Here is a 72089-nt window from a genome sequence, read left to right as displayed (position 1 = left end):
ATTACTCCTGTTATTTTTAAATATTTTGCAATTTTTATGTTTATATCTTTTTCATTTTCATAAGTGATCCTAGGTAGTTAAATGAATTCACCTGTTCTAAGATCTTGTTATCTAATACTATTTTAGTTCTTGCTGGATCTTGTCCTTTAAAGGCCATAGTTTTTGATTTTTCCGTTGATATTATAATACCATAATCTTTGGATATCTCATTTAGATTTAAAATAGCTTTCTGTAAGTTATCTTCAGAATTTGTAATTATTATTTGGTCGTCTGCAAAGAGGAGAGTGTTTAAGTTAACTGTAGGTGAAGGTTTAATTCCTTGATGTAAATTTTTACTCCATTTTATTTTTATTTCATTTAAGTAGATATTAAAAAGAGTTGCTGAGAGGGGACATCCCTGTCGGACCCCTTGGTTTATCTCTCTTGTATATGATAGCTCATGATTTAATCTTATTTGTATTTGATTATTTTCATATATACTTGTGACAGCTTTTAGGATATTATTTGGTATTTGTCTTTCTTTTAATATGTTAAATAATATGTTTCTTTTAACTTTGTCAAATGCTTTTTCAAAGTCGATAAATGCAATATGTGTTTCTAAATTATATTCTCTTCTTTTCTCTATTATTAATTTTAGGCAGAAGGCTGGGTCTATACATGATCGTCCTTTTCTAAATCCATTTTGTACTTCTAGAATAAAGTTTTCGGAATATTTCATTAGTTTGTTATTTACACATGTTTTCTGGAACTGAAAATCTGGAAGTGGATGTTTGGAGAAAAATTCTAATTGTTTTTTCTTTTGCTTGTGCAGTATAGAATCTGATGAGATTACAAAGTTTTTAGTGGTATAGAGATATTTTTATTCTAGTCTTAGGAAACAACAGACAGTAAAAAAAACAATTCCTGCATAAAAATGAATATTCTCTGTATTATAAGACGTTGTTGATTTACAACAAAATACCAGCATACATGATTCATAAGACAGAAGAACCACTTATTCTAAAAATAAATAAAAACAAACTAACGAAGGATTTTTGAAAGTGTGGAAAATTCCGATAATGATCGGTTTTATGTATACTGAGTCTCAGTAAAAAGTATAAAATTCTTGGAAAACGGAGCGAAATATACACAAACCCGAGAAATACACATAACATGGGCAACAAATTTTACGAGATAATTTGCTGTTCCATCAAACCATATTTATTCCTGCAATAATCTCTCTCTCTCTCTCTCTCATAATTTTTTTTAATTATGACATCATAAATTCACTTATTCATGTTTATAATTTATAGGATCGTGCTATTTGCTCTACCGAGCAACCTATAGGACACATATATCACACATGATAATTATTAATTATTCTTTACCATTAATGAAAGTGTTTCTACTCACACTTATTCCTTCCTATTCTCACGTCTTATAAATGATGGGTCACATATTTTTATCTTTGAGTATTTCAAACATACCAGCCAAATATAGCATTCTCCTGCATTGTTGTTTTCTAATTAATCATAACACAGTTTGTTCCCCACTCTACGCATAAGTATTCAAAGGACCAATTAAAATGAGTGCCGATGCGATATGCCCTCTCAAATCTTTCATACATTGATAAAATGCAATCCCATGGTAATGGGAATCCACAGAGGGTGGAGCATGTCTCCTCCGGATCGATTACAAAATTCCAAATTATAATCGTAACATTGATTGAGATATGCAATTTTACATCCTCGACCATGGGAATGCTTTGTCTGTCTCAAAATTTTATTATGGGTTGGCCTGTTGTGGGGTAGCCATAGAACACGTGTTTTATTGCAGTAATAAAACACATGTTCCTGTTTTTGGTTCATCTTTTTCATTTGTAAACAGTGACTAGTTAGTTTTCCCTCTGTCTAGTAAGTTACAGAGTGAAGTGTGAATTGTACATTTATACTGAAACAAATATAAACAAAAAAATATATTTTTAAAAGTAATTGTATATAATTTAATATTATTTTACTTGGTAGTTTTATGATTTTTTGCTTTTAAACTGAAATAATTTAATTTAGGTTTAATTAATTACTTGATTTTTAATTAACTATGGAGGTCAATTTTTAACATATGAAATTGTGCTAAAAATTATTAATTCTGAATCCTTTTTTTCCCATGAATTAAATAGCATTAAAATCAATGCAAAATGAAAATAATGTATTTATAGTTTACATAAAAATAATAATTACATAAAAAAAGCTAAAAGACATTTATTGATGTAATTATTTAATTAAATCACTGACCTGTATATTGTGAGTAGAGGATCCCCACCCCCCAATGATTGCAGACAATAAAACTAATGATTTAATTAAATGCACATGTAATTTTGTCTAAAGGTGACAAAAGCATCAGTTAATCTAAAAAAGTCATACATTAAGATCTCCGGAGATTTTATCGACAAATTTAAGCATATCTTTAAAAAGCGCAGACATAAATATGTTTAGATTAAATTATATATGAACATCTCTAGAGGTGGAGCATTGCTCTTGCTACAAGAACTATTTCTTCCATTCTCAACATTGTTTGGACAGCACGTTTCACAGTTTTTGCCCACTTATGATGACTGGAAACAGGGTTTAGCGATGGAATAGACAATTCTGCCTCAGTTAAATAGAATTATCTGAAAGTAGGGATAGAGAATAAGAGTGTGAGACACCAAAAATACGATATTTTTCTCATTGCAATATAATTAAGAGAGGTTCGAGGCATTTTATTACACATGTGATCACTTCTACTCAAAGAATGAGTATTTCACTTGTAATTGAAGAACACAGGTGCCTTCCTTTTTTTGGAGGTGTTGATTTGAAGTCGGTCAGTAGTATTGGAGCCACTCTGAACCAGATCAAGATTAAGATAGGATAAGGAATCGTGACGTAATTGGTTGTTCAGAGGATGACGTCATTGTGTGCATGGCGTCATCATTTTTGGAATGTTTGGAATTTTTCTAGGGAACATGTGTGGGAGTGACATGACGTTGTTTGTTTGGTTCGCAAAAGGAATTGTGGGTGATGGTTAGAAATAAGGAATCGTGTCATGATTGATGGGACACTCTTAACCAGATTAAGATAAGATAAGGAATCATGTGGTGAATGTGTGTTGTTATCAGATGAAGAGAAGTGATGTAATTTGTTAGTTGTAAATAAGTGGCATTATTGTTTTGAATGGAAAAGGAAGATATATCAGTGGAAAATAATTTGTGTCATGATTGGTGGGATGCTGAACAAAACCGGGGTAGGGTGAATGGGGGAAGTGACTTTGCTGTTATGGATGTATGTTGTTATCAGATGAAGATTATTGATGTTATTTGCTAGTTGTAAATAAGTGACGTTACTGTTTTGAATGGAAAAGGAATATATATTATTGGATAAGGATTCATGTCATGATTGGAGGGACACTATGAACAAAATAGGGATAGGGTGAATGGGGGAAGCGATGTCAGTATCCTGGACATGTGCGCTGTTATGAGATGTAGATAAGTAAATGGTTTGTGTATGGAATTGTGGATGATGATAGTGGTAAGATAGGGTTTGGAATGTTTGGAATTTCGCTGGTACCCCTCTTCTGTCAGGGACATCGATTGGTGTGTTTGGTTCATGTAACGCATTGTGGGTAATGTTTAGAGATAACTAATCGTGACGTTATGTATTTGGAAATTTCTGAGGACAATATGTCTCTGTGACATCACGTCGTTTTCGTTTGCCTATGGAATTGTGGGCGATGTTTTGGAGATAAGATATCTTGGAATTTTCCCACGGTGACACACATCTGACATTGTCGTCATGTTTTGAGTTTGGTTGTCTATAGATGGGTGTACTAATTTTCCAATACATTTTGGGGTATTTCTTTCCTGTTAAAGGGTGGGAATTCTTAGAGAAGAGTCAAGTGGCGGCAGTGTTTCGAGATTTTCTGAATAATTTAATTTTATATACAGGTGTCCCTGAAACACACACTTTTTTTCCATAGCTCATACATATTTTATTCTATATTCATATTCGAATTCGAATTCATGTTTTATTCATAATTCATCCGAATATTTTGATTTGTCTAAAATTAAGATGATCTTAAAGTTCAATAAATAAATAAATAAACAAATCGTGTGTGAATTCACTGTGATTTCAAAAGTGATCTTACTTAAATGTGCATAACACATCAAAGATGCTATTTGTTCTTTTAAATTTACACATTTATTTCACAGATATTACTTACATTTCTTTCCAGAATGGGACACCATGGAACTATCGCGGTTTCCGAAATATTCTAAATTGCTGATGTTACACATATATTCACAGCAAAAAACAAAAACACAAGATTTGAATTACAGTTGACTCTTTTTTCATTATAGGTTACTGGGGCATTTCGTTTTTCCTTCACTCATCGCTAAGTTTTTTTCCACACACTTCTGGAGTTTCTTTGCTTACTGAGAACTTTTGTATGCAGTCTAGAAATTCTAATGATAATTTAAATTTACTTACAGTCTTTCCAGAATGATTCTTCTTAATACGAATAGATATTCTAAAATTAGTTGAATTAAAGCATAAATCCACACCACAGCACTACACACACACACAAACTTGAAAGAAGGAAATTTCTGCAAATAAACTGAAAAGCTATTTGACTTTTGTTCCCTTAGATTTTCTGTCCATTTAGTAGTCCATTAATTCCTTCACATTTAGGTCATACTATGTTTTTATTCCCACAATGGTGAGTGTAAGCTCAAACTGTCTTTTCCTGACTAATATATCCACCAGCGATCGGTAATTTCGCATCTTCAATGCGGATTTTTTTGATACGGTTCTTTTTTTTTCAAATGATTGGTGTTTTTCTATTTTACTTTTAAAATTCAGTTAACTACATATTATAACCAGAATAAATGATTAAAATAAATAAATGAATGTGTGTGTGAATTTATTTAGTCCAATTGTAGACTTTCATGTAATATCTTAACCTGACTCATTTCCTGTCGCAATTGTTGTCCGTAGGTGTGACATCATCCTTTGATTAGGTTTGGAATTCATTGTTAGCGTTTTCTTGTTGCCACCACAAATAAATAAATACTTATTATTTCTTATGAATATTAGCTCTGTAATATAGTTTGTTAATTTCTATTACACTACAACACACAAACATCTTTCTTTTTTTTTTAAACCAATACATATAATTCTAATCAGAATAACTGAGCAAAAAATAAAATAAAATAAAATATCTGATTGTCCTTCTCTGACAATTTTACCTTCGATTCCTTGTGGTCGTAATCTATTTCTGTAGCTGAAATTTATTTTATTTATTTATTTTTCTTTAGCATTAGAATGTTAAGTGATGTCTGAATATCCTAATTAAAATTAGGATATTCATACAAACAAGGTCTTCAACTCTCCGTTATCATTTTCTTTTACAAACTTTTTTAGCAGCACAACAAATTAGAAATTATTTCTTATTATATAAAATGAATATTAGCTCACTAGTATTCTGTACTTTGTAATTAGATTAATTTACATGTTACCAATTTCCAATAATTTAAAACTTTAGATTATATGACATGTTTACATGAGCATACAATGTATACTCCCTTTTGATGTTTTGCGCGATGTCTTCTTATGATGACACAATCATTCTATTAGAGATTATCAGTTCGGGGTTTGAGCATTCGAACAAAATGTTTACAGATAACTATAACAAGGTCAACAGGTAGCATTTGACAATTTTCTTATCGCCAAATGCTAACAAACAATAGCACTTTAATTCCAAACAATAATCAAATATACTAGTCTGTTGGAGACATCTACAGATATTGTCACTATTTAATTCATTTTTACTTTATTCATTTCCAAAGACACAATTACATTATTAGCTATCACATCTGTCTTTTTTTATCTACACCAAACTTCTTTTTTAAGAGTTCAGAAAACGTGATGGGCTTAACTATCTTCTTTCTCTCTGTAAAATAACCAAATTCTAACAGTCATACTTTAAGTACGACTGTTTTTTTCTAGTCTGTTGGAGGTATCTACAAATATAGTAACAAATAGTCACTTTTCAGGTGAAATCTTCTCCACTAAATTTCTAGCTATTAATGTAATACCCGATTCTTTTGCTTGCAAGAGTTGACACAGTTTCTTGAAATATGAGGGCTTGCATTAACAAATAAGACTTTTAATTCACTGAGTGGATTTTCAAAAAAAAAAAGAAAAAAAGAAATACTCTGGTTAGTTTGTGGCTTGAAATTTCACAAGAAAAAACAATTCAACTAAGACAATATATGTATATATATATATATATATATATATATATATATATATATATATATATATATATATATATATATATTAAAAGATTTGAATGACTAGAACCGAGATTTAAGTAAAAAGGTTTTAATATAAAAACACTACTAGTTTCGGCCTGTAACAGCCTTCTTCAGGTGACATTATAAAAGCAAGAAAAAACACTAAACATTGAGGGTTAAAAGACTATGGACAACAAAGACAGTCTCTATACATAATTAACATGAAAACGTTGTAGTTGTATTTGAAGCTGTTCTTTCGTTTGCAGCATTGTTGGGAGAGTGCGTGCCTGCTGCATCACGTGAACGCCAGTACATGATTACAGCTGAATGACTATCTGGGAGGTTGTAGCTTAAGTTGTTATTTAGATGAACAGGGTTGAAGATGATTTCTCTAGATTCCACGATTTTTCTCTCTAGTTCATCATTGCAACGGAAGATGTTAGTAAATAAGTAAATACATTTGAAGGCTTATTCATTAGAAATTTTGAACATCAATTATACCAATGATAATCGAAAGTTCGTATTTATCACCTGCTGTAGATTTTTAACATTCGTTTTAATTCATTCTTCTTCTTAAATTACTTCATTTGGCACAACAAATAAATAGTTATTTATCATTATTATTATTAAAGTATAAAGTTGTGGATTTAAATATCAAATTCTGAACTGAATAACTGATTTAAAATTTCTCTGTATAAAACACAACAACACACACATCCTTGTTCATTTAAGTTTTGCAAATACACATTTTATTTTGCTGAAATATTATTATTTACAAAGAAAAATTCGAAAAACTTGTAATTATCAAAAATATTTCACAATATTTAGCATACACTCCTAACATTTTCCAAAGATTTCAATAAAGAAATGTCTGTTACCCACTGTTTCTTGGTTACATTACATCAAAATTGTTGGTCACGCAAGAGAGTTTTTAGATCAGATACCATAGTTAGTACTGCTCCATACATTTGGTATTGCTTCAGTCTGGAAATGACACCATGCCTCATTAAGGTTTCTGTGTATTCTTTTGTCACCAGATATACACAAGCAGTTTTTGTAAAATGTTCGTAAATGTTCCAAAATAAAGAATCTTTATCGAATTGAATAAAATCTTGAATGTCTAATTTTACCATTGATGAATTTAGATGATTAGCGATAATTTTCTCCATGATACGAATTGCTAATAATTCAGTTTCTAAAAACAGTAAATGATTATCAATATTGCACATTTTTGGTGAAAATCTCTCAGCTTCTTCACAACTAACAGAGAAAACTTTACATCCACCAGCTCCTCTATTCATCGAGCATTAATTCCCCATCTTGGCAGTTTAGAATATAACAGTCACGAGATCTATTTTTAGTCAACTGTTCTTTGCAAGTAGCCGAGGATAACAGACCACTTCCTGTATACCTTTTCCAAAGTGGTTCTGGATAAATACATCAAAATGTATGTGTCTTCTAAAATAATAATCAGTTTCCATCCTTTTAGTGCTATGTGAAAAGTTTTGTCTCTTGCTATTTTCCTGAAGAAAGAAAATTTCAAAGACTTTTGTGGCTCACCCATTAATTTACTTTACTTTACTGAACACAAAACACCACAACACAATATGATAGCTGCACTGGATGAACGAACTGCAGTAATTGAAAAGACACTCGCCTTGTCTGTTTTTCCTTATAGTATTGTTTAACTGACCCTTATCCTTACTGTTCCTTCAAAAATGAAACTTTGGTGCAGATGACTCACAGACATGTATCGCATGCTGGTCGATTTGATGTTGATGTGAGTTTATCTTACTTTATGGCATTATTTGGCAAAATTTATCTCTGTGGCTCGATTTTATCCAAGGGGAGATGAGCGAGCTCGCCATTTGTGTATATCTTTTAGTGATTTCACCTCAAACTGATAACCTATCAGATGAGCGAGCTAGCCATTTGTGGATGTCCGAAATTGTTGGGATAGAAAAAAAAGAAGCTTTACAAGGTGGAAGTGAGAGGGTAGTCGAGTGGTTGACAGTGGTCTGACCTGCAAGCCTCCCCCTCCAAAAATACCTCACTCACCCACCCTCTCCTCCATTAAACCATGGGGAGATGAGCAAGCTAGACGTTTGCCAATATCTTTTAGTGATGTCACCTCCAACTGATAGAGATAAATTCGGAGAAAAAAAAGATATACTCGAAAATCCGACCTGTTAGAGTTTGGTGGTTTTTAAAGAGAGACAGCAAATAATTTATCCTAAAATTGTGACTTAAAATCTTAAAACCGTTTGCTGTAGAAAAAGGTTTGTGCTCTCCAGATAACAGAAATACAAATTAACTTTTCCCAAAACAAAATTAATTAAAAACACATCAACAGCATATTGAGCAACATGCGACAAAATGTCATTGAGTCATCTGCATGAAAGGTCCATTTTTGAAGGAACGGTCAGGATAGAGTAGTGTAAAGGGTAAATAATACTATAAGGAAAAACAAACATGTCGAGTGACTTTGGACTTAAGGCAATTGTTCATCCACTGCAGCTGCTGTATTGTGTTGTGGTAGGTGAGCCACAAATTTTTTTGAAAGTTTCTTTGGGAAAAGTTCTAATTGTTTAGAATTTTGTAACAGAAAGTTAACATAAAATATAAAAACAGAGCTAATAATCAGTGAAATACTTCTACTACTACTGATAATAACAATAATAATAATAATAATAATAAATAACTATTTATTTGTGGTCCCAAATGAAGTAATTTAAGAAGAATGAAGGAAAACGAATGTGGAAAATCTACAGTTGGTGAAAAATTCGAATTTTCGGTTATCATTGGTATAATTGATTATCAATTTCTTTTCAATAAGCCTTCAAATTTATTTCCTAAAGAAATTTGTATTTCTGATGGAATTATATTATTGTAAGATATGCATTGACAAAATCACCTTGTAGTTAAAAAGAATTACCTGAGAGAGTTAAAAAACAGAATTCTTGGTTAATAAAATATAACCATCAGTTGAAGTGGGAAATTGGTTCACTATCTCTGGACAAACTAGGAAATTGGATAATAGAGTCAACATGCAAATATCAAATATTGCTCACCAAAGGAAGAGAAAAATCAAAAACATCAACAAGGTTAATAGGGAGACCTGTTCTTGATTTAAATGAAATTGGATGTCCAAAATGTGAAAACATAATGTCTACTTTTAAATGCTTCTGGAAACATATCAAACGTTTCTGTGCTTTTAATAATGCTCAAAAATACATGTATCGGTTTCAAAAAAATAAAAACATGACCCTTAATTTTATTACGATAAAAAATTCCCAATGCTCACAAATGAAAAAACTTTCAGATGTGAGTCACATTGTCCAAAATCACATTATGGCAATTCTGCAACTGTGGGAAGAACCTTTGAACAACTGCACAAAATTAACAATGAGCAGATTAATGCCCAAAAAATAAGAGTATATTTTTCACTTTATTATTATTATTATTATTATTATAAAAAGCTCCATGGAGTCAAAGACTCATCGTGGGAGGTCAACTGTTATACACACAGTTTATCATACTGTGCTTTAAATATATTCACTGTCTCTGCACACACCACACTCTCGGGCAAAGTGTTCCAATCACTCACCACTCTCCATGCAAAAAACCTGCTCCTCACTCCCTTGCTCACACCCTCCTTATACAGCTTCCAGGAATGACCTCTTGTTCTCCTGCTATCCTTACCCATTCTGTTGAAAACCTCCCCAATGTTAATCTAGTAATGACCTCAGATATGTGCACAGTAATTCATATGTGGCCTGATCAACGCCTTATACAAAGGAAGCATAACATTCTTACTTCTACAAGTCAATATCCTCCACATCATTGCCATTATCTGCTGTGTTGTCTTCAATATTTTAGTAACATATCCCGGAAATTTTAGGTCGTTGTCTTCAATCACTCCCAGATCTCTCATTTCCTCTACCTCTTCCGAGATATTTGCACCGCTTGTGTACTTTACATCCCATCTCTGCATCCCAAATATCAAACCCTTACACTTTGAAACATTAAATTGACATTCCCACTTATTTACCCATTTAGTCAGTGCATTTAACTCCTCTTGCAAAAGCTACAGCATCCACACAACTTCTGATAGCTCTCCCCAACTTTGCATCATCCAGATATCATATACATAAAAACTAAACAGCAATGGACCCAAAACAGAACCTTCAGGTACACCACTAGTACCTTTCCTCTTCTGGGATATTGCTCCTCCATAGACAACTCGCTGGCACCTATCAGATAGCTAATCTCCAATCCAGCGAACCAACCTACTGTTCAGCCCCTTCCATGCGAATTTAATAACCAGCTTGTCATGTGGCAATTTATCAAATGCCTATGCAAAATCTAAATATACCACTGTTTATGCAACACCCTTATCCAACACATTTGTCACTTTATTATAAAAAGTAAGCAGGTTGCTAAAGCACGATCTTCCTTTAGTAAATTCATGCTGGCTGCCAAAGAGTATTTTTCTGTTGTCAACCCCATTCTGAATCTTATTCCTAACTAACTTCTCTAATACCTTGACCAAAAATGCAGACACACAGACAGGTCAAATAATTCAAAGCCTCACTCTTACACCTCCCTTATGATTTGGAACAATTTTACCCTCTTTTGGAACTTGACCCAGTGAGAGACTCATGTTGAAAAGATATACAAAAGTTGTTGTTAACTCTCTGGCACATTCCCTCAAGACACGTGGTGAAATAGCATCAAGTCCCATAGCCTTATTTACATCAAGTCTATTCAATTCCTAATATACCTCCTGTTCACTTACTAACAGTTCCTCCTCATCCCCCTTTCCCACTGCTTGCACGTTCTGCATTATGCCACATTCACAAGAATGAAATACCTTTAGAAATTTCTCACTAAATATCTCAACTATATCCTCTGCAGCGGTTATCATTCCTCCAATTTAACCAATCAATCCCATCCTACCATAATCATTCTTTTTTCTACTGGCGACATATCGAAAAAACTCCTTAGGATTTTTTTTGGCCGCTTTAGCTAACTGCTGCTCATACTGCATTTTTTCTACACTTATGAAGCTAGTCTACTTCCTCGCCTGCTCTTTGTACTTCTCATGCAACTGTTGTTATAAATACTCATTTTGTGTTTCTTCCATAATACCTTCTTCTTCCAGATTGCATACCTTATCTCTTGATTCATCCATTTTACACCCACTCTATTTACCCTCTTGACCCTTGGAATACACTCTGCTATTGCCTCCACCAAATAGTTCTTGAGTATAGCCCAAGCAGCATTGATATCCTTTCCATCCAGTTCCCCTTTCCAATTTATTATTGCAACCTGTTTCCTGAGCTTTTCGTAATTACCAGTCTTATAAATCCACATATATCCCTTTCTAACAGACAACCTCGAATGACTGATCACCCTGCATGTGATCACCTGTGGTCACTCCCACCAACTTGTGGAAGATTTGACACCTCATTTATAATAACATCATCTGATGAGATGATCAAATCTAATACTCTTGATCCTCATATACCCTCTGTTATATGCTGCCTAAGGTAATTATCTTTCAAAAACTTGAAAAATTAATTTTCTTTAACCCCAGATGCACTCTCTTGATTCCAGTCTATATTACCTCCCATAATGATAACTTGTTTCTTGCTGGCTAGGCCAATTTGCCCCACATTTCCTTCTCATTACCCTCCATATTACCAGGTCTATAGCAACACCCAACTAAATATTTCATTCCATTTACTTCTTCCTCACACCATACCACCTCAAAACTGTGACCAGTATTTGCACCTTGCAATTCCACCTTAGATGCACATAACTCATCTTCTACCATTAACAGTACTCCTCCTCCCTTTCTTCCCTGTCTATCTTCACGAAAAATATCATATCCGTTCATCTCTATTCCTGTAAGGATGTCATCGTCATCTAACCACGTCTCACTTATACCAACAATTTTGGGGTATATTTATTTATTTTCTATATGTTAGATTCAGCAAATACATTGTAAATAATATTTCACTCAAATATAATGTGTTAATTAAAATGAACAAGAGGGTACAATTGATGTGTTGTGCAATTTTCTGTAAGACCATATATATATATATATATATATATATATATATATATATATATATATATATATATATATATATTTGAATTTTTGTGGAGAAGATTTCACCTGAAAAGTGGCAATTTGCCCACCAGACTAGAAAAAATCAGTCGTACTTAAAGTATGACTGTTAAAATTTGGTTATTTTACAGAGAGACAGTAGATAGTTAAACGCATCACGTTTCTCAAACTCTTAATAAAAAGAAAAAAAGAAGTATTGTGTAGATAAGAAAAACGCAGATGTGATAGCTAATAAATAACTGGAAATTGGAAATTATTTAATAAGTTTTAAATGATTTGAAATAGGTAACATGTAAATTAAGCGAAATACAAAGTACAGAATACTACTGAGCTAATAATGTAATTGTGTCTTTGGAAATGAATAAAGTAAAAATGAATTAAATAGTGACAATACCTGTAGATGTCTCCAACAGACTAGTATATTTGATCATCATTGGGAATTAAAGCGCAACTGTTAGCATTTGGGGATTAGAAAATTTTCTAATGCTACCTATTGACCTTGTTTGAGTTATCTGTAAACATTTCCTTCACATACTGAAACCCTGATCTGATAATCTCTGACAGAATGATGGTGTCATCATAAGAACATACCGCAAAAAAGGGAGGATACATTGTACACTTATGTAAACATATCATATATTCTAAAGTTTTAAATGATTGGAAATTGGTAACATATAAATTAAACTAACTACAAAGTACAGAATACTACTGAGCTAATATTCATTTGAAATAATAAGAAATAACTATTTATTTGTTGTGTTTGCAAAAAAAAGTTTCTAAAACAGCTAATGGAGAGTTCTAAACCTTGTTTTTCTCAATATCCATTACTTAACTTTTTAATGCTAAAGAAAAATAATAAATAAAATAAATTTCAGCTACAGAAATAGATTAAGACCACAAGGAATCAAAGGAAAAATTGTCAGAGGACAATCAGTTATTTGTTTATTTATTTCTTTTTTCTCAGTTATTCTGATTAGAATTATATGTATTGGTTTAAAAAAAAAGAAAGATGTTTGTGTGTTGTAGTGTAATAGAAATTAACAAACTATATTACAGAGCCAATATTCATAAGAAATAAGTATTTATTTATTTGTGGTGGCAACAAGAAAATGCTAATGGAGCATTCCAAACCTAATCAGAAGATGATGTCACATGTATGAACAACAATTGCAACAGGAAATGTCTACAATTAGACTAAATAAATTCACACACACAGTCATTTATTTATTTAATCACTTATTCTGGTTATAATATGCAGTTAACTGAATTTTAAAAGTAAAATAGAAAAACACCAATCATTTGAAAAAAAAAGAACCGCATCAAAAAAATCCACATTGAAGATGCGAAATTACCGATCGCTGGTGGATATATTAGTCAGGAAAAGCAGTTTGAGCTTACACTCACCACCGTGGGAATAAAAACATACTATGACCCCAATGTGAAAGAATTAATGGATTATCTAATGGAGAGAAAATCTAAGGGAACAAAAGTCAAATAGCTTTTCAGGTTATTTACAGAAATTTCGTTCTTTCAAGCTTGTATGTGTGTAGTGCTGTGGTGTGGATATATGCTTTAATTCAACTAATTTTAGAATATCTATTCATATTAAGAAGAATCATTCTGGAAAGACTGTAAGTAAATTTAAATTATCATTAGAATTTCTAGAACTGCATACAAAAGTTCTCAGTAAGAAAAGAAACTCCAGAAGTGTGTGAAAAAAAAACACAGCGATGAGTGAAAGAAAAACGAAATGCCCCAGTAACCTATAACGAAAAAAGAGTCAACTGCATTTCAGATCTTGTGTTTGTGTGTTTTGTGCTGTGAATATATGTTCAAAATTAACAATTTGGAATATTCATAAAACCTTGATATTTCCAAGATGTCCCATTCTGGAAAGAAACGTAAGTGATATCTGTGAAATAAATGTGTAAATTTAAGAGAACAAATAGTGTCTTTGATGTGTTATGCACATTTAAGTATCACCTTTGAAATCACAGTGAATTCACACATGATTTGTTTATTTACTTATTTATTGAACTTTATGATCTTAATTTTGGATAAATCAAAATATTCGGATGAATTATGAATAAAACATGAATTCGAATTAGAATATGAATATAGAATAAAATCTGAATGAACTATGGAAAAAAAAACTGTGTGTTTGATGGACACCAGTATATAATTAAATTATTCAGAAAAGCATAAACGCTGCTCCCATTTAGACTCTACTCTATGAATTCTCATATTATTTAACAGGAAAGAAATACCCGAAACTATATTGGAAAATTAGTACTTCCATCTATAACAACCAAACACAAAACTGAAGACAGTGATGGATGCGGTCACCCTGGGAAAATTCCAAGATATCTTATCTCCAAAACATCGCCCACAATTCCATAGGTAAACGAAATCACCACTTGATGTCAAAGAGATATATGGTCCTCAGAAATTTCCAAACACATAACATCACAATTCCTTATCTCTAAACACACACACAATGCATTACGTGAAAAGCACACCACGTGATATCCCTGACAGAAGACGGGGCCCCCAGCGAAATTCCAAACATTCGAAACTCCATATTATCAATACCATCACCCAGAATTCCATGCACAAACCATTTACTTATCTACATCTCATCACAACACGCACATCTAGGACACTGATGTTGCTTTCCCCATTCACCCTGTTTTGTTGCTAGTGTCCCATGAATCACAACGTGAATCCTTATCCACAAATATATCTTCTTTTTCCATTCAAAACAATAACGTCACTTATATATAACTAACAAAAAACGTCACTAATCTTCATCTGATAACAACAACATACCTACAAAATAGTGACATCACTTCCACCATTCACCCTACCCCTATTTTGTTCACATTGTCCCACCAATCATGATGTGAATCCTTATCCACTAATATATCTTCCTTTTCCATTCAAAACAATAACATCACTTGTATACAACTAACAAATTACGTCACTTATCTTCATCTGATTACAACACACATCCACTACATGATTCCTTATCTTATCTTGATCTTGATCTGGATCTGAGTGTCCCACCAATCATGACACGATTCCTTATATCTAACCGTCACTCATAATTCAATACGTGAACCAAACAAACAACGTCATGTCACTCACACATGTGATTTCACACACATATGTTCCACAGAAAAATTCCAAACATTCCAAAATGATGACGTCATGCACACAATGACGTCATCATCTGAACAACCAATCACATCACGATTCCTTATCTTATCTTGATCTTGATCTGGTTCATAGTGGCACCCATACTACTTTAGTCCGAACCAAAATTGATTAGTATTTACAACTGCAGTTCATAATCTCTGGGTAGAGATGCCTAATGGGGGGGGGTCCTTGACCCAGTTCTCAGTTTCCAGAAAAATCAGCACAAAAATCTGTTGTAATTGTGCAATTAATCAATTAGGCATTCGTCTAGTTATTAAAACTGCCATAGAGTGAGTTCAAACGCAATATTCATAAATTTAATGAACTCTATGATCAAATGCCAAATTCAGCACACAATTTGGGTCTTCTTTTCTAATTATGATCCTCCTTCAAAAGACGTTTTCGATTCAGAGAGTTATGACATGATGCAGTGCACTGTTCCAAACCAAAAAGGAAACATGGATTTCATATTGTTTAAGTTTCTTTTTTAATAATGAAACAACTTTTAAGACCTCCGTCAAAGTATTGAAATGCGGATTTTTTCCGTTTATTTTCTTGTATATTTTGCTTCTGTTAGAGATTTTCAACATTTTTAAAATACTTTTTTATTCGTTTATAGAAAGGATGAAATCTTACATGGAAATATGATACTCCCATTATCTTCTCGATACAGTCTAAACACTCTCGTTTCTTCATTTCAAGTAAGCCCAGAATTTTATGAGGTTTATATCAAGAAAAAAAACACTGTCTCTGAGTGAAAGCTATTATGGAAGTGGTTTTATTTCTTTTTTAACAACATCTCTTCCCAAAGGAAGTGTCTGTACCGTTCAGTACTGTTCAAAAACTATCCTGAGAAATTCTTTCTTCGTGAATATTCCACTTTTGTTTTCTTTCATTTCTCCTATATTTTCTGATCTGTTCACCTTTTCCTTGCTCTTCCTTCTGGTCGTTTCCCTTAAATTTCACTTCTGACATTCTTCTTGGTATTCTTACTAAATTTATTCTCATTAATGCCCAAACCATGTCAAGAGAGAATTCATAAGCATTCCTTCAACAATGTCTAGTCAAAAACATTCCTACGGTCAACATTTATTTTATGTTTCCTTGTTTTCACCAACAGTGTCTCATTTCCATAGCACTTCTGTCTTTTTGGTTAGTCTCCATATCCCTACTGCATAAGACAAAATGGGCAAAAAAGTGACTTCTATCAATCAAAATAATTCATCTGAGTGGAATATCAAGCTCACCAAGTTGGCATCTTACCCTGTTACAAAGGTTTTGTGGAGCGAAATCTTCTTCCTTATATCCTGATTTTAACGTTTCAACTACTATTCAAGAATTTCCCATTAAGTTTAACACCCTTATATTTTATATTTTCTCTAGGAGGTAAATCCAATCCTTCTTCTGGATGTGCGCAGATCATTGCATCATCTGCAAACAGAGCAGTTGATCCATTTCTGGTAGTTAATCATATCTAAGACGCTCTTCATCACAAAAATGAGCACCGATATAGAAATGAGATATTACCTTGTCGCAGATCACTATTCTCGGTAAACCATTGTTCCAGTCTACAAAATTTAGTCTTCATACAGCCCGAAATGTTTAGCGTTCAAATTTCCTATCTTCATACTTTGCCTCTAACTGACCATGATAAATGTCTTTCAACTATTTCAAATGCCAATACGCAATGCCCCTATAACCTTTCTCCAGAAAGAGATCAGAAAAATATACCAGACACAAAAAAGTCTCCTGGTCCAAATCGCATTCCTCCAATTGTTCTGAAAGTTTGTGCACTAGAATTTACTCATATCCAATGTCACTTGTATTCGCTCGTATACTCTCTTACTCCACTGGTAAATATCCCTCATCTTGGAAACTGGGCAATGTTCAACCCATTCGAAAAGAAAGGGGACAACTCACTGTCATCAAACATTACCAACAGCCTCACTGACAAACATTGCTGTCATCGCGGCCATCAAACTACCGCCCTATCCCACTTACCTCAGTCATGTTTAAAGTAATGGTGAGAACCATCAATTCCCAAAGCCTACACTCCGGAGAAAGCACCCAGTTAATAAATGAGGAGTATATGGATTCTGTGGCTGCCAATCGACAGGAGATCTACTCACATATATCATCCATCTCTGGTCAAATTCTATGGAGAGATCTGGCGAATCTCGAGTGATTGCACTTGATATCTCCAAATCTTTTGACCGGATCTGGTACAAAGGACCACTAAGCATACTCCCATCATTTGTTCTGTCTCAGAACTTCTGTTGTTCGATTTCTAGCTTTTACTCTGGATGCGCACTATCTGTGACAATGGATTGTTCTTTTTCATCTCACCATTCAATAATTCTGGAATTCCAGAATGTTTTGTTCTCTCAACAACTTCTTCCTTCTATATATCAATGACCTACTTCACTTGACTTCAACCGTATACCCAGTTTTGCAGACGACAGCGCATTGCACTCCTCCCTTTCATGTCATTAACCTTACTTTACACAAATTACCTCAACCTACAGAACATCAATCACACTAGCCTCAATTCTGATCTGCAAGGCATCCTTTAATGGGGATCAGATAACTTTGTCGATTCCAATGCTAGCAAAACCCAGTTCTGCATATTTCCCACAAAAAAGGAACCATTTTCTTCGAGTATTATCCTTGACAACACCGAAGACTCCAGATAAGATGCGATTGCTATTCTTGAAATAATCCTGACATCACACCTCTCCTACCATTAACACATCACAATTATTACCTCTTCAACTTCTAAAAACTAGGATTTCTCTTTCGCTCCAGATTCTGCTTCACCTTCGAACAGATAACCTTGTACAAATCACAAATCCGCCTACCTAATACATATTGCTCTCACGTTTAGAATGGGGCCTCTTAGAGATCCCTTGAAATGCTTGAATGAATAAAGTGCAGGGCAGTTAGACTGTCTAATTTCCATAACAAACGTTCATATGAAATATTATCAATAATTCTCCCATGAGTACTAAGTCCGTTGGAACATGCGCGGCTCTCTATGATTATCTTTCCCAAACCTTCTGAAACTTTTTTTGCCTCTGAAACAACACAAATATTTTCCAAATCAAGAATCACCATGAACAGACTTTTTCCAAATTCCCAGTTGGAATTTGGTAGGTTCAAACAAAACTGATCTTCTCTAGTTGGCTCTTCAATTGCTTCAATAAGTTTGCCTTTTTCTTCTTCTTCTTCTACTTCTTCTTCTCCTGCTTCTTCTGCTTCTGCTTCTTCTTCTTCTTCTTCTTATTATTATTATTATTATCAGAGATCTCTATACAGGAATTCATCGGAAGCCACATATCACTCACACCAACTCTCATACTTTTCCTTCAATTCATTCGCACTATCTGCACTCGTCGTGTCCAACGACAAGCCATTCCAATCACACTCCGCTCCCTGAGAGGTAAAAGTTTTCCATTATTCTTGTCTACCTTTATTAATTTTGGCTTCTTTTGGGAGTTGGCAATTCAGATAATAGTCAAATGCTTTCCTCTTGTGATAGATGTACTTTGTCTAATTTTCTATTTTTTTTATTTTTATTTATTTCGTGCTTCTCTTCATTTTTATAGTACAGGCAGTTTCGATTTCACGAATTAATTCGTTTCAAGTACAGAGTCGAAAACCAAAATCTGGAAAAACTGGAATTTGTTTCCCATAGACGTAATGTTAAAAACAAGGTTACATTGCGAACGATAAGTGGTACATGAACTTCAGGGCTCTGCAAGAAATTTCTGCTACTTATTCAAACGCTGAAATGGCTTGGAAAAGTTTCATGTTTGGTCGCTAGAGTATGGTTCCCGAACAATGTAAAAAAATAAAAAAAATAAAAGTACAAAATACAAAAAAAAAAATTAAAAATAAGAAAATCCTTTCTCCACCACTATACGAATGTACTGTAAGTTTACATAAACCTTTCTTTGGGTAGTAACCATTTAAAAAAATAATGAATAGCATTGAACAAAATAAGTATTTATGCTTAAGATTTTTTTTTATTTTTGTGCACCTAAACAGTTGAAAAGAATTGAGAAATCGTGACCACTTTATGCAAAAATTCCAAATATGAAATTTCGGTGAAGCCCATCCGTACACAAGTCACTCTAGAAATGCGGATAGAACGTGAGCACACATCGAATCGGAACTGTAGGGATTCAATATGTGCTCACGGTTTTCGAAGCGATTTGAAAACAGAGCAACAATAAATAAATTTGACGGATGTTGATTAGAAATTTAAGGAAGATTAGATTTTCATTAAAAAAAAAATCCTAATTTTCATGAATGCTATTTGCGACAAACTACTGCTAATCGGTCATTGTTTAATGATAGTATTAATACTGAAATAAAGAGCCAAGAGGTTTCAGTTCGGCGATGCAAGATTATACAAATTAAGTGGATATTGAATCTAACATTATTTCAAAGCCGAATATAGAAACTACAAGAGTTTCGTGCCGAATATAGAAACTATCAAAGTTTCGCCGGATCCAAGCGTAAGCAACCTCTCAGGATCGCAACTAGTGGCAAAGGCGGAATAAGCTCTGATCACTTTCCTTAGTATTATGGAAAGGGTCACTACCCAGACCGGCTTCGACCTTTGCTGATGTCCCACTGACGAGCCTTGCGGACGTGTATGATGCAGAGCATCATACATGTACGCAAGGAGATGTGTTTTGCATTATGGAGAATACCAAGGAAAGTGATCAGAACTTACTCCACCTTTGCCACGAGTTGCCCTATCCTGAAAGGTTGCTTACGCTTGGATCCGCCGAAACTTTGATAGTTTCTATATTTGGCACGAAACTCTTGTAGTTTCTATATTCGGCTTTGAAATAATGTTGGATATCAGTAATGTTTTTTTTTTTTTTTCGCATGAAAAATATAAGTCAAATTAAGAAGTTTCAAGTATGTATATCAAGTTCAAGGATATTCCCAATCCGTTTAAGAAACAGCTTCCTGTACAGAATGATATTCTTAAATAAGGCAACGGACTTCGAACACTGAAAGGACCTTTGGAATGATGCATTCAATAATCAAGATTGTGTTTCAAAAGAAGTTACTCAATGTAACTCAGTGCAGCTTAATTTCCATAATAAATTTTCTATTCCAGAAATTTTGTTATTATGACTCGTTGTACTAAAATATTTTTCAGTTCCTGCTACAGCGTCGTCCCACTTCGAGATGAGCAGGGGAAGGAGCAGTGGTGCGTTGCTATAAATCCGCCCTCGGAGTCTCCTGAGCACCCAAGCATACTGACGACAGACGGTAAGTTACAGTAAGAATAAAGAGTAGTTTCATCTTTTAAGATAGTCATCAAAAGCATGGCGTTTACATACATAGCGATAGGCCACCTGAAGAAAGACGGTTCTAAGTTTCCATTCCAAGACGATTCCATTCACTGACTGGAGGGATGTTTTGTAAGCTTTTCATCGACTGATTCCTGACTTAGTTGATCTCTTGAAGAAGCTGATGGGAGTTTCAACTGAAAATAAATGTTTGTCATTGTTTAAAATCAAGAAAATCGACAGTACAACTTACACCATTTCAGACGATAACATGTACTGTTAGGGCAAACGACATGGCGGCAGCTGTTCTGCCGAATACTACCACTCAAAATCAATGCTAGTTTCGGGGTGATATCATATATTAGCTACGGTAGATACTGACTGCCACTGGTCTCCACATGTTCAATATACCATTTATATAGCCAATCGAAGTAGAAAAAATATGGATGGGAACAAAAACGTCTCGCAACTATTGTTTTCATAACCCTCTCAACCACTAGAAGGATGCCACTGACGCCATGATTCCATCTTAAGTAAAAATATCTACAAGAAATCTCATCATTGATCTCTTGGACAGCAACAGGTTGCTGACTTTGGTGAAAGTATAAGGAACGGAAGTCTCAAAAACAGAGGTGGATAGAATGAAAGAGTGATGGATAAGAAGTTAATTTGATAAGTTTGATGCTGAACTGAATGCATGTAATTAGCAGCTGTAAGCTGCTGATTACATGCATACAGTTCAGCTTCCTGATCCTCTCATTATGAGTAGTTTATATTAAGTTTCAACGATAGCAAATTGCTCTTTCTGCAAACTTCAATCGTTTTGAATAGTACTTTTGGATAATACTGTATCGACACGAAATAATATATAAATAATCTGTCGTAATGAAATTATAGGCATCTCTGTGGCTTAGTTACGTTTGTTCCTAAACTGAAAGGAATATATATTATTGTCTGAGCTAAAGTGTTTTCTGATGTCGATGTTTTTCATAGCAAGCAAAGAAGGGAAACATCTATTTGTTGTAAAGAAATTCTACTAACTAGATAAACTACCGAAAAGTATTTTTCTGTTTACTAAAATATTCCTCGACTAGCTGAATCGAATATATTATGATCTCCTTCGGATTATTTACTGTTATGGTTTTCTCTGATGAAACCATTCAGATATGCCCTATAAGTACTATAAATATCTTACCTTTATTAATTTAGGAATTATATTCAAGGATTTACATACTTTTATTAAGTCAATGAATTTGGTTCATCACCGACATTACTTGCTTTTTAATACTGATTTCAGCCTAATTTCAAATTCTGTACTAAAAATGATGTTCGGGTATTTTTCCATACTTTTGAAGTATGGAAAGAATATCTGAAATTGCTGAGATGTCTTTTTCTACCTTTTGTGAGAAATCGCCGAAAACGAAATTTTTCCATTGACCCTATCACTTCATAAGTGAAAAATTCCTTATCTTGCTTCTACCGTTTTAGTGATTTCCTTAGACCTGCATCTGGACAGCGATAATGACGATGATGGGGACGGTGAGATTTATGCAGGTGAATTGTACTTCGTTATGTATGAAGGTCCCGAGATGGCAAATCCCTTTCTAGAAGGTATCCCACTGAAGAAAGACCGTGAATACAACATCTACGCAAAAAAGGTAAATTCCTTACGAACTCTCTAAACTAATAAATGCTCATGAGATGTAGAATATTATGTTAGAAGGATGAAGAGAGAGAGATTGTAGATATGGGTACTACTGTTAGATTAACGAAATTGCATTGATAAATAATTACACACTTTCATAAATAACATTATCTTCCCCTGTCGCTGCATGACGACCATTTAGCAGCAAAGCCTTCATCGTTTTTTAATTACAGACAGAAAAGTCGCTTTTGTCCAGCCCATACATGACGAACTGCGTCCGTTATGTAGAGGAGAAGAGAAAGAAGGGAAGAGGACCTTTGTCACAAAAGGTAAAAGTTCTGACGTTTAACAAGCGATATTTAATAGTAGACAGCTCTGGGGGACACAATTCCTGGTATTAGTAAGCGAAAGCTACTCTTACATAACTGAGGAATCGACCAAATCACGTGACCTTTAATGCGTCATGAGATGGCATCTCCGCGAATGGATCTGTTGGTTGATTTCCCTTATGTTTGCGGAGGTTTTTATTTTTGATGTTCTCAATGGTGTGAGTTAATTTTCCGTGGAAAGACGTTTTTCCTTTCTTATTTCTTACCTAAGTGGCTTTACAATAATTAATTTCTTCTGCTGTTTCTTTTGTTCCTATCGGAGTCTATTTATGTTTTAGAAGAATACAATGATCTTGTGCTTCACTTTTTTTCTGTTTGACAGTGTTTGTGTTAACAGTTTTCTACGTTAACTTTGCCAGGAAATTACATTCTTGTTTCATCCTTGTCCAAGTGCAAGCAAGCAACGTGTGCGTGCGTGAAAAAGAATCCCAGTAGGTTACTTTTGCAGAGACTAAATACTTCACATTAATTGCGTTTGCATCTCATAATACAATCACACATCTCAAATGGAGATGAAGTTTATTTTCTTATTTTTTTATTTTTTATAAGCTACCGTTGGATCTTAAGGGGTAATGTGTTTATTTCTCTCGATTTTAACATGAATTTGGCTTTCAAGAACTGGAGACTAAGCGTACTCGAGTGTTGGTTCTGCTCTTTATATTATTTTGTTTTATTATTTATTTATTTATTGCATTATGGTGAATATATCTGTTTCCTGATGGGTGGTTTGTTAGTTTTATTGACTTTAAAAGGTAAAGTTACTCTTGAAGGACGCAGGTGAAGTTGATTCTTCGTATTCTTGATTCTTAATGATCAATGTCTGTTTTCATTTTCATTACACACGTTTGGCATATTTTATTTGTTTAGTGATTTATACCTCTTATTTATCTATTCTTTGGTCAGTATTTGCATTATTATGATTTCCAAATATATATATATATATATATATATTTTTTTTTTTTTTTCCTCTTGGTTTAATACAAATACCAACTCTAATATGCAATACGACATTACGGGTCGATAACCGCTCTGTTAATTCGTTTGTAATTAAAAATTCACGGGCTGCTTACAGACAACGAAACGTTCCTCTCTCTTTCCAAAGGAGGGCGACGAATTCAAGTTCAGTTTTAAAAGTATATTAATATTGTTTTAAATGCTTTACCTGTTTTAATAAATTTTTGCAGTTTACTGACTGCAAGGGCAATAAATATTTCTGCTACTTTATTATACTCTTTTTTGCATTTTAAAGCTTAAATCTTTTTCAAGTCATCAACGACTTACAACCACACGTCCGTCTGAGTGAGTTGCTATCCTTAAAATGCTGTACATCTCTTCTTCTCGCGTTGGAATAGCGTTCTTTAAGGACTTCCCTAATCTACACCTGTTTTGAAATGCCCGTTCTCATCAGGAATCTGGCGGTCATTTCCAAGCCGATACCTTGTTAGAAAGATGAACGTGAAAGTCTCTATCGTTGCATAAATCAATAATATTTAAGGAATAACCAGAGACTTCCACTAGATACTTGAAAATCAAGGGAGAAATTAATAAAGTTTAAAAATATTATTATTATTATTATTATTATTATTATTATTATTATTTGACACCTCCAGGGAGTTCATGGACTCATTGATGGCGGGCACCTGCTCTACAGTTCTCTCCACTACTCAATCCACCAACTACAACTAACCACAACTACACCAACGCCAGCTACCGCCGACCACCACCACTATTTTTTCCACCTGACAATCACAAACATCCATGCCCACGACAGGATTCGAGCCTGCAGCCTTTTGGCGGGTTAGCGTATAAAAATCAGTTATTATACAAATACAAATACTGTATTATAAAAACACAAAAAAAATATTTATTATCCGTTCATTTCATAAATTCAGTGTAAAAGTGAAGTTTCCTTTAGTATTTTCTCTTTTCTTCCATGTCTCTAAGTTTCAATATTTAACTGAGTGTTCGGAATTTTCAGAGTTGCATCGCCCAGTGTTTGGATGAATTGGTCCGAGCCAATGAAGATGAATGCAAAGCCAAGAATGCAACTGAAGACAAATGTAATGGTGAGCATATCACTAATTCCAAATTAGACACCAAGAAAAGAATGTTATGTAATTAAAATGAAAAGCCAAAAGGCTAGTTTTCTGGCAATTTAATAGTTATTAAATGGATAAGAATCCTATTTTATTTTATAGCCAGTAAGTGAAACTCAAGATCGAGAACTACGATCTAAGAGTTTCAATGCCGAAAAACTATCGGCGAAGGCAATTCGAAGCAAAGGTGGAGCAAGCTCCCTCACTATTCTTGATATTCTCTCATAATGTAAAACACAGCTCCTAGGAGATGTATTATTGTTTTACATTATGAGGTCTCACTGATGAGACCTCAAAAAGGGTTGAAACCGGTCTGGGTAGTGACCTCTCCTCATAATGTAAAACAATAATACATCTCCTAGGAGCTGTGTTTTACATTATGAGAGAATATCAAGAATAGTGAGGGAGCTTGCTCCACCTTTGCTTCGAATTGCCTTCGCCGATAGTTTTTCGGCATTGAAACTCTTAGATCGTAGTTCTCGATCTTGAGTTTCACTTACTGGCTATAAAATAAAATAGGATTCTTATCCATTTAATAAAAAGAATGTTATTTTTTATGCTATTTTATGTTATGTTATTTTTTGCTGTTATAAAGTTTTTCGCTACAGTCAGCTATTTCCAGGGTTTCCATATTCACATGGACTACATTGATTGGAAAGTAAAATATTGTTCGATGTTTTTAGTAAATAAGATGATGATCACTAAACGTTTCTTTGCCCGCATTGAGGAGATCTCATGTCGTTTGTTGCTTATAAAATGAGATATTATCTGCTCTCGAAATAACGAACTTCCGGTAGGAAATTACGATTCCTTGCAAATAAAACTGATGGAGAATAGTTTGAAAGTTTGACTCTTTCTTCTCTTGTAAATGTTCTTATCTAAAAGGTGTTTGTTGAGATTTTTAACTTTTATATTTTAGTTATTATTCTGCTGTTAGAATAATGTTACTATTATAATATTTTATTTTGGAATAGTCTCCGAGAAATACCTGATTTAATGGGACAATTACATAAGCGGAGATTATGGGTGACTTAAGCCTCTGTTGGTGCGAAAGGAAAACCTTTTATTAGAAGATATCTTATCATCTTATTGAGGCATCGTGAAAAGTTACTAACACACAAAACATAACAGCCAATATAACCAATTTATGACAAGACAGTCTGTGTCTGTTTATTTTCATTAACATATACACACGTATAGATATTTCTCAAATAGCAGGTTATTCCAAGTAAAGTGATGCGAAGTGATTTCAGAGAGGTAAATTATGAAGTGAGGCTTATTCGTGCTGTGGTTCAACAAAAGGTTCTACCAGAAACAGAACATGGGCTACCCAATTCGAATGTATTCTCACATAAACATAAACACGATATCAAGTGGAGGGAAGACACAAAAGTTAGAAAACGTCTCACTAAATATGTTTCGCAGTAGTTGAGGATACTGAAGTGCATTCAGTTTGAAAGAGTAACTGATCATTTAATTCTAAAGAGAATAAAATGCTGATCACTCTTAAAAGGAAACTTTCGTTTTATCTGCAATATTATTGGAGACAAAAATGAAAGAGTTCGAAAACAAGAAACACCGTGGTCTCAGTAACCCATGTGAAGAAATTATTGACAGTTTCACTCAGGAAGGAATGGGTTGAACTTATATAAATTGAGGGTGGACTAAAGTAAGTTAAGATATGCCTCTGAGAAAAATAAACTAGATTCAGTTAAAATATCTCCATATAAGTGATGGAAATACTGTGGGAAAATATAAAAGATAAGTTAAGCATTTATTTTGGCTAATTTGAAAGCACAGAAATGAAAGAAAGAGTACTGAAACATGATAGATATGAGGAAAAGAAATTCATGACAAAAATATCTTTGATGTCTGCAGTGATTGAAATTTTTTAAAGAAAATTAGAAGTGTAATAAAATTATTAGAAGTGCAGTCGTTATCATGTATTTTTCTGTATAGAGATCAAATTTGTCATAATTCTAAAATATTTTAGCCATTTCTCATTTATCATCCGCTTCAGGATAACTTATGGCCACTACGCAGGTAGAAAACTTTAACAGTGGCTGCACTGCGTGATCGTTTAGAATACTCAAAAGATTGAATTCCGGGATAACTGGAGTAAAGTAGAAATCTTTCTTCTTCTTCTTCTTCCCTTCAGGTATTAGGCCTAGGGGCCTGTTACGGAGCTATCTTTAGCCCTTCTAAGCCTATGTCTGTAGCTGAGTGTGTTCACGGGGCCGGTTTTCTGCTTGCGGTAGGAAAAACCCCAGATAAACTGGGGATAAAAATCCTTCTGTCCCCGCTCAAGACCGGCTAACTTGCCTATGTCTGAGAAAGATTCTTAAGCTCCTCACGTCGGAGACGGGAATCGAACCCAGGAACCTCCTTTCCCAGGTATATGGTTGCGAAGCGTACAGCCACTAGGCCAACCGCGCGAAGTAGAAATCTTTAAAAGAGGAAAATAAAATGGAATGTAAGAATTACAGAGGTATTTTCTTACTAAATATTCCTGGTAAGATTTATGTAAGCATGCCACATAAGAGGATAAGGGAAAACATTAAAGAGAAACCTGGGGGAAAAGGAGCTGGGTTCAGGTCAAATACGGATTGTCAGATGAGATTTTCACTTTTGTATCATCGACATGGATCGCATCTTAAGAAAAGTAGTAGAAATCTGATGTTACATTCGAATATTCAAATCAGCTCTTTGCTTTGTGCATGTGATAATATAAAACTAACAAAAATCAATCTTCTAAAAGCCTTTTTATTCCTCATAGGAAATTGCTTTTTACGTAAAATGTTTGCAAATTAATCTCTCTCTCTCTCTCTCTGTCTGTCGTCTCTCTCTCTCTCTCTCTCTCTCTCTCTCTCTCTCTCTCTCTCTCTCTCTCTCTCTCTCTCTCTCTCTCCTCTCTCTCTCTCTCTCTGTCTGTCTCTCTCTCTCTCTCCTTTATAGTCATTATCAATAGCTGAAGCCACCCAAGCCACCGATTGTTTTAGAAGCATTCGTAAACAACATCCGCCATCTTGTGATCATGAAGCACAAACCCAGACTTAAGCCACCCAAGTTTCTTCTTATCTGAAGGAGTGTAAGAGTTACTGTCGATTGATCTGAGATGCACAGTGAAAGCTCAACATTCAGGGTGCTATCACCCTACTTGATTATGCGAGAGATCGGCTAACTCGGGAATTGGTTGAAAAAAGAAATTATAGAAACAGTCCTCTGAAATGCTCAACTCGAGTATCCTCAAACTGAAATTTGAAGTCCATGGAATGGACTGAGGTGAATGGTTTCGTGCTGTGTGTTTCTGTACGGAAGTAACGCGAGAAATTTTAATGTGCATTCCAGCGATACCAAAGCTATGCAGAAGGAAAATAATCTGTTGGCTTCAGGATTCATATACTTCACGGGAATGCTACATGTGGGTGGCAACGCATATTCAATATGCGGTGTTAGTGAATTCTACTTCAACTTGCATTATTAAGATATGAACCATGTTCTCATTTATCTGCAATAGTGCCTTACAGAGAAATGAATATCTGTTAATTTAGGGTTACATTATTACAGGTGGAGCAGTAAATAAGAAAAGACGTAAGTGATCTAGTGATCTACTGTTACTTAAGTACGTATTTCTGATTTCAAAAAAAAAATGGAAATAGAGATGAGAGAATTAAATAATTAACAAATAGCGTTTTTATATAACTACTTTATTAAATGAAGACAAGACGCCACACACATTCATTGAATGGTAAAGAATTACCACATACATGATCGTGAGGATTTTGAAGGCAAGAAATGTGTTTCGACTAAGAGCTTAGAGAGCAAATCTACAATTTGTTGTGTTTGGCAAGGCGACCTAATTTCGTTTTTTTTTTCCTGTATTTGTCTTTTTTGGTTTCTGATGATAACATTCTTGTTCGTTTGTTTTCTTTTTCATATTTAAAGGCAAATTATACATAAAGACGGGGAAAGCTTAGGCAACAGCGACACTATTGCAGATACTTTAAGAGACCACGACGTATTTGACTACTGATCAGTAGTAGAATTTTTTAAAGAATGTGAGTTTTATAAATAACCTTCGTTTTCCATATAAGGTCAAATCTAAGTAATGTAATCCGAAGATACCTCAGAGTAAAAATTACTCTGAGGTACCTTCGGATATTCTTAACATTGCTCTTCGTTCTCTTAATAACTGAATACTGATGATGATGATGATGATGATGGTTGTGGAGAATCGACTTTTTTTGAAAGATCAATTTATTATTATTATTATTATTAAAATGCCGCTTTCATAAAATTTTGTCAATAATGCTTTTACATGACCTCCAAGCATGATTTCTTTCTTTACTATTCGTGGTGTAGCTGAACGGCTAAATCAACACTGTTAAAGATCAGCGCTGGAATCTGTGATCACCAATGAAATGTCCTCACATCCACTTCGATCATCAAATGGAAAGGAGTGATATTTCCAAAGATGCGAAAAGCAATTTTTGTAAATAAGCAGAGGAGAGATTCTCATGTAGTTACTTTAGGGTTTCGTATCGTGTCCCAGTGAAAGGTGTCAGTGTTTAAGGTTCAGTCTTCGGTGTTTTTTTTTGTTGTTGTTGTTGTTTGTTTCTTAACCTCCCTGGATTAGCTGGTCCGCAGCAGCTGTTACTCGTTTAGTTTCCTCGAGTGTTCTACAGAAGTAAAATCATACTCAGTAAAATCTTTTTGGTAGTAGTAGGAGTTTGATACTATAGAAGTATCAAACTCCTACTACTCCGAAATAACAAGGCTTTGTAATTGAAGTTGTAACACTCTTGACGGAATTACTTTGCGGCACTTTCGATGAGCCATGGAATTCATTCCTTATTATTGGTTTGATTAATATTAATAATCCTTTCATTGAATCTTAACTGACAATATTTTTTAGAAAATTTTCGTTTTGAATTGAATAGTTTCTTCTTCTTCTTCTTTTTCATGTAGCTTCCTCGGTCAGAGGATGCAGCACCATGTCCTTCCAGTTCTCTCTGTTGGTGGCTTTCCTTTTTGTTTCTGCATAGCCGTGTGTTCCTGTCCATGATCTTATATATGCAAGCCATGTCCTTCCGTTTTTTTGCCTTTTGATCCTTTTCTCACAATTTTTCCTTCTAAAGCTATGCGTGTGTAGAGGCTTAAGTGCTGTGAGGACATCATGTTGGAGGCTTAATGGATTTTTTACAACACTGAAAAAGAATTAAAATAGACTTTAATACTTCCTATATTTCGTCCTAGTCACTAGGACATCTACGGGGATTACAAGAAAATTACTGTAACATATGCACAAATAACAAACAATACTAAGCCCAACCACGTGGGTGACACTAAAGTCCTATCTAGGTAGAGCGCCCTCTAAGGGCAGTAGTAGGTGGCCTGGAATGTAAGGTGGGAACTCTGGTGATGAGTGTTTCCCAAATCTTCGGAAGCTTAATGCACCCATATTTATTGAGATTTGGTTGGTTTTTGAGAGCTGCTGCTGCTTCTAAGAAAAGTCTCTCTTTCTTGAATTTGCTGTGGTGGAGCATGGTGGTTTTTTTCTTCCATGATACTCTGTGGGTGGTGTCCAAAACATGGTCAGCCAAGCCTGAATGGCCATAGTTGTGTTTGAAGATGTAAGACTTGTGTTCCACTAGACGGATGGATGCTGATCTGCCTGTCTGTCCAAAGTTTTTTATGTAGGACGAGGACCTTCCGGTGACGGGGATCAGAGAGTTGGCCAGCTGTTTAGATAGTCTATAGCAAGGTGCATTGGTAGGATCTACTATAGGCCTGAGTGGGGAATTGGGTTTGTGGATTTTTGGTAAACCGTATATTCGGGGGGGGGGACGGGAACGGAAAGGTTTAAGTTTTTTCGTGACATCTGGGGGCCAGGAAGATACTTTTTTGAGTAAAATTTTAAGTTTCTTAAACTAAACCTCGACCCACTTTAAAGCCCTCACAGAAAATTTAACCTTGAAGAAGACAGACATATTGGTAAGCTTTGATATCTCCTCTTTGTTCATCAATATTCCCTTAATTGACACCTTATCTCTCTTAGAAAAGGTTTTTCCCTCTGACATCTTAGATCTCTTTTCCTTTGCCATTAACTCTGGTTATTTCTCATGGAACAACAAAATCTACAAGCAGATAGAGGGAACTGCCATGGGTTCCCCCCTCTCACCCCCCCTTGCCAATTTCTATATGGAAGATTTCGAAAAACGAGCCATAGACTCAGCCCCACTCAAACCTTCTATCTGGCTAAGATATGTAGATGATGTGTTCTCTATTTGGCCTCATGGCCCAGACACAATAGACTCCTTCCTCAGTCATCTCAATAGTCTACATCCAAGAATCCAGTTCACTATGGAAAAGGAAAAGAACAATTGTTTACCCTTCCTAGACACCTTAGTCACACGCCTGCCTAATGATACACTTACCTTCACCGTATACAGAAAACCCACACACACAGGCAGATACATTCACAAACTCTCCCACCACCACCCCTCTCAACAATATGGCATTATTAAAACTCTTATCAAGAGAGCCCACAATCTTTGTTCCAGTGGAACCGCCCTCACTAATGAGCTTAACTACATACACAGCACTTTCCTCTCCAATGGCTACAGCGATCACAGTATCAAAAAAATAATCAACTCCTCCCCCAGTCCCCTTCCTTCTCGTCAACAAGATTTTAAAAATGCCATCACCATACCCTACATCCGTGGCACATCTGAAAAAATAGCCAAGATACTAAAACAATACAATCTACACACAGCATATAAGCCCCACCGCAAACTGGCTACCCTTATCCGTTCTACGAAAGATCAGCTCCCTCCTCTTTCTCTGCCTGGAGTTTACAAAGTACCCTGTTCCTGTAAGCTGGCGAACTTTGGACAGACAGGCAGATCAGCATGCATCCGTCTAGAGGAACACAAGTCTTACATCTTCAAACACAACTATGGCCATTCAGGCTTGGCTGACCATGTTTTGGACACCACCCACAGAGTATCATGGAAGAAAAAAACCACCATGCTCCACCACAGCAAATTCAAGAAAGAGAGACTTTTCTTAGAAGCAGCAGCAGCTCTCAAAAACCAACCAAATCTCAATAAATATGGGTGCATTAAGCTTCCGAAGATTTGGGAAACACTCATCACCAGAGTTCCCACCTTACATTCCAGGCCACCTACTACTGCCCTTAGAGGGCGCTCTACCTAGATAGGACTTTAGTGTCACCTACGTGGTTGGGCTTAGTATTGTTTGTTATTTGTGCATATGTTACAGTAATTTTCTTGTAATCCCCGTAGATGTCCTAGTGACTAGGACGAAATATAGAAAGTATTAAAGTCTATTTTAATTCTTTTTGAGTGTTGTAAAAAATCCATTAAGCCTCCAACATGAGATCCTTCTAAAGCTGTTATTATTCCTCTGTCCTGCTGAACCTCTCAGTACATGTCCTGCCAATCTCATCTTTCTCTGGATCACTTCCTGTAATTAATATATCTGTGTTCTCATTCTCTGTAGGACAACTGTATTTGTCACATGTTCTGTCCATGGGGTTTTCAGAGCCTCTCCTCTAGCACCAGATTTCAAACACCATTATTTCTGGCTAGGATCTGCTTTCTTTTGAGATTTTCATAAATTTGGTCTTTTTCCATTTATATCTAATCCAAATTCTTTACCTTCTTCAATTAGTAGCTGCAGTGATTTGATTAAGTTGTTTCTGTTTTCTGCTATTAGAATGGTATCATCAGCATATCTAAGATTGTTGTATTTTATACCATTGATACTAATTCCTGTTTTTTGTTTTTCAATCTTTTTCATCACTGTCTCACTATAGATATTAAACTGATTTGGTGAAAGAATGCAACCTTGTCTAACTCCTTTTTTTATTTTCACTAAAGCAGTCTCAGCGTTAAACAGCTGCATTTTCTGTTTGATGAAAATAGTTTTTATAATCTTAAGTACATGATCTTCTATGTCTAATTTATCTAATATATTGAACATTTTATTATGTTTTACCCGGTCAAAAGCCTTCTGAAAGTCTATAAAGCATATGTAAAGATTCCTATATCTTTCAAGTGATCTTTCTATTAGTATTTTTAGTTCCACGATAGCATTAGTGGTTCCTTTTCCTCTTCTGAAGCATTTCTGTTGTTTACTCAATTCACTGCTTAAGGCTCTTTCAATTTGTTTATTAACGATTGTTAAAATAATTATAGATGCATGTGATATTAGGCTCTCAGTTCTGTAATCCTTGAATTGTTTATAAGATCGATTAATTTACAAAGAATAGTTGATGTTACATTAACATGGTGAAGTTAATTTCAAGACTCATTTCTAAATACCTAACATATTTCTCTCTTATTTAGGGCTTTAGAAATCTGTGGGAAGTAAGAGATAAATTTACATTTTCTTTAAAATACCTGACGCATTTCATAAGGAAATGAATTTCAGCACCTTTACATCACAAGGAAATCGAAAATAAATAAATACATAAATACTGAATAAATTCTCAATAATTGCATTATTCGTTTTCCAGTTTTCATGAAGTATCCTCTTCCTTAGAAGAAATGTAATAGCAGAATTATAACTTTTACTTGCTAATCAGATAAGTCAATTTCAGTTCGTGATTTTAATATTAAATTTTAATTCTGCAAAACCCGGTGAGTAATTTACTTTTGGTAAGTTATAAAAGAGCATCTCGGTAAAGTGAGTTCTGTAATTGTCAGCCATCCATTAAGTGTTTTTATTGAAATTTTGAACAGGATAAGAACTTTCGTTACCTAAATAAGAGAATAACTTCTAGAAACGTTTTCATTGGTCTAGAAAATAAAAATAGAAGAGAAGATAATATAGATTGAGTATCTTTATCAGTTGCAGACAAAATTAAAAATAAAGAAATGTCGCTTTGATTTGCAGGTACAGAATATACAGTAAAAGAGGTGAAATACTGCCACACCGAATGCAGCCCAGAATGCCTGTAAGTACTTTAATTAACAGCAAGTTTTAATCCGATGACAGATAAAGTTTTATGAATGCACTGGTTTCTGTAAAATCCAATCAAAGCCCTTCCAACTCGTTTTGATAATGTGTTATAAGTATCCAACATTTCCTTTCGACTGGGATAGTAGAATAACTTGAAATCACAAATTTTCATGCCAAGCGATAGCCATCAAGATAGAGAGAGAGAGAGAGAGAGAGAGGGAGAGGGAGAGAGGAAACACTAAATTTATAGTTTTCGTCGATTCAAAAGTAACTTCATTAGTTCTATTGTGGTGGAAAACTTCAGCAGCATGATGGTGCAGAATATGATGTGGCAAAGAGCAATAGTGACTTCGCAGCAAAATCTTGCCTTCGTGGTTTCAGCACCATCATGCTGCTGAATTTTGATTATCATAAATCAGTGATTGGTCATAGAATGCATTATTCATTCAATTTATAAGGAAAGGATAGAAACTACGTGTTATATGGTACAATGTGTGTGATGTAACGAATCGTAACGTTTTCCCACTGGAGTCGAGAATGTTCAGAAAAATGGAATTACTAATTCTCTGAAATGTTGTTTTGCACTCTGCTTGATGCCAAACATCGCACACTGCTGAGAGTCAACACTCCACCCCGGTCTCAGATCGAAGGGGAAATGGGAAGTTAAAAGTAATAGACGCTGAGCAATATTCTGCTCATCTCATCATTTATTGCTCTAGTTTCGGACTGCTACTGATTATCAATGTGTTGCTGTTCACTGTTAACTGAAATACTGAACTAATCAGCAAATGAGACCAGCAGTAGAGTGCACGAGTTCTCATAAGGCGAAACACTCTTAACAGGTGTAAATATGGAGCAGAAAACAAAAGACACTGAATTGTCTGATCACTCAATAAACACAGCTAAAAAAGTTATTTACTCTTACACTGCGAAAATATTGTATCACTAATTATATATTTCAAGATAGAATAAATAAAAATGAGTATTTTTAAGTAAGTCAACTCTATTACGAAAATGGTAGGATACGAATGGTAGGATACGTCTACTAATATGTAGACGAATCCTACCATTCGTATCGTAGAGGGCTCAGAAATAATTTTCCGGAAGCTCTGTTCAAAGAGACGAATCATTTAACTAATGAAGTGGTGGGGGTCACATCACGGGATGAAATGCATCTATTAATGAATCAAACAATCACAAACGTCTATATCTATAACGGATTACAATACCGAAAATCCTGCTGGATATAAAGAGCGGTACTTTACTTACTCAGTTTCTAGTGCTTCCCAAACTTCTGGATGTCAGGGCCCCCTTTGGAAAAATTATAATATTCCCCCCCCCTGAAAAAAAATCGTAATATAGACATATATTATTATAATATTTATTGTATTTATATTCAATACAAAACATACACAGCGAATATTGCTAAAATCAAATGCAAATATTACATTTTTAGCATCTCACATACCCATTTGACATAGCATATTATCTCATATTTTTATATAGATAGGTATATTGTTATTGTGCATTTGCAGTACAAGCACATGAAACGTAAAACGATTAGTAATAAAGAAAGAATTAAAAAAATAAAAGAAGTTTAATAACAATTTAATGTGATGGATGTGTCTCAATACTGCTACACAAAAAGTCAATATAAGGCGAAAAATTTGAAACTGTAATTCATTCTTAGTTTTCTGCTTTTAAATGAAACTTATATGAATAAGCATATATTTACTAATATTCATTAAGCGCCGAAATACGCAGGAAGGAAATTTGTGAACCCGCACCAATGTGTGATTTTTTTCCATTAAAATATGAAAATAACAAAAATGAAATAATCAATAATAAAAATTAAGTGCATTTGTTTTAAGATAAAGAAATATATAATTAGTCTTAAAATATTTTCAATTTCTTTTCATTATTTCATGACCCCCCCCTCAAAAAATCTACTGCCCGCAAGGGGGCCAGGACCCACAGTTTGGGAAGCGAGCGCTGAGTTAGTAGTCTGACGCAGTTAGTAATTATATGAAGAGCCAAAGGCTTCAATTCGGCGACGTGAACTTCAGTTAAGGGATATTATATTATATCCCATATTGTTTCATAGCCGAATTAGAAACACGAAGAGTTTCATGTCGAATATAGAAACTATATAAAGTTCGGCGAGTCCAAGCGTAAGCAAATACCTTTATAGTGCAACACATAACCCATTTGGTAGTGCAACACTGAGGCAACTCATAGTAAGGGTGAAGCCCGCTCCGTTCACTATTCTTGGTATTTACCCATAATGTGAACTGAGCTCCTAGGAACTGTATTACTGTTCTACATTATGAGAGAAGGTCACTACCCAGACCGATTTCAACCTTTATTGAGGTCTCATATTCGGCATGAAACTCTTTGAGTTTATTATTCGGCTATGAAACGGGATGTAATATCCCTTAACTTAAGTTCTCCTCGCCGAATTGAAGCCCTTGGCTCTTCATATAATTAGTAATTTATTAGAACACCTTCTTGACAATTCTTATAGTAGGGAATGTAAGTTCTTTCGCTACAAACTTGGTATTATCCAGGTCTACTGAGCTTTATCAATTTTAGTCATCATCATGTGTATCGAAGATTTAGGCCTAGCATGGCCTGTTCCGGCCTTAGAAGTCATCGTTGAATCGTTTAAGAGGACGTCGAAGTTTTCTTTTCCCTAATTGCTTGTACTTTGTGGCTTGTTTTGGTAATCTTTCTGATTTCATTCTTTGAACGTGTTCCATCCATTTATGTTTATAATTTTTAATTATTTCTATTACTGGTTCTTGGTTTAATTCTTTCATAATTTCTTCGTTTCTTTTGTGATCAAATTGCGTATACTTTGCAGTTTTTCTCATAAACTTTATTTCTGCTGTTGTTATTTTTTGTTTGTTTTTTTGTTTTATTCTGCAGATTTCGCTTCCATACATTAAGACTGGTAGGACTAATGCATTGTAAACTTTTAGTCTGGTTTGTTTTTGAAGTAGGTTTGGTTTAAATATAGAGTTAATTACACCTGTTATTTTTAAATATTTCGCAATTTTTACGTTTATATCTTTTTCATTTTCATAAGTGATCATACATCCTAGGTAATTAAATGAATTCACCTGTTCTAAGATCTTGTTATCTATTACTGTTTTAGTTCTTGCTGGATCTTGTCCTTTAAAGGCCATAGTTTTTGATTTTTCTGTTGATATTATCATACCATAATCTTTGGATATCTCATTTAGATCTAAAATAGCTTTCTGTAAATTATCTTCAGAATTTGTAATTATTATTTTGTCGTCGGCAAAAAGGAGAGTGTTTACGTTCACTGTAGGAGAAAGTTTAATTCCTTGATGGATATTTTTATTCCATTTCATTATTATTTCATTTAAGTAATTATTAAAAAAAAGTTGCTGAGAGGGGACATCCCTTTCGGACCCCTTGGTTTATTTCTCTCGTATATGATAGCTCGTGATTTAATCTTACTTGTATTTGATTATTTTCATATATACTTGTGATAGCTTTTAGGATATAATTTGGTATTTGTCTTTCTTTTAATATGTTAAATAATATGTTTCTTTTAACTTTGTCAAATGCTTTTTCAAAGTCAATAAATGCAATATGTGTTTCTAAATTGTATTCTCTTCTTTTCTCTATTATTAATTTTAGGCAAAAGGCCTGGTCTATACATGATCCTCCTTTTCTAAATCCATTCTGTACTTCTAAAATAAAGTTTTCGGAATATTTCATTAGTTTGCTATTTAAGATTCTGATATATATTTGTAACAGGAATTTAGTATACTGATATCTCTGTAGTTTTAGGGTCATCTCAATTACCTTTTTTTAAAAATAGGAATCACAATTGCTTTATTGCATTATATTTCGGGAATACCAATTGAATAAATTTTATTTTAAAATAATAAGAGTGTTTCTTTGAAACTTGTTCCTGTGCATTTATATAATTCCGAACCTAGCTTATCTTCTCCAGGTGATTTTCTGTTTCCTGTTTTCATCAGGCTGATTTGTAATTCTTCTTTAGTTATTTCCTTTTCATTTTCGTTAATTGTTTGCCAGTTGTCGTTTTTAAAATATTTGTCTCTTCACAATTCTGTGTAGTTAGAAATTCTTCTAATTTCAATTCGGTGTTTAATTTTATGTTTTCTTTGGTATCTGCATTTAGTGTTTCGAAATCTTATATACATTGGGTCTTATTTTATATAAATCATGTTCTAAAGTAGAAACAAATTTGTTCCATGATTCTCTATGACTTTTTCTGACTTCTATTTTAGCTATGGCTCTATTCTTTTATATTCTATTTCATCTTCTAATTGTCTACTACTTAACCATTTGTGATAGGCTTCTTTTTTCTTTTTGATTATTTCTTTGATTGTATCATCCCAGATCTTCAGTTTTTTCTTTTTATTGAATTTTTTGGTCTTTCCCAAGCTTTTATTTGCTGCTGCATTTAGTATCGTTTTTATATTAAGCCATTATATTTATATTTCTTCATTTTGGTTTATTATATCTAGATATTGGTTAATTCTTTGTTCATATAGCCATTGTACATTTGTCTCATTCAATAGTCTAGTTTTATAAACAAATGTTTCAAATTTTCTTTCTGTTCTTGTTACTTGTAGCCATTTAGGTGGTAATCTTAATTTTATTTTAACGAAGAAGTGGTCACTGCTTATTTTATATCATCTATGAATTCTAACATCTAGTGAAAATTTTGATGTCTTTTCATTTAATATAAAATAATCTGATATTGCTTTCCAACTTCTTGCTGCCCAAGTATATTTATGTATGTCTTTATGTTTATAGAAGGAATTCGTTATTTTTAGGTTATTATAAACTACAAAGTGAATCAATTTTTTACCATTTCTGTTTAGAGTGTGTTCTCCATGTATTCCTATATTATTATTAATTTTTGTGTTTCCAATTCTTGCATTTTAGTCTCCTGCCTAAAATTACGTAATCATTTTTATTTATTTTATTATATACGTTTTGTAGCTGATTATAAAAATCAATATTATCCAATATTCTCTTCCTTCTTCTGGGGCATATAAACCAATTATTGTTAAATAGCCTCTATCTATTTTTATTCTAGCTTCTATTATTCTTTCATTCCATAATTTATAATTTTTAACTGTTTTGTAAGGGAGTTATGAATCCAAATCATGACTCCTGCTTATGCTCTTTGGTCTCTGTCAACTCCACTGTATATCACATTAAAATGTTCGGTTCCCTTAGTTCCTTTTAATTTCTTTTTTGTTTCAGTGATTACTGCTATTTTTAAATTTCTTTCATTTAATAACTGGTCTAATTATATTTCTTGATATGCTATTCCTGTTACATTCCAGTTTGCTATGTGTATTATATTTTGTCGTTTCCATTTTTGTTTTACCTTTTCCATTCCAGGATCGTTTTCCATAGATTTAATCCGATTATCTTTTTTTGTACTTGCAGTACATCCTTCAGAAAATAGGTGTGGGCTGGTAGCTTGCAAGCAATCAAAAGCATCCACGTAGAGGCCTAACATCTATGCAGTTAGAGGAATACCGTTACCTTAGTCTCCAGACTAGGGGTAACGGTATTCCTTTAAGTAAGCAAAATTGTACCATATGCCGATGATGTAGTGGCAACGCTCAGAGACTCTGGGTCCATCTACATTTATTTCGGCATTTTGCAAAAATTAAGTATGGCCAGTGGTCTTCGCGTTAATACTTCAAAGACAAAAATTTAAATTTTTGGAAATTTTCATAGAAATAACCTTCCCTGTGGTTTAGTCCCGAAAACTCAGCCCCTAACAGTACTAGGCGTCCCATTCATGGCGAGCCTCCGGTACTACCTGTTAAGAAATTGCGAGAAGGGTGCGCAAAGAAACTAAAACCATTTAAACCCAATTCTGTTCGCTACAAACTTGGTATTATCTTGGCCTACCTACTTACTGATGAGACCTCAATAAAGGTTGAAACCGGTGTGGGTTAGGCTTGGGTTCCGAGAGGCTCTGCTTGGGGATAGGTTTTTGTTTGCCTTTGAGTGGGGCCACCGCTGAGATTATGGCTCTGCTTGGTGGTGGTGTGATCCTGCCACTGGGTAGAGCCAATGCGGAGAAGTTCTCGGTGACGAAGTGAGCCTGTCATTGAGTGGAACAACGCTGAGTTGGCCGATCTTTCGGGATCGTCTTATTTTTAGAGCTGCTTTACCTATACATAAGGTTGATACCGGTCTGGATAGTGACCTTCTCTCATAATGTAGAACAGTGATACCAAGAATAGTGAACAGAGTTTGCTCCACCCTTACTATGAGTTGCCTCAGTGTGGCGCTACCAAATGGGTTATTTGTTGCACTATCCAGGTATCTGCTTACGCTTGGGCTCGCCGAACTTTATATAGTTTCTATATTCGGCATGAAACAATATGGGATATAATGTCCCTTAACTTAAATAAGTGTCACACAGTTTTTTTTTTTTTTTTGGTCCCACCCACGAAGGACTTTTTTTTTTTTGTTCTTTACATAGGAGGGGGGATGCATATAAATTGCCAATATTTTTGTTTTCATTTTTATTAATTTCATACATGTGGTGTATTCTTACTAATTTTTACGAAGTCTGGAACCCTTGTTCTAGAGAGCAAACAATGAACTCAAGCCACTTCTGGCATAAGCGGGACAGTGGTTTCCTCATCTTCCGATGAATTCGCCCAGTTTCTTTTCCCGACAAAATTCATAATAATTCAAGCCATTTGTGTACAGTTGTTAAATACTAATTTATAACTGTAATTTTCAAAGAATGACATCCACTTTTTTTTTAATTTAACCAGAGTTCTGTTGAAATGTTGCTTTGCATTAATTACTTTGACGCAGTGAACTCACTACAGTCATATCACGAGCTCAAGGAAAGTTCAAATCAACTTACCACTCGTTATATAGGGATGCCAATCGAAATTATAATAACCCAAAAGCTCTAGCATCGTAGCTTCTATGGTTAAACTCAGCTATGTTATCCACATTATCGCAGTGCGTTGAGTATCATTTTTCTCTGCTTCTTCTTCTTCTCTTCTTCGTTCCTTCCCTTTTCTCCATTCTAATATATTAATTTCCACCTGGTAGATCTTCGTACATGTTTCAGCAGTTCCTTCCTATATCATCTTCTTCATTTACCATCATTTTATTCACGTCTGATGTTTTCTTTCTCTTGCCCTCCACATTATTCTCAGTAACCCTCTCCAATAATTCTTTTCTCTAAAAAAGTTAAAACACTTAGAAAATATAACTGGCGCAGTTTGCGATGATTTGGTATGGTGGTGTACAAAACAAGAAAATTCAAATGAGGATAAGCAAGAAAAGTCGGTCAGGTATAAATGGCATTACATAGGACGGGGTGCATATAAATTGCCAATAAGCATCACATCACATTAGTCGACATAATATGTTCAAACATATGATCACATTACATCAGTACTGCGAATCATCCATTCCTGTCGCTAACTAAACACGCATGAAAAGGGTTTATCATGTTCGATTTAAGGGTTCTATGTGATTCTGAGAAAACAAATGCTATTCTTTACGAGCAGAGTTAAGCTCACCAAGTAATCAAGATGGTGTCTATCGGAGTACAATATCATGCCTAATGACGTTACACTCTTGTTCGATCCCTCGGTGATTGTACTGGCCACAGTGGTTCATTATCTTAACTATCAACGTGTTCTTTCATCGGATGAGCTGTATAGGCGGTGGCATCATCATAAATCAAGACAAAATCTGAGTCTAAGAAACTCTGCAATGTGGCACGTAAGATTCGAGAATCTATCATCCGTACCTCAGTACTGTTACGATATCCCTGTGAGATCAAATAGTATCTAGAATTGTTTTGTAGATTAAAATGGATCTCAGCAAAGAACAGAACTCTACCTGATTTCTACGGCTCTATGTCACATGCTCGTGTTACGAGAAGTGACTAGCTCTGTTGTGGGCTGCAGTTAATGGGATACAAAACAACGAACTTCCTATCGTAGAGTCCACTTTAATTGAACCTCTTTAACACAGTCCAGTTGGACGTGTTTTCACATATCACTAACACTCCTATTATTTTAAAATAAAATCTATTCAACTAGTAACCCCCCCCCAATAGAATTGAAAAAAGCAATTGAGATTCCTATCTTTAAAAAGGTAATAGATGACCCTAAAAACTATAGAGGTATCAGTATATTGAATTCCTGTTTCAAAATATATAGCAGAATCTTAAATAGAAAATTAATGAAATATTCCAAACACTTTATTTTAGAAGTCCAGAATGGATTTAGAAAAGGAGGATCACGTATAGACCCGGCCTTTTGCCTAAAATTAATAATAGAGAAAAGAAGAGAATACAATTTCAAAACAGATATTACATTTAATGACTTTGAAAAAGCATTTCACAAAGTTAAAAGAAACATATTATTTAACATATTAAAAGAAAGAAAAATACCAAATAATATCCTAAAAGCTGTCACAAGTATATATGAAAATAATCAAATACAAATAAGATTAAATCACCAGCTATCATATACGAGAGAGGTAAACCAAGGGGTCCGATAGGGATGTCCCCTCTCATCAACTCTTTTTAATATCTACTTAAATGAAATAACAATAAAAAGGAATAAAAATTTCCATCAAGATATTAAACTTTCTCCTACAGTGAACGTAAACACTCTCCTTTTTGCCGACGACCAAATAATAATTACAGATTCTGAAGATAACTTACAGAAAGCTATTTTAAATCTAAATGAGATATCCAAAGATTATGGTATGATAATATCAACGGAAAAATCAAAAACTATGACCTTTTAAGGACAAGATCCAGCAAGAACTAAAATAGTAATAGATAACAAGATTTTAGAAGAGGTGAATTCATTTAGCTGCATAGGATGTATGATCACATATGAAAATGAAAAAGATATAAACCTACAAATTGTAAAATATTTAAAAATTACAGGTGTATTTAACTCCATATTTAAACCAAACCTAGTTCAAAAACAAACCAGGCTAAAAGTATACAATACATTAGCCCTACCGGTCTTAATGTATGGAAGTGAAATCTGGACAATAAAACAAAAAGACAAACAAAGATTAATAACAGCAGAAATGAAGTTTATGAGAAAAACTGCAAAGTATACCCAATTTGATCACAAAAGAAACGAAGAAATTATGAAAGAATTAAACCAAGAATTATTAATAGAAAACATATAGAAAAGAATCATTTTTCTTCATGTTGAGTTCCTGGGTTTTCATGATGCTTTTTACAAATAACTACTTTTGAATCTCTATATGGGCAATGAGAATTTCCTTAATTCCAAGATGAGCCATTCTAGAGAGAATGTAATTAATGTTATTATTATTTTTATTACTTTTATTTTTATTATTTTTATTTTCAGGTGTAAATTCATAATACCAATGGTCATTTGGAAATATTAATTTCTGTTTAACATTTTTTTCCAAACAGATTTTTGGGAAAAAAATGTTATCTGTTTCTGTATCTGATATTTGAAATTCTAACTGACCACTGCTCTTATGATATTGTAAGCGCAATTCTAATAATGGATATTTTTTCAGAATATTAGCTAACAGTTGATTGGCAGGAATCACTATAGAGTGGGCTACTTTTGCAGCTTTAAACTTAATAATTGTCTGATAGTTATTAATATGATAATGTGTAAGGTGCTTTTTGCAACAACAAAAAAATAATAATTTTTTTATGAAAAAATTACAAAACTGTTTTGTCTTGTTATTGGGAATGTCCACAAGATCAATAACATATGTATAATCTGTCATTATATTTTTGTCTCATAGGGGTGAGGGGGGGATTGTTTACAACCATGTTCCTCTTTCAGAAGTTGATTTATCGTAAACACACGAAGAAAATGTACACCCCTTAGGAAGTGGTGAGTGTCATTGAGTAAATGTCTCTAGTGTGCTTCTACCTCACTCTATGGGGTTTTTTACAGTTTCGTTGGGTCAGTTACGATTCTCTATAAAATAACAAACCTATCAAATGGAGTACCAAATAAAATTTTGTATCCTTGAAATTCTCCCACTGGTGCCATTTTTCTGTTTCATGAGATGCTTAATGAGGTGATAGATTGCTTATCTGCCACGGGAAATTTTTCATACATTCGATTGGCTGTCGGTGCCTCTTCTTTAGAGAGCAACATACAATTACCATTTATGAAGCTCTCTGAATAACTATCAAATGCTTATTTGATGCATTTTATGCTGTCAACCAGTCAAAAATGTGTCTTCCTGATGACAGTCTGTCAATTGATGCGGTTCTATTAAATATGAGTAAACAAGGCAGTGAGAGATCCAACATTAAACGAAGGATGCTGCTTAGCCTGGATGAATTTCTGAAAACCAAAATGTTGTGGAAAAAAAACACAATCTTTGCATCATTTGGGTGATTCCTTGCACATTAATAATGCAGAAACGTTTAAACAAGTGTGATTAGACCATAAATGAAGCAAATGATTAGGGCTTTAATTCTCCATGAAATTTCAGGGGTTCTGCTCAGTGCATGTGGTGTTCAAGACGCAGCTCTATGAAAATCAGTTAGATAATGAAACAGTCTGAAATCGGACCCATTGACTTAAATGAAGGATGATGTGCATGTTTTGCATGATGCTTATAATATTTTCCAGCATCTCTTCATAGGAACTCACCCAGATCATCCCATTTATTCATTATATAATATATAATTGTAGGGGTGTGTTGTTTGAGAGTATTTCTCCAGAGCATTTTAATACCCAACAATTTGACCATACTTCTTTCTTAGGGTTACGGGGGGGAGCAAACATTCATAGTCCCATTGTCCCATGGCTAGATTAACAGAACAACATATCCATAGAACATGCATTCTCTGAGGGAGTGCGGGGAGGGAGTAATGTCTGCATTTGGCTAGATTTTTTTCAGTGTGGAAAAGTGGAAACATTTTATATGCATTCTACAGTTGTTTCCACCATCGTTGTCAAAAATGCTGCAGACCAATTTCCCTTCAGATATACAGAAATACAAACATAATAAACTTCTTTGAGAAAACAAAAGATCACAATAGCTATTTTCGTAGAAAGGGATTCGTTGTGATATCAATTTCGGAATGCCAACTAAATACCAAAATGTATGTCCAAAAACTTACCAATGAAAAACTTTATTGCAGCTCTTAGAATTCCAGATCCCATTTTGCCTTATAGAGCTCTGCAATGATAGAACTGACTGCTCTAAAATCTATCACAAAATTCAAGCATAAGGGGTAGTTATTCGACAATTGGACTTCAACAGCCTTTATCCATGAGTAATGAAATAGGAAGTATTTCCTATGGGACATTCAGAAGATATTCCTGAAAATTTCAACTATAGCCATGGGGTATATTTTCATATTTGCTATGCCAATGTGGAAGCACCTGATAAACTCTTTTTACTGGTTTTGTCCATCACTGTGAATGAAGCATTAATCTTCCCTTTATGTGGGGCCTGTGGTTTTGAAATGGCACACTGCTGATTGCATGTGGACCACTTGTTTCATGCATTCAGTGAACTCCACAACTCACTCTCATCCGTGATTGTGGGTATAAAGTTTTAGAAATTTACAAGGTGTCAGAGTTTTCTAAAAAATTTGAAGATGAATAAATCTTCTTTTCTCTCTATAATAATACATTTCTGAAGATAAAAAGGAATTATCTTCATCTAAAATAGTGTTTCTCAACATGGGATGAATGCCCCACAGTGGGGAAATTTGAATATTTTGGGAGCAATTTGAAAATGTACATGTACATATTTATACATATTTATATTATACTTTTTCAGAACTTGACTGACTATTATGCTACAGTGGGACATCAAAATCTTTGAGACGTTGAGGTGGGGCATGATCCAAAAAACGTTGAGAAACACTGATCTAAGGGAAGGTATTATGTTAGATAGTGGACACATTAGTTATAACTCTGGAAAGTGTTGGCTTGATAAGCCTTTTCTTCAATTCCCTATGGGGAAGGCTTGGCATGAGAAACTTTAGAAATCAAACCCAAGTAGTTTCCTGTTATGAAGACCTCATAAAACGTTTCCTAGATAACGGTAAAGTTATTCAAGATGCCAGGTTAGATTCAGAACAGCAGATGATGGTTGCTACTCTCCTATTCAAGGTACCAACCATGAAAATAGGAGAAATAATATGCTTTCTCTTATTTTGTAGCTGCTTATGGCAGGATAGTTATATGAGGTTCATGGAACTTTTGCAGAGATGGCTTTTGTACACTGCTACGGATTCTAATTTTAACAGAAAACCGGGCGATTTTTCATCATCCAACATGGGCACCTAGGTGACAAACTAAACAGTGATATAATTCTTGAGTTAATTTCATCAAAACTGGTCCCAAATCTTATTCGTGCAGAATGTGGGGGAAATAAGGCTATGACCAAATGCAAATGTATTACTGTAAATTCTCATGTTGCCACACATATTAACCTGAAATCTATGATAGCAGTAATAAGGAGTGAGCCACAAAACATTCAAATTCTTGGACTGTTTTCTGTGTGGAGGGACAAGTGGTGTCATGTCAACTTAAAACGACCTCCATAACAAAACGATTTGGATACACGTTTTTGAAGTGCATTGTATCAACTCTATCGGGTATTTTAAAAGATAATTCCTTACATTTAAATTCCCTATAAGCAAAATGTGCCAAACAAGGGCAGAAATCTAAACATCATTCTACTTGATAGGTAAAAAAAATTCATGGTTGTTTCCCACACAATAATCCGAGAGTCACCTACCACTTGTGCAATATACACATTATAAATTACATATAAATTATATAAAAAGTGTATACAAATATATATATATACAGGGTGTTCGGGATAAATTTGACAGTTTCGTAAGGAAAAAGAAAATCTTCTTTGTATCTATTAAATTTAATGAATTGACAAAAAAACATTACAGGCAGAGTTAATTACAATACTATCAACAAGATTTACTCAAAATAACCACCATTAGCATCGATCACAGCTTCAATTCTGCTTCGGAACCTCGAACAAGCTGATGCTACAGTCTCCCTGGGAAGGGCCGCAAAAACTGTTTTAATTTTATCCATTAACTGGGCTTTTGTATTACTGGAAGTGCGATTGGTGTCTTTTTCAACTGCGCCCCATACAAAATAATACATGGGGTTAAGGTCTGGGGAGTTTGGAGGCCAAACATTTGGACTGGTGAAGTCGTAGAAATTTTCAGACAACCATTTTTGACTTTTCCCAGAGGTGTGGCAAGGGGCCGAATCCTGCTGCCATACATACGGCCTACCATTGCCTACCCTTGTTATCCAGGGCTTGACTACAGTTAGCAACTCCACGAACAAAGCCCGAATTCCAATGCCAGGGTTCTTCAACACCTGTTCCTGCAGATTTGCGAGGAATTCTGCTGTACGAACGCAATCAGATCGTCTGCTAGGGATCTTTCTTCTTGCTACATCCTCGTAGTCACCATTGCAAGTCTCTAGTTCATGCCTGATTGTTTTTACTGTATTCAGGGAGCATTGGGCAGCAGTCGTAATATCCTTATTTTGATGGCGGGCACGAATCATCATGATACAAGTTATTCTCTTCCATGATTCAGGTGGGTTCCAGCTATCCATCCTTTCTGACATCTTGTATGTGAATGAAGAAGGGTCCAAACTTTTAAATGAAGAGAAGTGTGTGTTAATACATGTAACTTACGGAAAAATATAATTAATTATAAATATGTCAAATTTATCCCGAACACCCTGTATATATATTAGGGTTATCAAGGTCTGGGTAGTGACCCCACCCATAATGTATTGCAGTATATATCTCTTAGGGAGATGTGCTTTACATTATGGAAAATACTAATAATAGTGATCAGAGCTTTACCCACCTTTATAATGAGTTGTTCTGGTGTTTCACTACCTTTAGACTTGAACTACGTTCAGGCGCAAACTTAACTTAGCTTACTTGGGATTAGGAGTAAAATAACCAAACGTTTATAAAATTACTTGGTAACCCTAAAATATACATTATTCCCAAAGTAAAAAAAACTTATTTACATATATATATATATATATATAGGAACTGCCAACTCAAAATGACCTCTGTAACAAAAAGATTTGGATACACTTTTGCGTAGTGCATTGTGTCAACGGACATATGCACTTTTCCTGATAGGTGTTTTAAATGTCCAATTGAAATGGTGAAAATTAAATGGTATCCCCATTAAATCAATCACTGTCGAGCAATCCGATAATTAATCTGATGGTATTTCCCCTAGATATAAGTTGACTCGTCTGGCATCTTCCATTTACTTCGGAATTGAAAAATAAGACACTTGCACTCACCTGATGGGATACAATATGTTTTGCTTGTCTAATACAGACAATTGAACCAGTTGAATCTTTGGGTTAATTTGTACTTCGTGGACAAAAATTGTAGCCTCTTCAATTTGCACTTTGTCCTTAGCATCTGCACTTGCAGTCAGTAAACAAAATTTTGGAGAACTGCAAACCAAATAAAGACGAAAAGAAATGTTGTTGATCAAGTACAGGTGCTTGATCAAGTACTTGATGCATAATATCTAAGAGTATTCACGCAAGCATCTCCACAGCACACATTTTGATTGGGAAATTCGGGCTTGTCATCTGTGCATCCCACATTCACTTTTACAAAAAAAAATTGTTTGTTAGTTGAGGGAGTTTAGCATCTCTGCCATAATTTATCAGCTTTTCAATATAAACCCTATAAGGACAGGTGTCTATTGCCATAATCACCAGCTTGTCTTGGAGGAAAAAGACAACTTGAATGAACAGGTAATGGAAAACATTTTTTTCATGAGGTCAACAGAAGACTCTTCAATAGGTTTACCCTCATTGTCAGCGATGCAAAAAGGAATGTATATGTATGATTTTTTCAAATCCAGATATTCTTCTGACATACCTGGTATGCAAAATTCCACGGGGCTTCCACTGTCGGTAGTGTACTCCATATCAGGGCTGCTACTCCCATTTTTCGAAATTCCCCCGATTAGACCTCAAAAATTCTCCAGATTAGGGAAAAATTCCCCATGTAGTAATAACTAGGGCTTGGATTTTTAGGTCGTAAAAAAGTGCAAAATATGCGTTCAAGTATACACTGAAAACATTTAAAATACCCGAAATATGCTCTTAAATATGCAAAAAAAAACTCAAACTATGCACTTAAATATGCTTTTATTAATTTATAATTCTGCATGATTTAATTAAACATTACACATAAATTAAAAACATAATATAAAATACAAAAACTTGACATTTAAATAGTTACCTACTAACTGACCAGAAAAATGACTTACAGATTTGCTCTTTTTTTTATTAATTCTCTCTTTCTCTTTTGCTGTAACAAAGTATACTTTCATTTAAAAAAAAAAAAGTTCATATTATACGAAGAATACATGCTTAACTTACTTTAATTGACATTTCCTCCCTCTTTTTCTTCGCCAATATCTTCTGATAATTGATCACATTCCCTTTGCTGCTTTGCGTATTAAGTCGATTTTTATATCTATTATGAACTGTGTGACTTTCTAACTCCTTGATTAATGTTTTCGGTGGCTCCCAAGAAGTACACGTTGCATTTTGTCTCGCTAAGCACTGCTTTGCTAGGATTCTCTCTCTCACGGTTCCTGTTTTTAATGAATTAGCTAATTTTGTTATTATACAAAATTAGCTAATTATACAATTCACTTGTGAGAAAATTCGCTCCACGTATGCAGATGAATGCGGCAGAATAGTAAGATTTGTCACAAAATATGACAGTAAACCATATTTATTATTATTCATGCCATCTTTTATGTCAGTCAATGAATGCCAATATCTTTAGGAATTGATAGATCTGATGCTACGAGACGATAACTTCTCCACTCATCATCTATTTGATTTAACCTAATATCATCAACAAGTGAGGAAAATTGAACAATAAGAGGAATAATGGTAGATTTACTGGCTAGGGTCACTAGCAACTTTTCCGTCCAAGATTCGTAATTTTGCAACAATGCTGTCTTCTTCGAAGACAACTCTTTTCTTTATTTGAGAACTAAGTTCCACAAGAACTTTTAAACAATCATTTTTAAATCTCAACAAAATAGAGTTATCTTCGAAAGGGTTTCTAATTAAGTGCACCATTGCTCTATCACCGAAATAAATATCACTGACATTTTTATAGTTGTTTTGGTTTCTTGGTTCAATTTCTGGTAATTTAGCTGTTCTTAAAATCTCATCTTGAATGAAGCAACTAAGTAAATTGAGATATTCTGTTGATACATTTAGGAATAGTTGGTGTAACATGAAATGCTCTGATTAAAATCTATATTAAGTGTATTTACTTTTTGAAGAATATACTGAAGGAAAAAAAGCATCGGACTGGTTACAACGTCAGTAAGGGTATCATAATTTTTTTTTGTCATTGTCAATTTCATCTGTCCTTGATTCATTTTGAAAATATAGAACTAATGCATCATACTGTTCTGAAATAGTTGATACCATTTTTTTCCCTCGGCAGTCACCTGGTTTGAGCAAGTTTGGGAATGAGGATAAAACACTGACTGCATGACTAGCGCATAGAGAAAATGAATGACAAAAGCAACCCATCACAAAAACAGATGGGACGTCATCTTTCAACAGTTTCTGAAATCCACTGTTAACGCCCATCATGGAGGAACAGTTATTACTACCAAACCCAATGATATTGCTAAGGGGAATGCCATGATCCAGCAGAAGAGTTTTGGCAGCACTGTAAAGACTTTTAGCACTTCCGTTCTCTACACATCCTATGTCTAGTAATGCATCAGCTACATCTTTTTTATCTGTATCAAAATACCGTACAACAACAGCCAAGATTTGAGTGACGAAGATATCTGTACTCTCATCTATTATAATTGAAAATTTTTGATTCTTGCATATTTCGGTAAGTTGAGACTTTTCATGGAATGATATTCCATCCAGAATAACATAAGAAAGTTTAGTTTTCTTCATTGCGAACTTTCCAGCAATTTGGCTATCCGAAAATGCGCGTTTACGCATCGTTATAAAATGATCAACATGAGAAAATGGGACGTTATGCTCAGAAAAGAAGTTAGCAATTATTAACGCACTCCTAGCTAATTGTTTATCCTCTGTTGAAGCTTTCTTATTAAGAAATTGAGTAATAACAGCTGTCGACTTAGCAGAATGATAATTACTTTTATGTTTGGCTGAATCTTTATGCTTTATTAGCGCAGATTTGTTTGCGTTTTTAAATGTAATATTAAAATACTTACAGTAACTGATATCTTTGCTGTTCACGTTTTGCTGCGGCCAATCTTTTAATTCAGGATATTTTAACCAATCTTCTTTAAATGCTTGAGAATACTACTTCTGTTTTTTCTTTGATGGTTCCATATTGGTGGATTGGAAGTACCATAAATATGAAAATAAGTAAAAATATTTGCAATTTAAAAAATTTGTCAAACACTGTACAAGTAGAAGGATCGCTATGATAGCACTGAAAGAGGTGTTGCACTATATGTATGTAACGATGTAAAACCTGTGTGATAAGAATGGGAAAATGAAACCAGAACAGAGCAAAAACGGTTTATTGATCAGATTTATCAAAAAGAAAATCGTGAATATAATATGACAAAAATATTAAACTCAAACTTTTGTTCAAATTTCCCAAGATTTTGGGAGTTTCTTATTAAAAATCCCTAGATCCCTAGGTAGCGGCTAAATTCCCTAGATCTTGGGAAAAATCCCAAGGAGTGGCAGCCCTGCTCCATATTGGTTTGTATGTGACACAAGAACTTCTTTCCACACATCAGTTTGACATTTGGGCGAGAAAAACGATCTAACTCTGACATCATATCCTCAGCAAAAGATGTCATCTCGCTATGCATTTTTGTCTATGGCTTCTTCTTCTTCTTGCTTCCTTGTCCACTTTGAAGCAATCGACTCTGACCATCATTTGCTGACCAGATTTTAAGGCTTAAAAACTCACAAATTGAGCTGCTGTTTTAAAAAGTAGATTTTAAAAGGAGAAGTCAGTTTTGGAAATGCTACCTAATCCTACCAATGCTGAATTGGTGGCCCCTCAAATAGTTGAGCTGCACCTGTCTGCAGAATGCAGTATCTGAGATAATCAGTCATTCTTCACTTGGTGGACGTGTAATTTAACCATTGTGTCTGAAGGAATTTCAATGCTGACTGACTGAAATGTTTGTTTTTGTAACGGAAAATAATCAGGGTGATCAAACACGAAGGAACACGTAGCGTTGCACTGAACAACTCGTAACAGTGGTGCGCAAGTATTTCCAGCTGTTGGATTAACTCAGAATAAATAACATATGTACCTACACCCCACTTTATGTCAACTGGATATTTCCCAGTGATTGTTCCTTTCATACTTACACCGATTTGATGAAAACCCAGTAGAATACCTAACCTTGGGTACACCTTGTGTACCAAAACACTAAAATCTTTTGGGACTGTAATAAAAATGGTGTTTTGGGGTTCTTTTTTCAAGTAGCCACAGAATCCACATAAAAACACTGCTTGAAGAAATTCAGTGGGTGATTTGTTACCAGAATCGCTGATATTAAATTCTCTGGGAAGATTAATTTCAGCAAGCGCACCTTCTAATTTACCTTTAAGGTAAATCAGTGCAATGTTATGACACAGTAAACATCACAAACACTGGTGATGTAAAAAAAGCCTATTTCTGCATGTTATATTCAGAACAAATATACAATATTGTAAATAATATTTCACTAAAATAAAATGTGCATTTGTTAACTTAAATTAACAAATTTTGGTGTCGTTGATGTGTCCTCCATCTTTAAGTAACACCACATCTAATTTTGAAATAGCAGTCAATTCGCACACAAGTTTTTTTGCCTGAGATATTCTGCTTAGAATTTGGATTAAAGTTAACATTTAATTAGGAAAAAAAGTAATGAATTTTAAAGATCTTAAAAATGACATAGAAGCACTTGATGATTATACACAAATCAAAATATTCGGATGAATTTTGTGCATGTGTGTGTGTGTGTGTGTGTGTGTGTGTGTGTGTGTGTGTGTGTGTGTGTGTGTGTGTGTGCGTGCATAAAATTATAGGAAACACAGATTTCTGATTAATTATGCATGCATAAAATATCGACGATTGCAAAAAACAAATAGTAGTACCATGCGTCATCACTACTATAAAATTAATGCAGAAAATGAAAATAATGGGGGAACACTAATATACAGTAATTAATTATTTTAGAAAAATGTTTACTGCTACCTAGACAATAAAATATGAATATAAAAATATTACACTGCTGGCACCATCTCTTGACTCTAAACGAAAATTTCCCATAGTCAAAATTAAGAATGAAATATCACACGCTTAAATTATTTAAAAACTTGTGCTGCCACCTATAGACTATATTCTCTTCCATAATTCCATATTCGAGCCAAAAATGCCAACACGTGACCAAATATCCTCATCTAGAATTCTGCACTCTAACCATTACTCATAATGCCACACTCGAACTAAAGACCCACGCGACATCATTGACAGATAGCAGCACCAGAGCAGATCCTAGGATTTCACACTCTAACCATTACCCAGAATTTAATGCTTGAACCAAAAGGTGTAATGTGACTCATTGACAGCTGGCTTCACCAGAATACTTCCCAAAATTCCACAATCAATATCATTACTCAGAATTCCATACTTGAATCATCTCCCATAATGCATCTCTACTCAGTACAATGATGTTATTCGACATCTGATAAATGACGTCACTTATCTCTAACCATTACCCAGAATTTGGCACTCAAACCAAATCCCCACATGACGTCATTGACTGCAGACATCACCAGGGCACATCCCAGAATTGCAAACTCTAACCATTACCCAGAATTCCACACTCGAACCACACATAACGTGACGTCATATACAGCTAGGTACTCCTGGGCAATTCCCAGGATTCCATAATCTAAACATCACCTAGAATTCCATACTGAAACCATTACTTATGATGGTGCACTGTAACCAAACAAAGAGAGGGCACTCACACAACTCTTGAATCCAGGTTAAAGATGACGTCACCAGCAGATAATGCCCACTACAATAACGTAAAGAGACTACATACGAATATCACTTATCAACATCAGATAAATGGCATCACATTGCTACGTCGGATAAATGACATCACTTATCTGAAACTGATAACAACAGACAGGAACATCACCAACATCACATTCCCTCATTTTCACTACCCTTATTTGGTTCGAAGAAACCAGACATCTTCTACAGGGTGTCCCAAAATTCACGCAAGTTTTAATTTAGCGCCACTTGTGCGGTAAAGTGTTGCCAACGAGAAAAAAAAGACAGCGTGATAGCTGACAGTTCAGGGCTATTAAAAATGGAGCGCTACACGAAAGAACAACACATTTTCATTGTTGAGCAATATTTTAAAAATAATGAAGGTTTGGCAGCTACAGTTCGCAATTTTCGTACAAAATATGGTCGGAATAGTGATTTAACTTCGTCAACTGTAAAAAGATTAATTTAAAAATTCAAGGAAACTGGATCAATTAGTGATCTTATACACTGTGGCCGTCCTTCAACAAGTCGTTCAACAGAAAACATCGAAGCAGTTCGTGAGAGTGTTGCTGAGAGTCCAGGAACATCAATTCGGCACCGTGGTCTTGAACTGGGCATTTCGAGAAGCTCTCTACAGCGTATTCTCACGAAAGATTTGCATCTTTATGCTTACAAAGTTCAATTGACTCAAGAACTGAAGCCTACTGACCACACACAGTGAAGAGAGTTCGTTGAATGGATTATGGAACAACAAGTGGATGCTTATTTTTCGAACAAAATCATCTTCAGCGATTAGGCTCATTTTCATCTTGATGGCTTCGTTAATAGACAAAATTGTCGCATTTGGGGTTCAGAAAATCCACGAGTGATTGTTGAGAAACAAATTCATCCACAACGTGTCACTGTTTGGTGCGGATTTTGGACTGAAGGCATCATCGGTCCATTCTTCTTCGAAAATGCCGCTGGTAAGGCAATAACAGTTAATGGTGCTCGCTATCGCGACATGATAATCCAGTTTTTTGTGCCTAAATTGCAAGATATGGATGTGGACGACATGTGGTTTCAACAAGACGGTGCCACATGCCATACAGCCCGAGAAACAATTCGATTACTGCACGAGTCATTTCCTGGTGGTGTAATTTCCCGTTTTGGTGATCAGAATTGGCCGCCCAGATCATGTGACTTAACGCCGTTGGACGTTTTTCTTTGGGTTTTTTTGAAGTCTAAGGTTTATGCCAACAAGCCCACGACTACCCACGCCTTGAAGGAGGAAATTGAGCGCTGTATCAACGAATTTCAGCCACATTTATGCAAAATGGTCATGGAAAATTTCGTCAAAAGAGTGCGTATGTGCCAGCAAAGCCGTGGAGGCCATTTACCCGATATGCTATTCCACGCATAACCCTATACTGTACACTTTATGAATCAATACGAAATTACAATTTTTAATTAAAAACCTGTGTTTTCTATCAAAATTACTTCTTGCGTGAATTTTGGGACACCCTGTAATTTGTACCAAATTTATAATACGTTTTTGTAATATAATGTATTAGTATGCTGGTAATAAACTTTTGTCTGCATCTGGCTGTAGTTGTGAATTTTTTTTTCATATACAGTTAAAAATGTAGATTAGATCATTCTTAGTTTTCGGACACCAGAGTAGATTTGATGTACTTTTTTGAGATTTATTATGAGCCCTTAACTCAGTCGAAGCCATTTGGTGGGAAAGCAGTCTGTTCGATTCCCATGATGAACCTTTTTCTGGTTTCTTTTGAAGAAAGGTGAGTTCGCCAGTCTCATACAGGGGTAGGGGGTTTTTCCTCCCAGATATTCAGGTTTTTGATCCCCAGAAGAAGCAAACCGGCCACGTGAACACACGCATCTACATATATAGGGCTAACCTCCTTATCCTCGATTTCCGGTTGCAGTTGCGAAGTCCATGAATACTTGCAGGGGTAGTGGGCGCTAAAGTGCCCGTTAGGACAACAGATAGAATAGGATATCATGAGATTACTTTAAAGTATAATAAACCATAACGATTCAGTTGCGCAGAATGTCATTCAATTCTTTCATATCTTCCCCATTTCTTGCAGTTCATCTTCATTCTCAGTAAGTCATACGTCCACAGAGCTGGTAAGTGAAATGCTTATATATATATGTGTGTGTGTGTGTGTGTGTGTGAAATTAATTTTTTAAGTTGGGGATACTGTATATTAGGGTTACCAAGTAATTTTATAAGCTTGGTTATTTAACTCCTAATCCCAAGTAAGCAAACAGCTAAGTTTGCGCCTGAAACAAAGTTCAAGTCTAAAGATGGTGCAACACCAGGGTAACTCATTGTAAAGGTGAATAAAGCTCTGATCACTATTCTTAGTATTTCCCATAATGTAAAGCACATCTCACTAAAAGATGTACACTGCAATACATTGTGGGTGGAGTCACTATCCAGACCGGTTTCAACCTTTTTATGAGGTCTCCTCAGTGAGTAGCTGGACCCTAAATACCAAGGTGCTTATCCTTATAAGGACTAGCTTAACGGGGGGAAGCAAGTATGCTTTTCATCTTCCCTGTTATCTGTAGAGGACAGTGTAGGGATAAGGTGTTATTGAGCTATTAAAGCTCTGATCATGGCAGGAGGTTAACAGCAATAGCCAAGCCGCAGTTAGAACTTCATTGGCTACTGCATCGCCATATTTAAAGGTAAAGCCGTCTCTAAAAATTCGGACGATCCCTAGGCCACTCAATCGTGGGCGAAAGACCGTCCATCTCAGCTGGCTCCACTCAGTGATGGCCTGCCACCCACACGCCACCACCGAGAAGAACCGCTCATATTCCGAAGAAAAGCATTCACCGACAAAGCCCCTCAGTGGGCCATGCCAGAGAACCCCTTCCCCGGTGACTCAAATTGCTCCCTTAGGGCAAAAACCTTAAGAGAGCGAACGCAAACTCTCGAATCTCTGTGCCCCAGGGGGTAATAGCAACAGCTAAGCCTCAGTTAAACTTCATTGGCTACAGCATTGCCATCCATTACCCTCCAAGGGTATTAATCACCGCATCTCACGGTCGATTCTTCCTCACCTTTCCAATTTCCAATACCAAGGTTTTAACATTAACATTTCTTGCTAGATGGGTGAAGCAAAATTGCTTTTCATATTCCCCTTTGTCTTGTAATGGAAGAACTTTGAATGGAGTGTTTTTGAGCTATATGCTCGCCCATTGAGGGCAGTGAAGTTAGTTGCGTTCAGCTGAACTAAAAATAGATTTTGGTCTTTTATATTTGTTGATTTCTTCTTCATTATATTCCGATGCTTCCTTGATTAACGGGCTTGGATTGTTACTTGTCTTGGTAAAGAACTCTCAGCTAGATTTATGAGAAAGGAAGAGATATAAGGGATATTAACTTCTCTATGGATCTGGGTGTTTCTTATGAACCAGGAGGCATCCAGAATCATCCTCAGGCACTTATTCTGTAATCTCTGAAGTTTTCGAATGTTTGAATTTGCGGTGTGGCTCCAAGCTGGGGATGCGTAAGTGATAACCGGTCTAATTACCATCTTGTAAATTGTTAATTTTGTTTGCATGTCCATTTTACTTTGTCTGTTGATCATAGGGTAGAGCTGTGCTAAGACGTTGGATGTCTTTGAGGTAATGTAACTAATATATTTGCTGAATAGGAGTTTACTATCAAGAATCACTCCAAGATATTTAACTTCAGTCTGCCATGGAATCTTTAGTCCCAATAAATAAATATCCTCCATGGTATGGATTTTCTTTCTAGTAAACAGTATGGCTGAGCTTTTCTGGGGGTTAACTTGGATCCTCCACTCTGCCATCCACTTTTCTAAAATGTGTATGATATTTTGTAGTCTTTTAGTTGCCAGTTTTGGGCTCAGTGATCTTGCCATTAGTGCAGTATCATCTGCATATAATGCAGTGATTTGTTCTTGGGTTCAGAGGGATGTCTGCTACATATATTGAAAACAGTAGACGTGCCAGAAGAGATCCTTGAGGTACACCTGCCGAGATCCTGCGTCTGGTCGAAACCGTTTCGCCTACCCTGACCTGCATGTATCTGTCTTTCAGGTAAGAATGTATTACCTTTATTAGCCTGACTGGAGAATTAAATTTTATCAGTTTGTAGAGAAGACCTTGATGCCATACTTTATCAAACGCCTTCTCTGCGTCGATGAAGATGGCAGCTGTATTGAGTTTCCAGTTGAAACCTTTAGTAATGATTTCTACCAGCCGGTGCACTTGTTGGGCTGTACTATGGGCCCTACGGAAGCCGAACTCTTCATTAGGCAAAATTCCTAACTTATCTGTTTCTACTTGGAATCTTGATAGGATCACTTTCTCTGTTTCCTTTCCGAGGCTGGATAATAGGCTTATGGGTCTGTAGCTTTCAGGAAGGTGAGCATTTTTTCCTGGCTTCTTCAGTGGTATGATTGTGGCTGTTTTCCATGTAGAAGGGAAATGCTGGAATCTAAAGATGGCATTTGCAATGTTGACGAGATGGACTATGGCCTTTCTTGGAAGTAGTTTTACTATTCTGTTAGTTATGCCATCCGATCCTGGAGCTTTTTTATTGTTTAGATGGGAGATGATATTTATCACATCTGTTGGATTTGTAGGAGTGATATGTTCTGAGTTGACAGTGTTCTGTCTTAAGGTTGACCTAACATGACGATGAATCTTGTGCATAAGGTTGATATTTAAATTAGTATACGATGGGTTGCACTGAGATTGTAGGTTATCTACTAGTGCTTCGGCTTTCTCTTCATCTTTGTGAACTGTCCCTTTCTTGGTTTGGATAGGGGGTATGAGTTGCTTTTTGGTGCGGATTGCTCTTAAGAATTTCCATACAGAATGATCTGCAGTATTGATGTTAGCCAATTTTTTTGGTTTCCCATTGATGGTTTCTGTGTTTTTGAAGAGCTTCTCGGACCTGCCTGTTTATATTGTTCAATACTTTTTTATCTTGTGGGGCTCTGGTATTGTGGTATCTCTTCCTGGCTCTATTGTTTGCTCTGATTAGGTCCACGATTTCTTCAGATACGGTTAGTTGGGTTGAAGAGAGTGCATTGTCTGACTGATTCAATTGCTTTCTGAATTTGTATGGTTAAGTTATTTATTGCTGTGTCAATCTCTTCCTTTTTGCTGATATGGGGTACCGGACCAATATGATCGGGAAGAACCTTGGCTAACTTGTCCCATGGTATGAATGTGTGCAGAGGAGAGAATTGATCTGATGAACCTAGATTAAGCACTATGGGACTGTGGTCAGAAGATAATTCGTTGACTGATTCCAATTTGAATTGGTATCTTAAATTTTTAAAGATGACAATGTCCAGCACATCCGAGCCACCGGGAGGGCTGAAATGGGTGGGCTCAGTAGGGCCGGCCACTACAACAGAGTTGAGCATTGCATAGTTGAAAAGTGTGTGGCCTTTGGTGTTAGTAGATGAACTGTACCAAGATTTGTGTTTTGAGTTGAAATCTCCTGCTATTATTATGGAGTCATTTGGACCAAGTATGGAGTCCAGATCTGTTGTCAGCAGAGGAATGCTTGGAGGGTTATATGCAGCATAGATCTTGAGACTCCCAGCATTGAAGGTATGTACTTCCACACCGGTCACCTCCAGGTTTACTGTTTTGGGCTTGTCTATTGTGTTATGATTCAAATAATCCTTTATATATATGGCTGTGCCTCCACCTCTTGTGCCAATTTTGTCGTTTCTGTACATAGTGTATCCACGGATTTTTGGGTTATTAGCTGGTCTTAGGTGTGTTTCACCAATCAAGATGATATCAGCACTGAGACGAGTTGAAAATTCTTGTAGTTTCAAAATCTTGTTCATCAATCCATTTGCATTCCATGCTATTATCTTAAGAGCTTTTGGTTTGAATTTATAATTCATGACAGATGGCTGTTATAATGTTTTGAGTGCTTTGCAGGAATCTCTTTCTGGAAGATGTTTAGGGGCATGTCTTGCTGAATTCTTGCAGCATAGTGGCAAGTGAGGCTGTTAAAACGGATGTTATGTTGGAGCTTTCTAGCTCGAGAGATGTAGGAGGCTTAGTTCTTGCAGCCTCAGCATACGTTTTGGTCATGGTTGTTCCTTCTTGTAAGGTAGAAGGCAAGGTGTTTCGGACTGGAAGACGATTTGTTTGGTTGCTTAAAACGTTGTTACGTGGCGGAGCAAGATTGACTTTTGTTGGTCCTCGGTTTTTTGGATTGGAAAGGCATCCCTTGTAGTTGGCAGGATGAAGTCCTCTGCAGTTTGCACAGCATGCTGGAGTTGTGCGAGGTTTGGTGCAAGAGATGATCTGGTGTCCCTCGCCGCACTTCAAGCACCTGTAGGCTGCCTTACATAATTTTTGGGCATGTCTAAATCTTTGGCATCTATGACACTGACCTGCAGATGCTCTTTTCCTTAGAGGCTCAGTTGTAATTTTGAGACCGCATACTACAGTCAGTTCATAGATCTGCTTTTGTGTGTTGTTTATTTCCACCAGCACCAAAGGCATTGGTCTTTTATCTGCTCTGAGCATTCTGCTTACTTTAACTGGGGACAGGCCCTGTCTGGAGAGATCAGTGGACACATCTTCAGGAGTGATACCTTCAGCTATCCCACGTAGAACAACTTTCAGGTTCTTTTCGCTAGTAAAGTGAAGGTATGGTATGGGATGCTAGCTTTGTCCATAAATTTGGTCATCTGTCTGTAATCCGAGACAGTAGAGAGTTGTATTTTAACTCCCTCATCTGTGTTTTTAGCCCATGAGAATGAGATGTTTTGTTCTCTTAGGGCTGATGAGATAGGGATCCATTTTTCTTTATCCCTTAAATAGACTGGTGGTATATTTTCTTTAGGACCATTGAGTGCTTATATCCCTGTTGTTTTGGGTTCTTCCACATTGGTGGAGATTTTCCTCTTCTTTTTCACCAATTGGAACTCTGTATCTGTTTCCAAGGTATGATAACTGCTGTCTTGGGATGTAGCATTTCCATACTTGGGGAGTGTGCTAAATCTGATTGCGTCTGAGTTATGGGCTCTTCACTCATGTCAACCATATTATCCTCTGTGACTGCTGTGGGGGGAGTGTGTCAAAGAGCTTGACTTTTCCTGGCCAATTATCACTCAGCAGCTTTCCCAGTCTGAGGAATTCAAAGTAAACTTCCTCGAATTTGGCCTCGTTCAGAAGTTTTGCCATGACAATATTTGGAAATGTGTTAAGTCACGGATGGAGAAAGAGTAGAGATTGCTCTGGTGTTCCGAGCAGGTAAAGATCATCCTGTGGAATTTTGAGGGTCCACTAGCAAATCCCGTAGACTCACTAAGGTGTCGACCAGCAATAAGATGTCGCGATATAAAATACAATGGCGATACTGGCGGCAGTAGGCCTAGCGTACCGCCCTTGTAAATTCAATTGACTTACCTGGATAAACCAGTATGGAAAATAAAGTGCCTGTTTATGGCAGCAAGTAATTCACTGATATTACTTGCTGATAATGAATAAGCATAAATCTCTAAAAACATATCAGTCAACTTCACAATTCACCATCAATAATACACGACACGAAACACTAACACGCGAGCCGCCATCTTAGATCCGAGCCTTATCAACTTTACCTATAGAAGTTGTTACAAGGTGTTTTTTTTTAATAAGAATCTCTGGAGAAGATATAGATGTAATTAATTTTTTAACTTGGGGATACTGTATATAAGAGTTACAGAGTAATTTTATAAGCTTGATTATTTAACTTGTTTATTTATTTAAAATCACTTGGTAAACCTAATATGCAGTATCCCCAAGTTAAAAAATTAATTACATCTATATCTCTTCCAGAGATTCTTAATAAAAATAAAAACACCTTGTTGCAACTTCTTTAGGTAAAGTTGATAAGGCTCTATATTACCAAAACGTATTTAGGGTCTATCTACTCACTGAGGAGACCTCAAAAAAGTTTGAAACCGCTCTGGGTAGTGACCCCACCAATAATCTATTGCAGTATACATCTTTTAGTGAGATGTGCTTTACATTATGGCAAAATACTAAGAATAATGCAAAGCACATCTCACTAAAAGATGTATAAAAGATAGTTCAAGTCTACAGATGGTACAACGCCAGAGCTTTACCCGTCTTTACAATGAGTTGCCCTGGTGTTGTACCATCTTTAGACTTGAACTATGTTTCAGGCGCAAACTTAATTGTTTGCATACTTGGGATTAGGATTTAAATAACCAAGCTTATAAAATTACTTGGTAACCCTAATATATATATATATATATATATATATATATTATGAGAATTCATTTTTACTCGGTTGGAATATTATGGAAAAGCTTTAATGACTGTTGCCGAGAGATAAAAAGATGACAAGATATATTTAAAAAGATAGTACTAGTTTACTAGTTTCGTTGAAAAGATCAACATCCTCAGGTATCACAATCAAAGAAGTATATAAAAAATTACAGAGACTTAAAATTGTAATAACAGAACAAGTATGATATTTTTATACTTGTTCTGTTATTACAATTTTAAGTCTCTGTAATTTTTTATATACTTCTTTGATTGTGATACCTGAGGATGTTGATCTTTTCAACGAAACTAGTAAACTAGTACTATCTTTTTAAATATATCTTGTCATCTTCTTATCTCTCGGTCACAGTCATTAAAGCTTTTCCATATATATATATATATATATATACATTACTATTAATATATATGCATTACATTACAAATTGTGTAAAAAGATATTTGCTTTATTAAAGCATTGTATTCAATCTGGCTACTTCAGATATAGTGACTCCATTTCCATTTACAAACAAAACCAAGGCCTAGCAACGGGAAACCCTTTATCTTCGGTTATTGCAAACATTTTCTTAGAAGATTTTGAAACGAAAGTCATATCGTCCTGCAGTTGTTCAATACTGGCGCTCACGAGAACCTGCAAGCACGCATGCAACAAACAATAGCGCGTCAGATAGAACAACTTGAAAAATAATAACGTTTTTGTGTCAATTATGTATTGCCTTTTTTGCCTGTAATTCTCAGTTTTTTGTAACTTCAATTTTTATTACTGTGTTCTGCTTTTAGTGGACACCTGAAGAAGGTTGTAAAAGGCTAAAACTAGTTGTATCATTTTCATTATAACTTAATATTTTATCTCGGTTTAAGTCATTAAATATTTATTCTTTATTATACAGTATATATATATATATATATATATAGTTAGTTAGTTACTTACTTACTTACTTATTTTTATATTTATATTTATATTCATCGTTGTCGCATCGGTCTACTGTAAGTATACTCTAGAAAATAACATTCCTAACAGCACTGAGCACATTCTGCATTTAAGTAAATTAATGAAAATGATAATATGATTATGGCGCTCGTTCCAACGAACGAGTGAAAGATTGCAATATATTTTCAATTGCTGCCAGTTCTTTCCTCATTTTATTAATGTGTGGGAGCGGTGCTCTTATTGGAATAATATCCCTTATTTCTCTTTACAATGAGTGGCAAAGGTCGCGAGAGAGAGAGAGAGAGAGATGGTGTTAAAACACACTTCATTTAGCTGAGACAAACAGTTTTTTAAAGTCATTTAACCAGGCTACCGGTCAAAAGACGTCAAGTTTATCATGGATGCGAAGTGCATATTCAAATTGTAATACCATTGGTATTACATTGAAATATATGATGGATACGAAGCGTATGACGATGCGTATTTGATCCATAATAGCTGATGAGGTGATAAAGATCAAACTGGTATTAACGGAGATGAGAGTTAAATTAGTTGTAAAAAAAACCAAATACTGCAAAAGTAAATGTAAAAATTCCATGCAAGAAATGAGAAGAAATGAAATTGGTTCTGCTGGTGTTTCATAGTGAATCTACAAGGCAGAAACGGAATTCCCCCCCCCTGTTCCTTTTTGGAAAATAAATCCCTAAACTGCCTCAAGATCATATATGTATCCGAATCTTCAAGGATTCGGATACATATATTTCTTCAAAGGCTTCTGTTTATTCAAAACTTCCAACAAAATTATTTCCACATAACTAGAATTCATAGTTTTTAAAGTGTATAGCAAGCTTTTAGAAATGGTATCGCAATGCAGAGACCATCTCTCACATTACTTCCATTACAGTTTTAATAGTGGTTGTTATAAACCATTGAATTGGAAACTTCGCACTGCAAAGTTTCCCACTGAATAATTAATTTTGTGGTTTTGCTCACTTCACTTCTTTCAATGCTTGAGCTCTCACAGAAAGAATCTGCACGGATTAAATGATGCCCTTACTCTAGCTCAGCTTTGCTTTTTTACATCTTTTTATAAAAAATTTCAAGAAATTGTGTTACATGACATTGAAAGGTTGTTGGGGTAGTTGACTTGATAGTCTTTGCCTTTGGAGAGACAGGTAGGTCTGTTCAGAAACGCATCTTGGACCATCAAGACCACATTCGTCTTTTTAAACCGCAGAAATCTGGCTTCTCTCAACACGGAATTGAAAATTCAAGCCATAGGATCCATTGGGAAAAGTCTAAACTTTTACATAGATCATTATATAAACATGAACGTTTATATAAAGAAAGTTATGAAGCCCTGCTACACAAACCAAATTTAAACCGCAACGACGTTCTTACCTTCCTGAAGTATGGGAAACTGTCATACAAAATTGTGTAAAATAATTAGTATTAGTTTTTTTTTTTTTTTACTTCTGTAACACGTTATGCACGTTTAATGAGATTCTATTGTAATCATGCGCTCTAACTGTATGTTATTCCTATTATTGTTTTAAACTACTGTACTGAGATGTCCTAAGATACTTGGGATGAAATATTTACAATTAAATAATTATCACTATTTACAAAGAATAATTTTCATTATTCTTTGCCTTCTTTTCGTTTTTGGTTTTTTTCTACAGAGAAGGAATTGAGTAGTGCAAGCGGGTTCAGTTCGAATAACATCATTTTTATTCTTTTTTGTCTTCCATGTCTGTCGGGGAACTTTTAGACTTGGGTCCCAGCACTATCTAGGAAGAGAGGAATGTTTACATTCCCTTCTGACATGAAGATGCTCCTTCAATCCAAACGAAAAACATTTCACTTTTTGACAGAAAACCGACTCACTATAAGCAGTGAGTTTCTTCATACCATAAACAGCCTTCGAAAATGTTCTGTTTACCACCGTCATCATCTTCGCAATGTCACTATATTGTTCGTAATAATAAACATAAACTTTCCTTGTTCTTTTATGATATACCTTTGCTCTGTGTTATAGAATCCCAAGTGTACCGAAGTGAAAATTAATTTCTGAACAGATATTTCCTTCTTTACGTATCGTAAGACATCGTCCTGTGAAAAGATGACTTCAGTAACGTATTTGAATAAAAGAAACAGTCGAACGCACGTGTTAAATACTCGTAGAGTTCCCCTATATACAGCCGTGTGTATATTGGTTGAAAACTTTTAGTCTGAACATAAAATGTACTAATTTAATTTAAAAAATAAACATAAGAATATAAATTTATTTAATTCAGTTGAGGATAACAATTTTTCGCATATTAAGAATTACAGTGCAGTCATTAAGATTCAGGTGAGGTCGATGAAGTACTATTTCAGTCCTTTCTTTGAATAAACGTTCATAGTTATCCATGAATGTACGCAGCAGTTTGGTTTTCCTCACAGGATCCCGTGGCTAGTGTTTTAATCCCATCTTCTGCTAGGTCAGATATGTGAGGCTTGATGAACTAGATGCGGTCTGGATGTTCAGAAATACGTCCATTGACTAATCTTCCTGTTTGTCCGTAGTAAGACAAGTTGCACGAACTTGGGATCCATTTTCACCGGATACGAAATCCAACTTTTACAGGATACTTTATCCATGTTACATTAATCCACAATCCATCTCAAAGATACGGGATTACAAAATCCTCAGTGTCTCGAACACACAAAATTTATTTATTCCAAAAGAGTCTCTCAAACAAAAACTACAGACTGTCAAACAAGTAGGTTTAATACATGAATACAACCATGGAATAATAAAAACATAATTAACATCTCTCCTATGCATAAACCAAGGCCAGAAAAAAAATCCATAGAACTCGTTATATTATATAAGTAAACGTATCCCTGAAAGTGTATGAAAAATTATGAGAAATTATAAACTCATCGCTATCTGCGTACCCAACAACCAAATTCATAATGTTACCCTCTCCAAAAGATAAACACACTCCAATAATGCTACCTAGTGTACACCGAATGCCACGCATTTGGGAAAATTGAGACACATCCTGCTCTGGCCTAGCCAATCCAAAGACAAAACACCAGATAACAAGACCACCAGATGTGAAGATCCATTAATAGTTTAATGGATCTTCACAGGCCTCATTATCCAAGAAAGCCTGTGCTCAATCATTGATTCATTGTTGCACGTTCACAGCAAAGAAACCACGTTTCCCTGCCTCTTTAGTTTCAGATAATATCATTTGGACAAAAGGAATGGTTGATAGTTGATCTCATCTCAGTTATTTATTTTCAGATAGATATCGCCTTGGATATCATTTTCTTTCTCGCAATATTATGGGAGGGTGACAGCATGCTTTTGTATACAATATTTTCAATATTCCCAGAGATTTATTTTCTAAATTGCTAATCCAAGCAACTGATATCATTGACAAGCGTTCAAAATGATTTTTTTTTACTTTTTTGAAGAATAGTGACCTATCTGTTCGACTTTGCTCAACCAGTTTTTCAGCAACTGCAAGAGTTAGAGAGCCAATCCTTGAAATAGTATTCCTAACTAAATTAAGAAATACCGTGCTTAAAATACTCACTATTTAATACAGCAGCATTTTGGTTTAGGAACACAATATGGTGGTAGTTATCTGTCGTACTCTCTGGAGATATCGTGTATGTGCTAGTGGGTCGAGAAGGTGATGATCATTTGGCGAATGACCAAAACTCTGACTGACTGTGAGACGGTCATGGGCCAGAGGATGTCGCCCACTGACCTTAGGAAAAAAGAAAAAAAGGAAAAAGAAGTATAGCATTTATCAAAACATTAAAACAAGACTGAAACCAAAAAAGTTTTTTTTTTTTTCATTTTCTAAATTTGCTAAATTTCAATGCATATTTTAACTATAAAAACTTGTTTTTCTTAAAGCTCTGAAGGAGATCCTGAGAGTCCTGCCTGGCAATGAACTCAGGCCTTTCCTTCAAAATTATATCGTCGAAATCAAAGGACCTACTGAAGGAGGCTCCTGTAATAGTTATTTAAATTAATAATGTTAATCAAATCACCCATAGTCCTGCATGGTCTAAATGTGTGTCAACATACAAAATAACAAATACACACAACTGATTGAAAATTCCAACTTGAATATAAATTTCATTTACTTTAAAATAAAGTAGAAGAAAGAACCAAAAAAGGATCATTCTTTATGCTTGAAAATCTGCATTATCAGCGTTACAAAGGATAACAAATAACGCAATATAATGTATCCCAAAGAATGCTGAAGTTATGACATCAGTGTTTATTGTCGGTAAATCTTGTGTTATTGTGGTCAGTATGCATACTTTGAGAGGTGAAAATCCAGACAGTCTATGAGAAAAAACCCTACGACCTCAGTTTGAATCTGGTGTCCCACCTTTTTTTAAAAAGCTAAAGTTATTGGAGCCTAGACAGGATTCGAATCCAGGTCTCCGAATATAAAATATTGATGAATGTTTCGTCCTCCGAGCATACTGATTTGCATATTAAAAATTAACATTTAGATTCCAAAATGGGATCAATGTCAATTGATTTTTACTTCTGATAAAAATTTAATTATTACAGTACCATTTAATAAGAACGATAATTATTTTATTTGTAATTGTATTCATCATACAGTTGATCATCCCAAAAAATGCATTCACTTATTCTTCTTATGTTTCATTGCAGCCAAAATGCCGCTCGCACAGGTACGTATCTCGACTTTCCTTCAGCAGTTTCTATTTAGCTGATTATACTTTTTAACAAAAGCGTTAATATGCATGCCGTCCCGTATTTAAATAATAATAATCTGCATAATTTTCTTTCGAACTATTCCGAGCGAATATAAAACAAAAATTACACGTAAAAAAAATATTTATCGTTATTATTATTGATTTTTCCTCAAAAACCGGGAAATAGAAAGAGGACTGAAATTACAGCTTCGAAGCATTTAGAAGTGATGCAAGTTGAGTTACAATTCTATTTTAATTTATACATTTTTAGATAGAGAAAACAATTTACTGGTTCACTGTGATTATTTTTCTCTTTATAATCAACTTTTAGGTGCGTCAATTTAAGAATAATTATTGACATGAACAAAATGGAAGTTACATCTTATGTTTACAAGCCGAAATATGAGGTAAATCATTATGCTCTCTTCTTAATATATACAGTATATGTATATATATATATATATATATATATATATATATATATATATATATATATATATATATATATATATATATATATATATATATATATATATATATATATATATATGTGTGTGTAGAAAGTATTTTACCTTGGGTATAATAAATGTTAAAGTTACCAAGCTATTTTAAAACCTGGTTTTACTCCATTTCCCAAGTAAGTAAACAGACAAACAAGTCAAGTTTGCGCCTGCAAGTATTGCAAGTCTAGCTGATCCTACAGGTAGTGCAAGACCAAGGCAACTCTTGGTAAAAGTAGTATAAGCTCTGATCACTAATCTTAATATTTACCTTTAATGCAAAGCACATCTCCTAGAGGAGATGTATGATGCTTTTCTATTAAAGGCAAGGGGGCCAATACAAAATTTGTATTGTCCCCCTCATACAAAACATCATACAAAACATCATACATCTCCTCTAAGAGATGTGCTTTGCATTAAGGGTAAATATTAAGATTAGTGATCAGAGCTGATTCTATTTTTACCATGAGTTGCCTTGGTCTTGCACTATGTGTAGGATCAGCTAGACTTGCAACACTTGCAGGCGCAAACTTGACTTGTTTGTCTGTTTGCTTACTTGTGAAATGGAGTAAAACCAGGTTTAAAATTGCTTGGTATCTTTAACATATATATATATATATATATATATATATAATTATTTGCTATTTTGAACGGTGTTATGGTAGCCAAATAATAATAAAATATACACAATTACTAGGAGTGTTTATTTGATATTATCGACTATGGAAATGTGGTTATACGTCGTTAAGAACAGTCCATTATAGAATGAAACTCTTAACGAAGTTCATTTATAGTAAATACTTTTTAAGCCATCGACAAGCAGTAGGGCTGCTTTGGGGGAGAAATTTTTTTTCTGTTTTCTACAACCGTATTAAGTATCATGTAACATAGGTAATAATAAATGTTGCTTTTTAGCACTATGAACGGGATACACACCAATATAATCTTACCTTTTTTTTTCATTTCCTTACAGAGTGTGGAGATCTTCAGCTACATCGGTGGATACCTCGGAATATGGCTGGGATTTTCGCTCCTGACAGTTGCAGAACTTTTTCTCTATTGTTATAAGAACAGAGCGAAACTTACTGGAAAACGAGAAAATAAAAGAGGAGGAGTCAAAGTGTCCTCTGCACCTTCACCAGCAACTCGGAAGCAGAAATGGTGCGAGAATCTGCGAGACGACGAGTAGCGGTTCACCCAGAACTGTGATTCACATCATCTGGAAGACTTAAATTATTGCATTTAAACTATCACCCGCATTGCTTAATTCAATTTATAATTGCCAGAGTTATTGCTTTTCAAATTAAATGCGTTTATTCATAGATTAAAATAATTCAGCAACGACTTAAGTCATTTATTCAACATTTGTGAAAAAGACAAGAGTAACGATAAGGAAATGTGAATTAGAAACGGCGATATGTAAAGGATACGGAGAGATTGACGAAGTGGAAATGCTTAGTACGGCATTGGAGCTGTTAATGCCGACTGTTCAAATCATATTAAAAAAAAGCAGAAAAAGAATATCATTTACGGTAACTGGAATAGAGAAGCAAATTACATAAATTACGGAGTACCACAAGGTCATTCTAACTCTTAATATATTCTAAGTATATCTTAATAATCTGTGTAAGTCTGTCTACTAGTCAGAGCGATATCGTTCATGCATGATGCAACCGATAATGAGGCGAACCCCAAGGCCTTAGAAAATGAAAAATGACGAAAGTAATGAAATCGGTTAGCAACAAGAGCCTTAAACCACGGATGAAACGAAATAAGTCTACTTCCGTCTATCAGGAAAGTTAGACCTCCGTCTATAAAATCGGCACTGGCCAACCTTGCAGAGCTCTTTGAGTTTGTTTCTAAATATGCTTGAGTGCATTGCTATTCAAAGCTATAGCTGTACATTAATGACGAAAAAAAAAAAAAAAAAAGATTACACGATATCCCATGATGCGAGAATAACCTAACGTGTATCATCTTTAGCAAACAAGACTCGGTTCCTTAGTGCTTTTCAAAATTTTTACACTCTTCGTTGATAAATTGTTCACGCAATGCTGTACCACCTGTTACGTGCAGATTGCCTCCACAATGCGCTGTCTTTGATAACAGTACAATACACAATAATTAGAGCTATGGTCGATTATTGATTCGGTCAAATATTCTGCTGGTGATCTGCATGCCATTTTACCAATACAAAAAGTCTGTTTATATATATATATATATACCAAGAAATTTTATACGTGGTTTTAATCCTTTTCCCAAGTAAGCAATACAAAATTTTGCGCGAGAAATATCTTCACGTCTGAGCTACTTGCCAATTGAGGCTAATGGCTTCATATCGCTTGCCTTAGTATGTATCCAATAATGCAAAGCGCCCCCCCCTTTCAGGTGTATATAATGCAATGCATAATGGGAAGGGACGCAACCCAGACCGGATTCGACCCTTATTGAGGTGAAAAGTAAAGGATTGCTCATAATAGGCCTAGAGTAGTTAGTATAGGGGTGCAAGAGAGCCTGATAGTATTAGGAGAAAAAGGGACAGATAGATAGCATGAGAGAGAGAGAGAGAAAAGGCCTTAGATTTTTTATATCAGCATAAAGTATATCGGTTTTCCTTTTTCACCAATCTCATACAGATGAACAACCAAACTAAAGCGCAAAGATGACTGATACCCAGATGGTTAGCCCCGTCTGGGTTATCCGCCTTGAGTTGGGCTTCTCTGCCTGGGATTGCTCTCCAGTCATCCCTGCAAGTGACTATAAGACTACATTGAATTAAGATGATGGAAGTATTTAAAAAACCTCTCATAACAAGAATGGACAGAATTTTATCTCCCACTGGTGAATATTGCATAATGTGGATGGTCTACACCATCTAGTGATAAATTTGACATCTCCTAGAATGCTTCTTTCAAAATACAAAAAACGTCTGACTGAACAATAAAATTTCCACAATACAATATTATAAAGCATTTCGTTGTCATATTGCTGGTTTTCAAATTCATGTTTTTTTTCTAACCTTCCATAAATAGTATTTTAATTCATTAATTATAAAAGTTAAAATTCTCTTCCCATTGCTGAGAGGTGGTGGGTATTGTAAAAACATAACCTGTTCTGTTGTAAATATTGAAATGCCAAACATTACATAATCTGTTCCAAATACGCAGAGCAAGAGGGCAACTGTAGAATGCATGTTATACACTTTCCGATTGGTAACAGATGGCACAGATTGGATCTATGATGTTAAAGTACCTCCATTTGATGGCATTGACTGGAACGCAACCATATGCAATTCTCCAAGCAAGATCCTTCCTGTTAGGGTACCCTTGGAACTTTATCAAGTTATGAAACAAAATATTGTTGTCAGCACACATTTTACTTTTTTTTATGGA

The sequence above is a fragment of the Typopeltis vanoorti genome, chromosome 3 (assembly GCF_054136105.1).
Source record: "Typopeltis vanoorti isolate ZY-2024b chromosome 3, IOZ_Tvanoo_1.0, whole genome shotgun sequence".
In the NCBI taxonomy this organism is placed as follows: Eukaryota; Metazoa; Arthropoda; class Arachnida; order Uropygi; family Thelyphonidae; genus Typopeltis; species Typopeltis vanoorti.
Note: the sequence above shows the minus strand (reverse complement) of the source record.